The sequence below is a fragment of the Chenopodium album genome, chromosome 3, assembly GCF_948465745.1.
Source record: "Chenopodium album chromosome 3, dcCheAlbu1.1, whole genome shotgun sequence".
Lineage (NCBI taxonomy): Eukaryota > Viridiplantae > Streptophyta > Magnoliopsida > Caryophyllales > Amaranthaceae > Chenopodium > Chenopodium album.
In genome coordinates this window covers 7173487-7245575 of record NC_137836.1, presented here as the reverse complement: position 1 = coordinate 7245575, position 72089 = coordinate 7173487, and the positions used below count along the sequence as shown (strand labels likewise).

The following is a 72089-nucleotide window of genomic DNA, read 5'->3' as shown; positions in this document are numbered from 1 at the left end:
AATATATTCTTGAAAAGATTGAAAATTTCCCAGATAAAATTGAAGATAAAAAACAACTAAAAAGATTTCTAGGACGTTTCCTATGCTTCTGATTTCATAGAAAATCTTGCTCTATTAAGAAAACCATTACAACAAAAACTCAAGAAAGAAATAACTTGGAACTGGAAGAAAAGTGATTCCAAAATTGTTCAATGATTTAGAAGCTAGGCGTAAAGATCTTCTTGTACTAACACTACCTACTAGTGAAGATGATTTAATCTTTGAAACAGATGCTAGTAATGAACACTGGAGTACTGTGTTAAAAATCAAAGAAGGAGAATGACTATGCGGATATAATAGTAGAAGTTTTAATGAAGTTGAGTTAAATTATACTACCATGCAAAAGGAAATCCTTGCAGTCATTAGAGGGATCAAGAAGTTATTGGTCTTCTTAGCCCCTAAACAAGTCTTAATAAGAACCGATTACAAAGGCATACTTGGCTTTGTTAAAAATAATTTGTCTAATATACAAGCGCAAGGGAGACTCCTGCATTGGCAATTATGGCTTAACCAATTCTCTTTTACTATTGAACGTATACAAGGATCAAAGAATTCTTTGGCGGACATCTTGACCAGAGAATTAGCCAATGTCAAAGAAACTCAAGACAACTCAAAAACCTCCCGCATATCAACTTTAAAAAATGGATGCAGAAAGGTAAATTAAACTATCATTGATGAAACGGAAAAAGCAATGGAGCGGGTTTCACCCTTCAGTTGGGCCTTAATGCAAGGCTTGATCATTTCAACAAAACAACGTTCACGAGATGGTTTAATTAAGGGTTGCCATCGAGCAGTCCAAAGGCTATTGATGTTTGAAGTAACAATTATGTTATTTCAACTCATCCCTGATTTATGAAATATAATACTTAATAAAATAAGAGATAATGATTTTAGAGCATGGTACGAGCTAAGCTAGGGGTGACAAAATCCAGTAGATTCCTTGATGTTCGAGAACTATGGGGAGAACGAGTAGAGTTTCCTAAAAATTCTAAATTAGCAACATTACGCATCAATCCATATCCTCTTAATTGGGATGCTCCATTCATTAGGATACATTATAAAGCTTGGGATTATGGAATGGTACATGCCTTTCATGAATTCCCTACTCCCAATGGCTCATTCTTTCCAAATCTTACAAAGTTCCAATAATACACATTCAATAAAGTTTAAAAGTATTGTGATGACAAAAAAGAAGATTTTCAGCTAGAAGCAAGGGTGTAGTGTGCCAATATTGAAGTTGTAGAAGGAAAAGTCAGCCCACCGCATTATTTAATAATGTTTGGGGAAATGGAATTTAGTTGTCAAGATCATATACCAGTTCGTTAAAAGACTTTTAAAAATCCTACTGAAGCAAGGGCGTTGGAATTCTTTTACATTTCACAATATCTTAACAATTTTATAAAAAGAAAAGAAAATCCTTTTGTTATATTTCGTGTTGGTAATACAACAATTGTGGCACCAAACGAGATGAAAGAATATTTAGTAATTAAATGGCATAAACAACACTGAGTCAGTCTACAAATATTTAGAAGATGTTGAAAGTGGGAAGTTTCTTCCATTTGAAGGCCATGAGTATTTGGTTGAAGCTCATAACATGGGATGAATCATATGTAGCCAAATGTGTTATAGACTTTGGAATAGAAGGAGAGAATCATATGTATGTCCATTATGAAGACAACAAAGATAGTGAAGGTGGCCTATATATAGGACATAATGATGGACGAGATAATGGATTTCTGAGCCCACAAAAATTATTATGCAAGCTACTGTAGCCACCCTTTTATCTTCTGTATTTCTTTTGTAAAATATCTTTGTAAAAAGCAATGGTTCTTATGAACTTGCTGAGTCATGAGTGTCGGTAGAAGATAAGAATCATTTCCTCCTTTTTCTTCCTTTGCTACAATAATTATTATTACTAATAACAATAACAACAACAACAACAACAACAACAACAACAACAACAACAACAACAACAACAACAACAACAACAACAACAATAATAATAATAATAATAATAATAAAATACTACCTAACTAATTGAGATTTGAGGAGATTAACCCAACATAAAGGACATAGGAAAAATAGTTATTTTATATTTGAAAAAAAAAAAACACAAACCAAGTAAAGAAAATTCTTATTGTATCCCTGTAGAATAGCAGCAAAATAAAATAACGGGTGAAAGAATAATTACCAAATGTAAAACTAAAGAATAGAGCTTTATAGCCACCAAATTTCCACAACGATTGATAAACACTCGATTCCAGGAGATTGAAACAATGCAATATAATTTTTATTGTTTTCGTTTTTACACACACAAGTAAAAAAAAACAAGAGCATTGTATTGCCATATATATAAACAAAAGAGGAAAAAAAAAAAAAAAGCAAGAGCATAAACACCCAACATTATGGGGCAATAACACGCAACATTATGGGGTAATAACTAATAAGAGGTAATAGTTTGGCCCATATTAGGCCATATCAAGTAATAGTGACCCAAAAACTTGTGGCACCATGAGAGAGAAACCTAGTGAGAGAGAGTCCCCCTCACCATCCAAACAACAGCCTCCCACTCCACCCCCTTCTCACCCTGCTCCTCCCCTCCTTCCCAATCCAGCCACCTCTGCTACTCTCACCACTGTTCCACCTTCCAATGTCTCTACGCTTCTATCTCAACCTCCGTCTATCCCGTCTACCTCCTCCTCCCTTTCCTTCCTAAATGCAGTAAAGAAAAGTAAACAAACCCCCCTGACTGGCTACCAAGCAGCCTTTAGTCCACCAGAATCCTTCAATGTTGAAACAAAGGTGTTTATTCCAATTCAGGAAAGTGAGTATGAAGCTCTCTGTGACGACTGGCTCTCGTCAATCATATCCAAACTCTGTGGGAAATTGTTCTCTACTGAGTTCTATATACAAAGTCTTACCAAATTATGGAAACCAAATGCCACTACCAACTCCTATCCGATTGGTAAGGGTTTTTTCATCACAAAGTTCAAGCACCAAGAGGATTGTGACAGAGTTCTACAATCGGGTCCCTAGTTCCTCAATGGAACAATTCTATCAGTAGAACGTTGGAAACCTGGCTTTAAACCTTCATCTGCTCCCCCGAACAGAGTGGCAGCCTGGGTTGAACTCCCAGCGGACTTTCATAACCCCTCTATGTTAGCCAAGATAGGTAATTCAATTGGCTCATTTGTGAAATTAGACGTATCTCGAGGTGTTAACTCCTTTACAACGGCCAGAATTCTAGTCCTGATTTCAGAAGACCAACCCAGAAAGAAGCACATTTGGCTAGGCAGAGTAAAACAAGATATCTGGTATAAAGAACCCCTTCACAAAAAACCTACTCCTACAAATACCAAAATTCCTTCTTCTTCTAATCCTTCTTCTCACCTGTTTGACCCAACCAATACCTCCTCCACCGATGGCCCTGTTCGTAGCAAAATTACACATAAGATAAAACATCTGCCAAAATTGAGTACTAACTGGCAGTTAATAGAAAGAAAAAGCAACGCTTTATCTTTGTTAACCGTTGAGTATACTCCTAAGCAAAGGGTGGCCCACCAGGAAAATTCTTATACTTTTCCTAGTGTCAATACGACAAATAAATTTCAATTGCTACAATTGGATGAGGAAGAGACTGGGACCCTCGCAAGTCCCACCCATTCTGCTTCAACCCTTACTTCTCTCAGAAAAAAATCCTTCCAAAATCCACTTTTCATTGTTCCAAAGCTCTTTTCAGAATTCAGCCGCCTGAACCCGTTCTGTCTCATCCAATGTCTATTTGCCATGCCCCAAAATCCCTTCCCGATATCCGGCAAAATTCAAAACCAAAGCCTTTCTACTCATACACCCTTCCTCCCTACAGATTTCACTCATCCCTCTCCAAACCCCCCTATCTCTCCTTCACCACTCAAAAACCATGGAAAACAGAAACCAAAAGGGGGAAAAAACCCAGGCCCTAATCAGAGCGATTCAACAGAGACGCCCTCAAAACAACCCAGTGAAGGTGATTCTCTCGCCGGAGAGGAACATAATCACGTATACCAAACCTCAATTCACTCAAGCCGAAGGGCTATTCAACCTCCAAACCTTCTATGTCCAGGGGATCCTGGGCACATGGAATGCGCTCACCCCGAGAATCTCCTAGAACCGGCGTCTATCGCTCCGATGTTCACCAACCTGAAAGTCGGCGATCCGACCGACCCGAGGGTGCTTGTATCAGCTCACGTCCCATCACTGGCGGATGTGACTCTCATGTGCAAACCACTGGGAATCCTCCTCAAATGGAGGATAAACGAGCTTCAGAAGAACTATTCAGGCCTAGTGATGCCGTGGGAGCTACAACTCCTCTCCGACCCGGAGCCCGTTCTTCCAAAAGAACGAAAGGCACTGTCGATTACAAGCGACTGGCTAGTGGTTCAATCCGTCGCTAGAACCAACAATGTCAAGTGGCTCCACCTCACGAGGGAAGCAACTCAAATTCAGCTCCATTGCGGGTGGGGCACGAAGAAGAATTCGAACCTGGAAATGTCTGGAATCAAAGTGAAAAAGAACACGTTGGAGAAGTACAACCACTACTTAGGCCACTATGTCACGGTGAACAACGACATGGCCTACGAGACCAAGGCGGAAATGACAAAATATGCAGAGATGAAGCCGGGTCTTTCGATGTTGTTGTGGAACTCTAGAAGAATAGCTCGCCGGGGATTCAAAAAGAATTTTCGACAGCTCTTGAAGGACCATGACCCTGAAATTGTGATCCTTACAGAGACAAAGGTCAAAAAATCGGGGTGGAGGAGCTGATTCGAAACCTCCCCTTTAACTCCTTCGAGGTGGTAGACCTAGTCGGCCTCTCCGGGAGAATTCTGATTCTCTGGAATTCTGGGGTAAACTCTATCACTACCTTCACTAAAGACCGACGTTTTATTCACGCCGTCGTTCAGGTAATAAACCACCCACCCTTTTTATTTCTGTTCTCTATGCGAGTACATGCTTTAAAGCTCGTTTAGAAATGTGGGAAGATCTTACTAAATTAGCTCACTCTATTTCCCTCCCATGGCTAGTTTGCGGCGATTTTAATGAAATTTGCTTCGCTCATGAGAAATGGGGGGGGAAATCCTTACCCCACCTCTCAAATGAGAGCATATAGAAACACCATGGACAAATGTAATCTTATGGACCTTGGATATATAGGCCATAAGTTCACATGGTTCAACAAAAGGAGGAAATCTCCCATTTTCGAACGCTTGGATAGGTTTTGGGCTACTCCGGATTGGATACAAATATTCCAAGACGCGGTGGTCCAAAACTTGGCCAGAATGTCTTCAGACCATAACCCGTTGTTGTTATCGTTGGAAAAACGGGTTCAAACTCCGGGCAAAAAATTGTTTCGTTTTGAGCCCATGTGGCTTTCGGACCCGGAGTTTATTACCAACCAATGGGCTATGATCCCTTCCGTTCTAACGCCCAAACTTGAGGATATTTCCAAATCAATTACGGACTGGGCCTCTACCAATTTCGGATCTCTTAAAAAAAATCTGAAGAGTTAAAGCAAGATTGGATGGGGCCCAGTTAGCTTTTCAAAATAATCCATTAAATATGTTCCTTTTTGATTTGGAAGAATCACTAAGTAAGGAGCTACATCTTCTTCTTGAACAAGAAGAGATGTACTGGGCAGCTAGAGCGAGAACTGAATGGATTATCAATGGAGATAAGAACACTCAGTTCTTCCATCTCAGCTCTACCATTTGGAAAAAAGGAAACAGAATAACATCATTAAAGAATGACGTCGGATCCTGGATGACGGACCCTACCCAAATCCATGATCACATCATTTCCCAATTTCTCTTCCTTATTCAATTCTAAAATCACTGATCCCCCAGCCCTTGTTACCTCCTCTGAAATCATCAACTGTGCTGAAACCCCCTGCCTTCATGAGGTGAAACAGACAATCTTTGCAACTTGGGCATTAAAGGCTCCGGGGGAGGATGGATTTCATGCCCTATTCTACCAAAAATTTTGGGAATCCATAAAGAATGATTGTTTTAGCCTTATCTCCTCCATCTTCCAAACCAAAGTTATCCCTCCTTCCCTCAATAAAACAGTCATATGTCTAATCCCAAAAATACAAAACCCAACCAAAATCACCAGCTTTCGCCCAATAAGCCTAGTGAACTCGTGTTACAAATTTGTGTCAAATATCTTAGTTAATCGAATTCGACCTCATCTCAATTCGATTATCTCTCCAAATCAAAATAGTTTCCTTCCGGGAAGAGGCACTGATATTTATTTTATCATTGCTTCGGAAATAATCCATTCCATGGGAAAGAAAAAGAAGGGGAGAAAGGGTACTTTTGCTCTTAAAATTGATCTCGAAAAGCGTATGGTCGACTAGAATGGTCGTTCATCCGCCACTGCCTTCACTTCTTCCAATTTTCCAATGACTCAATCGAGCTGATTATGAGCTGTGTTACTTCCGTTTCATCCTCCATTCTCATTAATGGTCGGCTTTCTAAGTCATTCAATCCTTCGCGGGGGTTACGTCAAGGAGACCCTCTCTCACCCTATCTCTTTATTATTTGCATGGAATATCTCTCTAGGATGATCCATACAGATTGTGAAGGGAAAAAGTGGAACCCCTTTCGCTTTAGAGGAGGGAAAACCACGATTTCTCACCTCTTGTTTGCGGATGACGTCATCCTCTTTGGCCAAAAAAAAATAAGAAAACACTGCTCACAATGGCCAACACCCTCACCAGCTTTTCAAAATTTCTGGCCATAAAATGAATGAACAAAAGAGCTCAATCTTCTTCTCCTCGAACACTCTCATTCTATGGTAGATGAATTTGAGCAGGAGCTCAATGTTACAACAACTTCTGACGTCGCTAATTACTTAGGCTTTCCCCTATCACCTAAAAAACCGAGTAAAAGAAACCTTCAGCTCCTTGTGGATAAAGTAGGTGCTAAAATGGCCTCTTGGAAGAGTAAAACTATTACGAAGGCAGGGAAGCAAATTCTCGTCCAATCTACTCTCCACTCCATCCCGAGATATTTCATGAAAACTATTTCCATCCCAAAATATATTTGTTCCAACCTCGATTCCATTTGTTCGAATTTCTTTTGAGGGACCAATGGGCAAGACAGGAAAATTTCGTGGCTTTCTTGGGATAATTTGCAAACCAAAAGCTCAAGGAGGATTGGGATTCCTTACTCATAATCAAATCAACCTTATCTCTTTAAAAAACTCTGTTGGTCAATCTATAACTGCAAGGGGTGGGCTAGCTGCCAAAATCATTAGAGAGAGGTACATTGACAATAAATCAAGCCCAACTCTGTTTAATAAAGGCTCATTCATTTGGAGTGGGATGGGGAGAGCATGGCCTTTATTCCTGGTCCCCTAAATATCCATGCTACTTCCATAACCCTTGACACCATCAAAGATGTTAGTAGACACCAACTGGAACAAGTTCTTTCATTCCAAATTAATGATCACCTCTTCGATCTCCTTCAGTTTATTATTTTCACCAGCAATAAAGACACGCATTTCTCTACCTGGACTCACAAATCAAAATTTGACTCCCAAAAATCAAAATCAGCTCTCTTTGACTCCAATAACATCGACTCTTCGCCTTCCTTCGACTGGGAGCTAGTCTGGAAATCCCAAACCCACCCAAAAATCAAGTCCTTTCTTTGGCTTTTAGCTTGGGATAGGATACCCCATAAATTGAATCTCCACAAAAGAATTCAGGCTATCTCCCCAAAGTGTGCCTTCTGCCCATACGAGGACGAAACATCACCTCATTTATTCATTCATTGCTCAAGGGCTAAAGTGATTTGGAATCTTATTCCCTGCCCCACATCTCTCCCACCTCAAGAAAACTGGGTCAAGTGGGTCTCCCAAAATATGTGCCTAACTTCGGTGACTACTTGGGGTATCCCCTGGAATGTGGTGTTTTGCTTTGCTATATGGCACATTTGGTTGAGAATAAACACCCCCCTTGCCTCTACAATCCAACAGTGTCGTTAGGCTGCTTCAGAATACCACTTTTGTAAGCCATACTTTGAAAGTCAAAATCCCATTTCCAAACACTGGTCTCCTCCCCCTCCTACCTCTCTAAAATTTAACTGTGATGCTTCATTCCTTTGTAGCTTCTACAAGAGAAGCGGGGTGTGCGGTTGTTAATCGAAACAATTTGGGTGTTTGGGTGACTGACCTAGTATGAAAAGGCTATCTCCCAAGTAGCCACGATGCAGAGCTGAAGGCAATTGAATTAGCTATGAGACTAGTAAAAAACAATAGATGGAACAACATCATTCTCTGCTCTGATGCAAAGAGAGCAGTAGAAGAGATCAAATCACATGATAATCTGCCCAATCCTCCACCTTTAACTAAAATCTGTAGGGACTTGCAAATGGAACTCCGTCTGGATATGCGCTATGAGCCAAGGGATACTAATGCTGTAGCGGATGTACTAGCAAAGGATGCGAGGAAGAACCTACAAAGCGTGAATGAAACATGTATTTTGCAACATCCTCCTATGATATGTAATGAAGCTTTAGAGACTTAACTCTAAGTAGTGAGAACTCTTTTAATATTCGCACTGGTGATGTCCCAGTTGAACTTGCTTGTAATTTAACTGCTACTTAATTAACTACTTCCTTTGCTCAAAAAAAAAAAAAAAAAAAAAAAAAAAAAAAAAAAAAAACTAATAAGAGGTAAACAAACTAGAAGGAAATGACAAATATCGTGAAAATTTTAAAGACAACAAGAGCATGTAGCACATTGGAGTATTTAATTAAACCAGAAAACACTGATATATATTAAAAAAAAAAAAAAAAAAAAAAAAACCGTAAGGAAACAATATTATAAACAAAAAAAGTAAACCACAACTATAGGGAAACAAACAAATGGGAATATCAAAAACCCGTATAAAAGGTCAAAATTACCACTAAAAGAATAATATTTCACAATTAACTTTAAGAGATTATACAAAAGTGAGAAACAACAATAATATTCATGTTTAATTTGTAATACCCCTGCTTTGCTTGAAAAAGAATTTGATGTACTACTCAGTAGTCACATTAACAAGGTGCACCTTTATTTTAGGGAGATCTTATGCTAAGATACTTCATAGTTAAACGTGTTTGGCTGAGAGTAGTCTTAAGGTCGGTGACATCCTGAGAAGTTTTCCTAGAGTGCGCATGAGTGAGGACAAAATGCACCAAAAGAATTTGTGTTGGTCTGTGAGGATGCTAATCTTATGATTGATCACAGGCGTTAGCTGTGTGGGTTTGTGAGGACAGTTGTTACTCTTTAGTCTTATATGCGCAGTTTGTGTGACAATAGGCTAAACCCTAATTAAGGGTTGGGATGTTACATATATTTTTTTAAAAATTATTATTTATTAGTAAATATTGCTAGTTAGGGTATGTTCCGATTTACTGAACTAAATGGGGCTACACTGAACTGAATAGTGCTAAAATGAATTGGTTATGAGATAAGGAAATTAGGAAATGAATTGATTAGAGCTGAACTGAACTGAACTGAACTGAACTGAAATTAAGCTGAACATAACATACCCTTAGGGCTTGTTCTCTTCAGCTTAAGTTTAGTTTAGTTCAGTTCAGTTCTTAATTTCCTTCTCTCATAAAATATTCAGTTCAGTTCATTTCATTTCAGCTCAATTCAGTAAATCAAAACATGCCCTTAACCTACTACTTCCTCCGTTCTTTTTTACTAGACCCGCTTTGACTTTTACACTATTCACCACCCCTCCTTTGACCGTGTTTTGTGAATAATATGTAAGGAAAAACATATTTATGTTGGATCATTTTGAATTCGTCTCAATAAATACTATTATAATATATAACTATAATATTTTTTAATTATGGAGAATTAAAGTTATTGACTGTTAAAGTTTTGCATTGACAAGCGTGATAAAAGAAACATGTCAAGTAAAAAAGAACGGAGGAACTACATATTTTCAGTAGTTTTATACTTTTATAATAACCATGTGTTTCATTGCCTCTTTTATTATTTACTAGGGCAGCTAACGCGCGCGATGCGCGCGTCATAGCTAGCCATATCTTGAAGGTTTTTTTGGTTTGGCTTTTAAATCACAAAATTAGTTAAATTAACAATAAGAGAAATTTTTCCTAAAAAAAACAATAAGAGAAAATATGTAATCAACTATATTTAGGTGGTATAAATGTTCAAGACAACTAACATTTATGAAAGCATAAAAGTACATAAATAGTTGTCTAAACACTATTCATTAAAATAGCATCTATATATTAATAAGGGTATGTATGTAAATACACATTTTGAAGGGTATAATTGGCATTACATTATTCATAAGAGTATGTTTCTACTTTTTATAAGGTAGGGATTTATTTATTTACTTACTACGTATTTTTGCCATCCTAACCATAGATTACAATGATTCAATGAATGGCTATGATATAAGGAACTCTAAAAAAGGGGTTACAGACACACACCATTTTGCAAGTATCCGGACAGCCGGACTCCTTCTCTTCATTCGTCTCTTTTCGCCCTACCAATTTTGCAGAGTTCCAACTCCAAGTATAAATTTCAAATTCCATCTCTATGATCACTTTTGAACCTTCTTTTCACTTTTTTTTTTTTTTTTTTTTTACCGAAATCATTTTTGATTTGCCTTTTAGATTGTGAAAAATTGAATCTTCTCTTCATTTTTGTTATTGCAATCACTTTTGGTTTGCCTTTTAATTCGTAAAAAATCTTATAATTAATTCCTTCTGGTTACTAGATCCGACGATATATGTCAAAAGATGAATTCTTTCTGTTTTCTCAAATATGCAAATATGTGAATATTGGTATAATGATATAGTTTCATAAAAAAAAAGGTGTAATATATACTACCTCCGGTTCATTTTAGTCGCAATAAAGGACAATTTTACGCAAACCTAGGCAAAAGATTGAAAGCATGATTATGGAAAAATAAGGGTACATGCTTAACAATTAATCCAGCCAAAAAAAAAACCTTAATTAAATTAAAATAATAACCCACCACCACCACCACTATTGACACCACCAAGCATCACCCAAACCACCCACCACCACCACCACCCAGCATCATCGAAACTACCCAGTATCGAACCTAACACCGCCAACGCACCACCACTACCCCACGCACCCAGCAACCCGTCGTCCCACCACCACCACCCCACGCACCCAGCCACCCACGAACCCAGCCACTACCACAAACCCAGCCACTACCACTACCACGACCCCACCACCACCACGGCACCATCCCATGCACCCAGCCGATTTCAAACCTACGAAATCAATTACCACGAAATCAACCCAGAAAACCCATGAAATCAACCCAGCCGCCGATTTCAAACCCATGAAATCAATTACCACGAAATCAACCCAGAAAACCAAACCCACAAACCACTATCGCCGCCGATCTACAACCCCCGATCTGCCGATTTCAAACCCACAAATCAAACCCATAAACCAAACCGCCGAAAACCGCGAATCAAACCCACAAAACCAAACCCACGCCGTCGCCGATCTACAACCCCCGCCGCTCGTAACACCATGGAACCACCATGAAAATGTGGTTGGAGGAGTAGAGAGAATATTCAATAGGAGGAGAGTTTAATTAATTAAGATTGGGGTTTAATTTAATGAAATCAGATTTGTAATTTAATAAGGGTGTTTAAGAAAAAAAAGTAAGGGTATATATGTCATTTTACGGGCTAAAAGTTACCAAATATGGAAAAAAAAAAAATTTTGTTGCAAGTAATTTGAACCACCCCAAAATGGAAATTGTTGCGACTAATAGAACTGGAGGTAGTATTAGCCTTCAGTTCTATTATGTGCAGTGTTAGAATCTATGTTGTAGATGTCCAGTGAAGGAATGGCGAGGAATGGAAAAGGATTTTCTGAAAGGCTGGAAAGGATCATTGTCAGGGACAGTAAAGCACGTTTCGTGAAACTGGTTCAAGGTCACCCAGCCGAGATAACATTATCATTGGTTATAAAGTGTGCAAAATTCGGTGCCAAAAAGTGTTTGCTTGCGTTGCTCAACGGGGAACTAGGCGAACTCCTCCTTCATTTGATCCTCACTTACCTGACACTTACACTGGTGTTACAGCTCTTGCCTATGTAACTCATTCTTGCCTTGATCCTCAGATTATTGACCTAATGCTCAACAGATATAATGTTATTCCTCTCGTCAATGTCATTTGCACTATTTTTTCAGTAGACGGCCTTCCAATTCATTTTGCCCTTGTTCATCTGAGGTAGTTTTGCTCCTCCTTGTGCTGGACTGCTGTTCTCTAACTTTTCCTAATGGTTGTAGTTATGTAGAACATTTGTTTCCATGGGGTCGAGGCGAGTCCCTCATCAAACTCGTTATTTTACTATGCCAGTGGAAAACGGTTTGTTTTTTCTCACTCTTCTTCACTTCACATGTTTGTTTTTTGGCCATGTTGTAAACAAAGTTAATGCTGCAACTGTTCTTGCTTTATCAACTTGACTGTAAAGCTCTAGACTTGAGTCAAACTGGAGTTGATTCCTTAGTTGAACCTTGTATATTAATTTAATCTTGCGAGACTGGCTTCTATAAATAGCAAGTATCTAATCAACAAATTGAGCTTAATGAGTCATTGGAGAGTTACTTTGGAGTTTGGCTTGTGTCTATTCATACCCGTATGATTGGATTTTGGTTTACATTGTCAGTTTTAAGGTTCTGTTCTGAACTTGTCTTGTCATAATGGTTGTGTTTCCATACATGTATTGTTATCTAACATTTGTTTTCTACGGAATTTGATGTAGAAACCAATATTGGACTCTACACGGTTGCTTGCTCAATACACTGATTTTGTCAACGATGTTGCTTGGACTTTTGTGAAGTTTGGAGCACTGAAACAATTTGGGGCTCTGCTTCTGGTTGCACGTGAAAAGGTTATGGCTCCGTTTGGGTCAGGTATTTTGTACATTGCCTCTTTTAGTCTAAATGCATATTCTTTGAACCATAGCATGGTTGGTGAACATGGTGTCCAATCTTAGATGAGTTTTTGTTGTGATAATCATGTTATGCTTTGTAGGCTTGACGATACGCCAATACTTTGTTGGAGACAGCGGAAGTATAATGGGTGATTGGATGAGATTAATAAGAAATATTTATAAACTATATGAGAAATGAGTAGAGCTGCTGCACCCACTTATATTTATTCTTGAAAATGAAATAATACTGAAGAATATGTTTTCTTTTATTATATTCTCTTATATTGAAAATGATATCAATTACAGTTTATATAGGAAAAACTCATCCTAAATAAATTGTGGTAGAAAACTTAGGAGCATTATATGCTTTACATTTTATTTAGGTTTTACTATTTTATTATTAGTTTTTCTTAATTTTACTTATCTTAATATAGTTTATACATTGCACAATTAACTTTTATCTCACAAATTCCCCTTCTTAATTTGCAATGTTTAATAATGTTTTAAATTTCTCGAACTTTTCTGTTGTTATAGCTTTGGTAAGCATATATGCTGGCTAATCATTAGTGTTAATGAACTCGAGCTGTATTTCTTCTTCATTGACTAATTCACGTATAAAATGATGTCAAATCTCAATGTGTTTACTTCTTGCATGAAACACCGGATTCTTTGTCATAGCAATAGCAGACATATTGTCACAAAATATCATAGTGGGGCTTTCTTGCTGAAGACCCAAGTCTTTTAAAATTCTTCGTACCCAAACTGCTTCACATGCATGCTGCTTCAGTAGCAGACATGTATTCTGCTTCTGCAGAAGAAAGTGCTACTGTTTGTTGTTTCTTTGAATTCCATGATATTATCTTAGTGCCTGAACAGAAAATGTAGACTGATGTACTCTTATGATCATCAATGGAACCAGCCCAATCACTGTCTGTATAACCAATCAATTCTTCATCAACTTCACTCTGGTATCTTAGACCTACTTTCTTAGTACCTTGAAGATATCGTAATATCCTTTTTGCGGCAGCAAAATGTAGTTTGCTAGGATTATTCATAAATCTTGATACCATATTCACTGCTTGAGCTATGTCAGGTCTCGTATGAGTTAAGTATAGTAAAGAACCTACCAAACTTCTGTATACATTAGCATCAACCTTACTAGCTCCATCATCTTGACTTAATTTTTCATTCAATTCCATAGGAGTATTCACTGGTTTGCAATTTTCCATATGAAATTTCTTTAGGAGATCCACAGTATATTTTTCTTGATTAAAGAAAATTCCTCCCTTGGTTTGCGTAACTTGAATTCCAAGAAAATATTTCATGAGTCCTAAGTCTGTCATTTCAAATTCTTGCATCATAGACTCTTTGAACTCATTAATGAGTTTCATATCATTTTCAGTGTAGATTAGATCATCAACATAAAGACAAACAATGAGAAAATGCCCATCATTGTTTTCTTTAATGTAAAGTGATGGTTCACTTGGACTCTTTTTGAATCCGTTATTCATAAAATATTTGTCAATTCTACTATTCTAAGCTCTTGGCGCTTGCTTAAGCCCATAGAGTGCTTTATGCAAACGATAAACTTTATCTTCTTGCCCTTGAATTTCATAACCTTGTGGTTGCTCCACATACACTTCTTCTTCTAATACACCATTCAGAAATGCGAATTTCACATCAAGCTGATGAACATATAATTCTTTCTGTGCAGCTATGGCTAACACTGTCCTAATGGTTTCAATACGAGCTACTGGAGCAAATGTTTCATTGAAATCAACTCCGGGTTTTTGAGCATATCCTTTGACAACAAGCCTTGCTTTGTCTTTTTGAATATTTTCATCTTGGTCTAGTTTTGTTTTATAAACCCATTTTAGACCAATAATATCTTTACCTTCAGGGTAATCAACAAGCTTCCATGTCTTGTTTTTCTCAATCATAACAATTTCTTTATCCATTGCTTTTATCCAAACATCGTCATTTGATGCTTCTTTATAGCTAGAAGGCTCACTTGCAAATAAAGCTAATGTTTCCGTGTCATTTGCTTTAGATAAATAGCACTCGTAATCATCCAAATAAGAAGGCCTTTTTCTAATTCTTCCCCGGAGAAGATGAGGTTTCTTGTGTTTGTGTATTTGACACATTATTAGGAAATCTATGCGGACTATTTGCTGCATTATTTATTGTTGTTGGAGCTGGGCTACGAGAATTTATAGCTTCTTCTTACACAGGAAAATGAACTATTTTATCATCCCATTTCCATTTTGCTGATTCTTCAAATACAACGTCTCTGGAGACTATTATCTTCTTAGCTTGAGGGTCTAAGAGACGATAGCCTTTTGATTCATCACTATATCCCACAAAAAGATACTTTCTCCCTTTGGGATCAAACTTGTCTTTACCTTGATCTTTATTTAAGGCATATGCAATACATCCAAAAACTTTTAAATGACTAACAACCGGTTTTCTACCATTCCAAGCTTCATAAGGAGTCTTGTTACGAATTGCTTTAGTTGGTGAACGGTTAAGTATGTAAATAGTTGTATTTACAGCTTCAGCCCATAATGTTTTAGGAAGAGCCTTTTCTTCCATCATGCTTCTTGCCATTTCTACAATTGTGCGATTCTTTCTCTCTGCTACACCATTCTGCTGAGGTGTTCGTGAGACTGTCAATTGTCTTTTTATTCCTTCATTTCTACAATGCTCCATAAAAGGGTTATATATAAATTCACCCCCTCTATCAGTTCTCAATGTCTTTATCATATAACCACTTTGTCTTTCAACTAATGCTTTAAATTGGAGAAATACATTGAAAGCATTTGACTTTTAATCAATAAAATATATCCACATCATACAAGTGAAATAATCTACAAATAATAGAAAATACCTCTTATTTTGTAGAGAAGGATTTCTTGTGGGACCAAATATATCTGCATGTACTAATTCAAGAGGAGCTTTAGCTCTCCATGAAGTTTTTGGGAATGGAAGACGATGCATTTTTCCATATATACATCCTTCACAAACTTGAATATTTCTATCAATGTATGGTAATCCCACAACCATGTCTTTTTGTTTCAATAATTGTAATCCTTTTTGGTTCAAGTGTCCATATCGTAAGTGCCATAGATAAGATTCATCCATAACATTTGCTTGCAATGCCAGCTTATTTTGTGGCATATGAAGCGGGAAAACTTTATTATCATCCATTTATACTTTTGCCAATATAGTACCAGATTTTTTGTCCGTAACAATGCATTCCCCATTGTCAAAATTTGTTGAATATCCTCGTTGAACAAGTTGCCCAACACTTAGGAGATTATGTGTCAAATTAGGCACATAAAGAACATCATGTATGTATTTTATGTCATTTGTTTTGCTATTAACGGCAATGACTCCTCGTCCTTCGACATTTGCCTTTTTACCATCACCTAAGGTGACTTGATTTGCTACACCCATATCTAACTTGATGAACATGTCCTTATCTCCTGTCATGTGGTTGCTACAACCACTATCGAGAAACCATAAATTGCTAGACTTATTTTGTGCATCCATGCACGTAAGAAATAATTGTTCACCTTCAGCGTTAGCGGTGAAATTCGCTTCATTTGTAATATTTCCATTTTGATGCCAACAATCTTTTAGAGAATGATTTGAATTACGACATCTCTTACATTTAAAATAACATTCAGATGATTGATGGTTAGACTTACCACAAATATGACAAGAATTATTAGACCTTTGTTGATAATTTTGATATTGTCCGCGACCTCTTCCTCTACTTTGTCCTCGGCCACGGCTAAAATTTTGGGTACCACGGCCTCTACCATATTGATGTCCTCTTTGGTTTCCCCCTCTTTTCTCTGACTCTCCTTGATATTGTTTGTTTGATATGTTAAGTTGGGATTGAAATGCTTGATCTACAAGTTGATCGGTATTTGCATTTCTTTTCAATTTTTGCTCATGTGATTCCAAAGATCCCATCAACTCATGCATTGTGAGTGTTGACAAGTCCTTAGACTCTTCTATTATAAATGTGGCAGAATTATATTTTTCTGTCATACTTCTTAATACTTTTCGAACAACTCTTTTTTCTTCTAATGTATCACCGAGATTTCTTATTTGATTAACTATTTCTGTGAGTCGTGAAAAATAAACTTGGATATTTTCTGTCTTTTGCATTTCCAGGTTATCAAAATCTCTCCATATATTTTGGAATCTAACAACAACAACTTTTTCATTTACTAGAATTCCTTGTTTTAATGTATCCCAAGCTTCTTTGGATTTTTTCAATCCATATAAGCGGGGAAATATAGTTTTACTCACTGCTGCATGAATGTATCGTAATGTAAGTGCATCTTTTTTCTTGTTTTCCTTGTGTAGTTTTTTTTTGTCCTTCATTAGGATTTTCTAGAAGGTCTTCATAGCCTCCTTCTACGAGCTCCCATAAATCTTGGGATATAAAGAATGTTTGCATTTGACTACTCCAATAGTAATAATGTTCTCCATCAAAGATAGGAAGTGTCGGTTGGGAATAAGAGAAAAATGGTGTTGATGTACTGGAAGCCATGATATAATTATTCCGGCTCTGATACCAAATTTGTTGGAGACAGCGGAAGTATAATGGGTGATTAGATGAGATTAATAAGAAATATTTATAAACTATATGAGAAATGAGTAGAGCTGCTGCACCTACTTATATTTATTCTTGAAAATGAAATAATACTGAAGAATATGTTTTCTTTTATTATATTCTCTTATATTGAAAATGATATCAATTACAGTTTATATAGGAAAAACTCATCCTAAATAAATTGTGGTAGAAAACTTAGGAGCATTATATGCTTTACATTTTATTTAGGTTTTACTATTTTATTATTAGTTTTTCTTAATTTTACTTATCTTAATATAGTTTATACATTGCACAATTAACTTTTATCTCACATACTTAACTAGTGAGATCGATTTATTTTCTGAATGTGACATGGGCAGTGACGAAATTGAGTACAAAAAACATCTTATTGATGCTCGACAATTGATCGATTTATTCGAAAAGGCTGGTGATGCTCTGAGCTTATTTGAGTACAAACCAAACATCTTTTGCCCTTTTGCCCTTTTATGCTTTGACACATACAATCGAGAAGCTAAGTACTCATTCTGCTGCTTTTGGGAATTGGTGCAGGTCCTTTTGGTTCATCTGATACAACCTATATATGTGTCAATCCTGCTGGACTAAGCACTTATGTAAGTTGAGTTACATTTTCAATTGAGCTCAACTTTCCGCTAATAAAGTATTAAATTTATCACTTCATGCCTTTATTTGCCAGCAAAATGTTTGGTTTTTGTGCTAGTAGCAAAGTATGAGTGGGTTTGGGTGTATGTTATTAGTCGTTTCCTAATGTATAGTTGTAGATTGTGATTCCTTGTTTCTCTCTTTTAAGCAATACCTATTAGGTTGTTATCCCAGTATAAAACCAATACCGGTGTCAAATCTTGTATCTTTTGCCTCCCAACCACGGCTCATGAGCACAACAGTTTGTCAAATCAAGAAAATTAGCCAACCCTTGGAGCAGGGTCATGTCAACCCTTCACTCAAGCATTTGGCTTACATTACTTTGAAATTGAAGAAAGGTTTGAAATTTTTTTGAGAAATTGTATCATTGTGGATTTTTGTGAATATGGCAATGAAACTACTTTGTATGAAGCTAAAGCAGGCTACTTATTGAACTAAGCGTCTGCCCGCGATTCTGGTAGAATAATTTAGACTTATAGTGCTGGTAATTAGAGATGGCAGTGAGTCCTAGACCCGGTTGGACCCGACCCATATTTTAGGGTCTGGGTCCTTAAATTTTAGACCCGATGGATTTGGGTCAGGGTGTAGACCCAGACCCGACCCATGGACCCGTTTTATTTTATAGACATACTATTATTAAAATAAACCACTTTATTAGATATATTTCCTCCGTTCTATTAATATTGCAACAATGGACTTTTTACATTATTCATCACTCTTGTTTGACCATATAATATGAGTTATACGTTAAGCAAAATATAGTCATGTGGGATCTTGTTGGATTCGTCTCATATAATACTTTCATTATATCAACTTTTTATAATTTTTACTGTTACACAATTATAGATATTTAGCATATAAAATGTGTTTTGGGATGCGTAATTTCCTCCTTGTTGCAATATTAACAGAACGGAGGAAGTATTAGATTAGTAATATACTACGTAATTAGAGGTTGAGAAGATAGATTTTAGAGAAATTATGTCACCAAATCAACAAGCAACCAAGAATCTTAGTTTTTAAGTTTTTTTTTTCATGCATTGTCTTTACTTTTTACTCCCTCCGTTTTTAAATACTTGCTCCGCTTTTCTTTTTCGACCGTTTTTAAATACTTGCTCCATTTCCTTATTTGGAAAGCTCTTACAATATTTAATTAATTTCTCTCACCAAGTGGACCCAACAATATTAATTTCATATTCTCTCTCTCTTCGAATTCTCTCCACTACTTTTGGTTTTTTACAATTTTTTATTCTTCCACCAACCCCACCACCTCCATATTTTATTATTTTCTCCTAAAACTCCGTACATAGAGAAATAGAGCAAGTATTTAAAAATGGAGGGAATAATGAAAGATGCATATTAAAAAATTGTTCATATTTTTTATACACAAATGATTTTCATTATTCCCTCCATTATATATATATACTCCATCCGTTTTTAAATACTTGCTCCATTTCTCTTGGACACGCATGTCAATGCTAATCTTTGATCACTAATATCTTTAATTACCAATAAGTATAAATTCTAACAATTGAGATGATTCCAATAAGTACCCACAAGAATATATTTTTTATTATGTATAAATCACAAACATTAGTCAAAGTAAGACAAATGAATAGTGCAAAAAATAGAAATGGAGCAAGTATTTAAAAAATATATGAAAAATTGATTCTAATAATCCCACCTTTTGTCGTTTCACCATTAATAATCCCACCTTTAGATTATTATTTAATAATCCTACCTTTATGGGTCATTCTCTTCTATTGGTCCCTTGTGACCGGTAACCTGTACATTAGGTTAATTATTTTTGTGTGTGATTTAAGTATTACGTGTCACTACATAAATGGTAAAAAAAAAAAAAAAAAAAAAAAAAAAATTAAAATTTTCAAAAATTAAAAAAACAAAATCAGCCACCCCAAACACCGAACGCCACCATTCTTCTTTAACCCTTCCCCTAAAATTTAGCCACCACAATTCCCACCTCCCACCCCATAAACACCCCTTTCCCCTTCCCCGGCGCCGAAAGCAACACCAGTGAGTATAGCAATGGAGGTTGTAACAAACAGGACAACTTCACAATTTTCAACGATGATCGCAACATCAAAAGAGTCTTCATATGACGTGTTTTAGTGCTCGAAATTACCCTTAAAACTAGCACTCATTAGATCTAAAGGTGAAACCTTGATTGGGTTGGAAGTTGGAACCCATTTGATTGACGAAAAACACTGATCAAATTTGGTTGATATTTAGATGAAATAATTGAGATTTTGAAAAATAGGAAGATTTAATTAAAACCAGAAAGCAATATGGTGGTGGATTATTTACGGCGGGCGGTAGTCTTGGTGGTTATAGGGGAAGGGGGCGTTAGTCGTGGTGGTTTTAGGGAAAGGGGGCGTTAGTCATGGTGGTTTTAGGGGAAGGGAAGGCAGTTCGTTGGGTGGGTATGGGGAGGGAGGTACTACGGTGGTGGTGGTGGGGGACGCCGAAGAGTGAATGGGAGGTGGGGATGGAGTGGTGTGGGGGTTGGGTTGGCTTTTTTTTTTTTTTTTTTACTTTGAATTTATTTAGTTTATTTTTTTTTAATTTTACAACTAATCACAAAGTGACATATGGCGCTGTAACCTATTAAAACCGGTTACTAACAAGTCAAGGACCAATAGAAGAAATCCCCTATAAAGGTGGGATTATTTACGGCGAACCGGCCAAAGGTGGGATTATTAGAATCAATTTTTCCATATATATATATATATTATCTCTGGTCCAAATTACTCGCAACTTTGGAATATTTTATATCTCACAAATAATACCCCAAAGTTGCGACTAATTTGGACCGGAGGTAGTATATATGTATGTATAGAGCGACAAATCAAGTAAATTAAAGCAGAAGTAGTAGCAGCAGCAGCATTCCATCAAGCATCAAAGCATAGTTGCAGTGTAAAACAGCAGAAGCACTACATAATGGCTATACAAAGCAGCAGTAGCAATGGCCACAGTTGCAGGGAAGCAGAATTTTAACTGATCCGAAATTACCGACCTCAAACTGACCCGACCCATACCCGACGACCCGGACGACCCGTTTGCTTGGTTAATAAGTCTATATATATATATATATATATATATATATATATATATATATATATATATATATATATATATATATATAGTTGAATTAAACATCATATTATTTTATGTTCAACCTTTGATATTTGGATTTTTTTTACTTTTAACACCCAAAAAATCAACAAATTGTTTTTTACCACCAAAACTTTTAAAAGTTTTATTTTACCACAAAAAAAATGTTTTTAACCACCTATCGTTAACAAAACTGTTAAATCTAACTGTTTTTTAAAAAAATATTCTTCGATTTTAGTGTGCAAAACATATTCTTCCAAGATTTAGGGGGGCATATTAATCCATAGGCTCCAATTTGAGGTCAGAATTGACAAAAAATGATTGAAAATATATCTCATTTTGTGTGTTAACGCAAATCGAGGTATGTTTAAACACGCAAAACGAGGCATTTTCGATCATTTTTTGTCAATTCTGACCTCAAATTGGACCATTTTGATCAATATGCCCCCTTGAACTTTTGAAGAACATGTTTTGCTCATGAAAATCGAAGAATTTAAAAAATTCTGTTAGGTTTTTGAAGCCATGTGGTAAAAAATAATTTTTAATTTTTTGTTTGGTGGTAAAATAAAACACTTAAAAGTTTTGGTGGTAAAAAAAAAAAACAATTTTTGGATTTGTTTTTGTGGTAAAAGTCAAAATATCCAATTAACCTATTTTCACCTCTGTTTTCGATACATTTTCAATCTCCACCTTTTATTTGCATTTTTGACGTGATTTGCATTCTTTTTTTAAAATTTCATATGACAAATAAGATGTTTTTTTAAATTTATTTTTTGAAGATAAAATAGGACTAATAAGATATTAGTGTAAAGGAAATTTTTGTAAAAAACCACCTTTTATAAGAGGTTTATATATATATATATATATATATATATATATATATATATATATATATATATATATATATATATATATATATATAATTCATTTCTTTTTGCAAAATCATACCTTTATGTCGAAAAATAGTTACTACACTAACCCCACCCATGAAATATCCCCCTTCCCATCCCTATTCACGAAATCACTCCCTCCTTAGCTCCACCCACAAAACCGCCTCCCCTCCTCATCCCCACCAACTAAATCGAATTCTCTTCTTTCCACTACCCCGCAAAACTAGGTTAAGGGTGGTTCGAGTGGGTTAATTTAGGGTTGGGGGAGCGCGGCTATGGGTGTCGGCACTGACAGTGGAGGAGAGAAGGGTGGCTAGGGCTATAGAGGAGGGTCTAGGGTGGTCAACGCCGTTAAAGTGATGTGTTTAGGGTGGTCAACGCCAGGAAAAGGGTGGTTTTGTAGGTAGCTTAGGGCTGGGGAGGGAGATGGTTTCGTGGGTGGGGCTAGGGAGAAAGGTGGTTTCGTGGGTGGATTGGGGTATTCAACTCCAGAAAATGGGGTCAAACCTCATTTTCCGGCATAAAGGTATTGATTTGTAAAAAAAAAAAATTGACTAAGGTATGTTTTTGCAAAAAAAAAAAAAAAATTATAAGATGGTTTCTTGTAAAAAATTTCTTATAAAAGGTGGTTTTTTAAAAAAATTTCCTTGTATAAACTATGGAGTATTAAGAAAGAAATTTTTTACACAGTACAAGGAAACTATTATAATAAAAAAAATTACGCAACAAATGACGTGTGAGATTATTTTTTATTTTTTTTATTTTTTTTTTTACTTCAGACAATATTTCTTTGGTGTTTGTCATTCAATTCTGTATAGAATATAAGCTACTATATTGTCTTTATACAAGTATCTTCTTTACATATAGCATTAAGGAATAAATTACATAAGTTGTGAAGAAGAAGAAAAAAAAAAAACATACTTGTATAAAATGTATAATATACATATAGGAAACCTATATATATATATATATATATATACCATTTGTGATTCATCGTTTTTGAAAGTTTAAGAATTTGATACCACAAGTGAAAACTAATAAGAAGAAAACAACCCATAAAAGATGTGCCACAACAACAATAGGCAAAAAATTGAACTCATAACCTAAGAAACCTTTTAGTAAAATATTCAAAGGCACTGTATTAGTTCCGAGAATTTCAATAGGAGAGCTCTTATCACCAATTTGAGAAGTGACCATTCCATACATTGTCCAGGAAACTGGAGAAGCCCAATAACACCACCTCCACCATATTGGTATTTGCTGTGAATTGTAATAAATAAATTAGATAACAAAATAAAATAGCAATTTTTCTATGCATAATTAAATTTATTTTGATTTTTTAAACAAAGATAAAATAATAAATTCAATTTTTGACATGATTCCATTATGTTATCTTAAAAACTACTAATTACTAGTGTATTTAATTACTTATTATTTAGTCTTGTTAGGCTCCGTTCACTTCACTTTATTTTTGCTGATCTGAAATTATTTTTATTAGACAAAATTATATTTGTTGAACTTAAATTATTTTTACTGAACTAAAGTTATTTTTGCTGAACTGAGATTATTTTTACTGATTTTCTATTATAATTGTTCTTTAAGATAACTCAATTTTACAGAACTGAAATTATTTTTACTAAACTAAAACTAATTTTTCTGAACTGAACTTATTTTTAACTGGAATGAATTCTACTTGATATTATTTTTTTTAAGGTGAATTGAACAGGGCCTAAGTAATTGTTTAATATTGTACCACCTATTTTCTTTTGGACGGTCTTAAGCTTAAATTAGTTGCATCTCTTTCCTTTTCAACTAATAAATTCTTTCTTTCTCTCTCCTACCACATGGGCCCCATTTTTTTATTCACTAATTCTTTCTACTCCAAAAATTATGTAGGAATCCGTAAAAATAATATAATACAACTAAAAAAGAGAGAGAGAACTAATATACGTAGTATATAAAGATTGAAGACTATGCAAAAATCAAATTTGTCTAAGACAACCTTTTAAAAGACATTTTTTGTCAGGCACAACCTTTTCAATTTTTTTGGCAAATTCAAACCTGTTTATTTTTTATTTTTTTTTTTTTTTTTTTTTTTGTGAAGGACAACCAACCCCCACTTTCAGGCCATTAACCATCGGAATCCAGCCTTGACTCGCACGTGACTTGCACATGGTCCTTATTTATCCTATTTGCACCCCTTTTCCCTCCAATTTCGTCACATAAAAACCCTTTTCTTCTTCAATTGAATCTATAACCAAAAATTCTCCCCAATTTAGGGTTTGATAGGGGTATTCGTCAGTTTAGGATTGGTGGGAACGATCTTGTTTGCATTTAAGGTCTGTAATTTCTCCCCAATTGTTTGAATTCTGTCAAATTGTAAAATTAGGATTTTGATTTTGGAATTGACTTGGGTTTGATTGTATAGAAATTTCTTGCCAAATATGGATCGATTTGAAGACAAGAGATGTGGGTGTGGATTTCCAGTTGCTAGAAGGACCATGTGCAAGTCACGTGCGAGTCTACGCCAGACTTTGGTGGTCAATGGCCTGAAAGTGGGGGTTGGTCGTCCTTAACAAAAAAAAATTTTAAAATTATCCCAGACAAAAAATGTCTTTTAAAAGGATATCTTAGACAAATTTTCCAGAAAATATTTGGAATATAGGAAAATATATTATTGTGATATATTTTCCATATAGATCTTATGATATTATATTTAGGATAATAATATATCTTAGTGATATACTAAGATAGATTTATGGAAATTTATATGATAGAGTTTTATATTGTGTAGGTTATCTTTTGTAGGCTATAATTATTAGCCAAGATCATAATACAATTCAACTCATTCTCTCATACATAAATTGTTATGGTATCAAGAACTGGTCAAAATCTTGGGACCGTTCACAAAAATTCCCCTGCTGTGCAATTTTTTGGTTGGTATACGTCATTAATCCATCTTATTTGAATGCATGATGGTATGGGTTTTTTGTTGGAGTTTGTGTCTGAACTTCTCCCGTACTACATTTCTATGGAGATGAAGAAAAACCACGTTTGGCGTATTTTTTATTAAAAGAAAAAAAAAGTTTTGTAGAAGACCACGGACACCAGCAAAGGACCATGACAAAAGAAGATCACGGACACCAACAAAGGGTTGTGGCAGAAGAAGACTACGGACACCAGCAAAGGGCCATGGCAAAGAAGATCACGGACACAAGCAAAGGGTCATGGCAGAGAAGACCACGGACACCAGTAAAGGGCCATGACAGAAGACCACGGACATCAGCAAGGGGCTGTGACAGAAGACCACAGACACCAGCAAAGGGTTGTGGCAAAAGACCATAGACACCAGCAAAGGGTTGTGGTTGCAAAAGTTTGTTTTTTAAAAAATAAAAAAATTGAACGCGACATCAACATCAACTCAATCGACTTCAACAAAGTGCGAATTCCAATCGTAACGTTTGTGTTACTACCGTTACGATTGCGGGAGGGTGTTAGGAATATAGGAAAATATATTATTGTGATATATTTTCTATATAGATCTTATGATATTATATTTAGGATAATAATATATCTTAGTGATATTCTAAGATAGATTTATGGAATTTCATATGATAGAGTTTTATATTGCGTAGGTTATCTTTTGTATGCTATAAATATTAGCCAAGATCGTCAATACAATTCAACTCATTCTCTCATAAGTAATTTGTCAGAATATATATATATATATATATATATATATATATATATATATATATATATATATATATTTATTTATTGAAAACCATATATATATATAGAAAAAGAGAGAGAACACTGTTAGTACGAAGTAAACGTGGAAGGGGTCACATACCGGTCTAGGAAGGAAAAATCCAGCAAAAATATTCCAGAAGGTAGCAAAGAACGTCATGAAAATGGAAGCAAATTCATGGCGTGGTGTTAGCGAGACAAGCATGAGTCCAAGCAATGTGTGATATGTGAAGCACATGAATATGAAGTAGTAGAAGTAGAAGAATTTCATAGCCGTCCACTCGAATCCGATCATGGAGTATAAGATAAGAGCATAGATACAATTTACAATTGCAAGGTAGATTGTCTCAATAGCCAACTACAAAAAATGAGAAGAATAATAGCATAATTAGAGCATTGTTTTCAAGTATGATAAAATTGATGAAATATGATATTATTTTAAAGTATGTTACCTGAGCTAATGCAAATGGTAAAGATGAATACATTTTTGCTGCTCGTTCACGATAGAATACAGTTCTTTCACTCGCAAAAACTGCTTGGACATTTAAAGCATTACTTGCTGCCAGAAAAACTATAGCTGAATAGATTATTCCAAGAAGATTCTTCAAGTCTTGCAATTTGGAACTGTTTGACAAAATTTCAATTTGTAATTAAGATCCTTAGTTACTTTTGTTCATAAATAAATATTACTTCCTCCGTTCTTTATTATTTGACCCGTTTTAACTTTTACACTATTCATTACCCCTCCGTCCTTTGACCGTCTTTTGTGAATAATATGTAAGGAAAAATATATTTATGTATGATCTTTTTTTATTCATCTCAATAAGTACTATAATAATATATAACTTTTATAATTTTTACTTATGGAAAATTTAAGTTATTGATCGTTAAACAGATCAAATAAAAAAGAACAGAGGAAGTAGTAGTGTAGAGCTTCATCATAATCTAGGTATCGAGCCTTAACACGATAACATACTTCATCTGTCCAAAATTATAGTTCCATTTGGTGCTTTATTTTTAGCTATGGTCAAAGTTCGAAAGCTTTAAAATATTGTTTATTAATTTTATATAAACATTTAAGAAACGAAAAGAATAATGTGGTATCTTGTTATTAGTATCATATGGTCTCTAATCTTAAGTTATATGTAATTGACGACGGTTTTTTGTTTTTTTTTTTCAAAAACTATCTAACAAAATCTAAATTTTGTGAGAAACTACCTAATAAAAACTTATGTACTACCCTTGGCCGAATTCCCACAGTTAACCTAATTTTACGGCACTAACCACCTCAAAACACCATCGAAACCACCGCAGGGGGTTGGTTTTCAAGGTAGTAAGGTAATAACAAGTTGGTTGGAGGATATTCCGATTTGGTGAGAGCATTTTCATGCTTTGGGATGGTGGTTTTTGGGATTAGAAGCGGTGGTTTTGGGGTTAGAGGGTGGTTTCGGCGTGATAGAGGTTATTTCAAGTAGGTTGTGTTGGTTTTGGGATGAAAGCAGTGGTTTCGGGTGTTTTTTAAGGTTCGTCAACGGTTGAAATTCAGCATATTTTATAACATTATGCCTTTTATTAGATAGTTTCTTACAATATTTTACTTTTTATTAGATAGTTTATCACAACACTTTCTTAATTATGTAGTTTCTCTCATAATATGATTTTATTAGGTAGTTTCTGATGAGGATGCCCCATTTTCTCACGGTGAGAAACAAAATTTGTTTCTCACATGACATTTTTGTAAATAAACCAACAATTTTATTCAACTGTGGAGCCCACAATAATAAAAAAGTTGTTGATTTATTCACGAAAATGCCCCCATGCGAAACAAATTTGTTTCTCACCATGAGAAAAGGGGAATTTCCCGTTTCTGACAAAAAACCTTCTTATAAATAAAGTTGTGCAACAATGCACGTCATTTGCAAAAGCTTGTCAAATAAATAGAGATGAACAGAGTAATACAAGTAAAAACTATATATGGTTGCCGTTAATGGATAACAATAATCAAAGTGTAAACGAAAGAAAAACTTACAATTTGCCTCCTTTGTTCCAAAATATAAGTCCAAGCAAAGCACCCATGAACACTGTCATGAATAATCGAACACCGGTGTATGATGGATTTTGCCAATAAGATCTATATTGTTTCCAAAAACAGGCTTGAAACTGAACAATGAACGATTGGGAGTTCTTTGTTTCAAAGAAGAGATCCTTAGAATCTTGTGGTGGACTACTACGCTCTTTGATAATTTTCTGATTCATCCTAAAAATATTTATCCAAAATGCATTTGTTAGTAATCATTACTCCCTCCGTGTTTTTTTAAGTGTTACACTTTTTTTTTCTGCAAAAAAACTACATTAAAATAATATATCTCTCTCCTCTCATTGTCCCCACCCAAACTCACTACTACTTTTTTTTATTATTATATCTGTTCTCTCACATTCATTACTTTTCAATAAACTATTAACCCCACTATCTTTCTTTTACAATTTTTTAATACCCTTACTACCCCACTTACCTCTTACTTTATTTAACTTAATTAAATTGTCTAAAACTATGTGTCGGTCAAACTGTAACACTTAAAAAAATACGGAGGGAGTAAGAATTATCTAAATACATCTAAAAGGCCTAAAACTATACAAAGATTTTTGCGTACGTACTGATAAAGTTCTGATTTTGAATAGATTTGTGCAAAATCCAAACCCATTTTAGACTCTTCTTGTGGGCTAGTAATATCAAGCACCCATGTAGCAGGATTGTAACCACCTCTAATTTTCGGAACTCCCGGTATGTCCTGTGAGAGATTAAACTCCATGAGCGTATTCGTTCATCTATCGATAAAAATGTACATGGTATATATAATTTGTCACCTACTTCAAAGTATTCAATAAGTTTATATGAATTGTCACCAAGGGGTCCCGAATAAATAATTTGCCCTCCTCTCTTCATCAATAGAAGCTGCGACGTTCACAAAAACTCGATAAGCAATTAAATGCACAATTATGTATTTAATGAGAAAATTAGTAAAGATGTACCTCATCAAATGCTTCAAAGATGTCTATACTCGGCTGATGAATCGTGCAAACAATTGTTCTTCCAGTGTCTTTGATACTTTTCATAGTGCGCATGACAATAGCAGCTGCTCTAGCATCAAGACCAGATGTTGGTTCATCCATGAATAGGATGGAAGGGTTAGCTACTAATTCCACGGCTATAGTCAATCTCTTCCGTTGTTCAATTGAAAGACCATTTATACCCGGTAGGCCAACAATGGCATCCCTTAATGGCTCGAGTTCTATCAATCTCATAACTTCTTCAATAAATCCCTGTTGATTCATCAAAACATATAATAATTAGAGAAAATTGTGAAAAATGACCTTTTAAGAGGTCGACTTTTTGAAAAAGGACCTTTTAAGTTAAAACTTGTAAAAAAGACCTTTTAAGTTGCATTTTGTTTATATGAGGTACTTGGGTGAGCTTGCGACCTTACGTGGTGGTCAATGCCGGACCTCAGACGTTGACTATCACGTGTTAGTCACGTGACTTATTTTTTTAAAAAAAAAACCAAAATTTCCCTCCTTTCCCGACCTAACCAATGAAAGAGTTAGGTCGGGAAAGGAGGGAAATTTGGAGTTATTTTTGTCTTTTTTTTAAAAAAAAAAGTCACGTGACTAACACGTGATAGTCAACGCCGGAGCTCCAGCATATACCACCACGGAAGGTCACCCAAGTACCCCATACAAGCAAAATGCAAATTAAAAGGTCCTTTTTCACAAGTTTTCACTTAAAAGGTCATTTTTCAAAAAGTCGACCACTTAAAAGGTCCTTTTTCACAATTTTCTCTAATAATTAACATGCGTGAATAATGTTAAAAAAAAAAAAAAAAAAAAAAAAAAAAAAAAAAAAAAACTGCAAAGTTTATTAAAACATGTTACTTACGGGAAAATATAAGTTCAACTCTGAGATAAATTTATAAATATATTTCCTCTCACAATATAATGTTTTTTTAAATTTTTTAAATAATAAAGGTGAAATATTAGAGTGACACAAAAAATCAATGCATAAAGTTGTGAGAGGAGATAAACTGGAATAATGTTAATTTCGGAGAATCTGGACTCCCCGGTTACTTACCATTCGTGTGTTTTGGTTAATGTTTGGCGATAAACGAAGCCAAGCAGAATATAGAAGGGACTCGTATATAGTGAGATGCGGTGAATGGATGTCAACTTGTTCACAATAACCACTTATCCTCGCAAACGTTTCTTGGTTCTTTGGATAACCAGAAACATATATGCTACCTTCTATATAGCCTCTAGTCTTTTTTCCTGCTAGCACATCCATCAATGTGGTCTTCCCAGCACCCGTTACACCTATTAAGGCCGTCAATACTCCTGGTCGAAAAGCACCACTTACATCTTGTAGTAATTGCAAGCGATCTCCTTCATAGCCTAAACTTCTCATTTCCTGGTGTGTATAGAAAAAAAAGTTACAACATTTACATTGGCACATAAAATCAATAATCTATTGCTTAAATTGTAGTTATTTAAAGTTATAAATTCATCTTTGTTGTAAAAAAAATAGATACATTTAAATGACATGTAGCATGTAGTATGTTGAAGGTTTAAAATGAGGATGCCCCACTTTCTCACATGGCATTTTCGTAAATAAACCAACAACTTGATTCAATTTTATTCAATTGTGGAGCCCACAATAATGAAAAAATTGTTGATTTATTCACGAAAATGCCCCCATGAGAAACAAATTTCGTTTCTCACAATGAGAAACCATGAGAAACAAGGAATTTCCCGTTTAAAATAAGATGGAAATTATATTTATTGAATTACTACGTAACAAATTAACAAAACAATTTGTAAAGCGAAGTGATTTACCGATGGGGTATCCACATAGTAGTTGATATGATTAAAAGCTATTGAAAGAGGTTGAAAAGGCAACACCATCCTTGTTTCAGTACATTTTGATTGATTTAGCGCGCTTATCATTCTAGCTTCATCATGATCTTGCTCCACGACTTTTGAATAACTAAAAGCTATAACATCAACAATGGAAACAACAACAATGTATTAAGCTACTATGAGCTAGTAGTTCATTGATTATTCATAAAAATTCAAGGGTATGTAAGTTAAGGGTTAAAATACATACGATTTAGGTATGTTAAAGCCATGATATATAAGATGTTGAAGAGAAAAGAAAATCCGAGTAGAGCTCCAATACTTATCCAAAACCAATATGAATGATCAAATAGGCCTCTTGATGCAAGGATGATTTTACCGATTGTTGCATCTTTGAATCTTGGCTCTCTAATCGACTAGAGTAGTACATACAATGTGTTATTTATTTGCTAGTTGTAACGGATAATAGATATGTAGATATTAAAATTGAGGGTGAAAATGAAAGTAAGAACCATTACAATGTTCCATCTTTTATCAAGGAATTCATTGATAACGAGAGCATGTTGTCCATACATCATAGGAGAAACGTAGTAAGCCCATAACATCCAAGGGCTTATATCACCTATATGGAGCAATACATTTTAATGACATTAATAAATTTTACTTAACTTAAAATGATAGTTTATAAAATCATTGAATTTGATTGGAAACATACCTTTTGCAATAACAAATCCACTAAGCACAAACATAAGTAGCAATAGAATCATACAAGATGTGGTAGCAATCACAATGGTTCTTCCAATAGCACTAATGGAGCGAAAGAATGACAAAGCCATTTGATGGATAGAGAAGTAAGCTAGCCATTGGTAAAAGAACCTGATTAACGATATAAATAGAAATTATTATGATTAAAGTAAGCAAATAAGAAACCAATGTTAAAAGACAATAACAAGAACTCAAATTTTGCCTCTAGGTAAAAACATATATTAGTACAATATAGCAGTTAAATTGTCTCTATAATAATAGAATACCTAAATTGGATAAGCTTTTATATTTTATGTTTTTCATGGTTTTGAAAAAACTATGGAAATAAGTAAAACTAATTATGGATTTTGTTGTCAATTGTCAAAACAATGGCGATTAAGAAAATATACTACCTCCGTTAACTATTATTTGCAACAAAAGGTATTATTTGTGAGATATAAAATATTTCATTGTTGCAAATAATAATTAACGGAGGTAGTAGTAAAGATATTAAGTATCTAGGGTCATACCTAGTGGCACCCGGAGCATAGCCAATGGTATAATAAGTAAGAATAGTCCATAATATTGATTCAAAGAATGACACGGGAATACGAAGGACCCAAATTGGTAGAGCATAGCCCCATGAAGGGTAGAATAAGGAATCTCTTTGTTTGTAGAAAATTGGGAGCCCCATAACTGTTAGCGTAGTTTCTGCCATTCCATTCAACACGAAATTTGACATACTCAAAAATATCACACCTAAGTATTTTTCACCATCTGTCACTGTAGCATGATGCATTGTCGTCCTAAAAAATGCAGTCATGGTAACCACTGATAAAATTATCACGTGCACACTCTTGAAGATGTAAAGAAAAGAATTTCGCTTCATTAGCAACCATTCCCTTGAGAAACATGCCTTAAGTATCTCAATGTTAGAGATACTATAGTTTTCTTTGACCAAGGCTAAAGGGTGAGTTCTTTCTCTAAGATAAGGAACCCTTAGATCTAACGCGAGCTTTTGTCCAACATGGAAAGATTGAAAAGCCTCAACAAGCTCGGGAATGGAAACATAGTGATACTTTTGGTCCTTAAACCAGTATTGTGGTTGATCCTTTTTGGATGTCACTTCTTGTAGAAAACTTGCTACCTCTTTCCTTTCAGGACACTTGAACCCAACATATTCAAAGAAGTCTAGGACATACTCACGCGGTCCTTGGTAAACAATCTGGCCATTCGAGATGAGGATAATATCATCGAATAGCTCATATACTTGAGGTGTAGGTTGCAACAAGGATATAATTGTTGTCATGTCCATTATATGAACTATTTCACTTATGTGCTTGCATATTTGGTACGTAGTTGAGCTATCCAATCCAGTTGAAATTTCATCCATTAGAAGAACTTTTGCAGGTCCTGCTAACATTTCACCTATATATAAATCATATCAATATGTAAGTTATATATCGAGACAAAATGTTGAACTCTACTCCCTCCGTTTCAGAATGATGTTCCTGTTTCGTAAATCGATGTAAATTTTTATCCATTTTGTACCGTAAATATCTATAATTTCACACTAGCAAAAATTATAAAAGTTAGATATTAATAATCTACCAATCAAGATGAATCAAATTAGATCCCACATGACTATATTTGTTCTTATAGATTAAGAGAAATTTAGAAAATTCTCTTTTTTAAAAAAGTCAAAGATTCCAAACAAGAACATCATTGTGGAACGGATGGAGTAATATATATATTTGAACATTTCTTTGTTATTACAAGGAATGAATATATTACCAATAGTGAGACGCTTTCTTTCACCTCCAGAAATACCTCTTCTCATATCATCACCCACAACGGTATTAGCACATCTATCCAAGCCAAGTATCTATCAAAGAAAAACAATGTAATTTAATGCTCGAGTTTTATTTTGTTCAATTGTATGTGCATACAAGTTATTAAACATGTTAATAATGAGTGTCAATCACTAACCTTGAGTAAATATTCAGTTACAAGGCTTGTTTCATGGCCTTGGAGAGCCATTCCCATCATGAAAGCATCAAGCTCGGGATTCAACTTGAATCCTGCTTCGCTTTCGTTTTTCAAAAGTTGTTGTAGTAGCTCATACTTAGCCCCTACCCCTAAGCATTTCCCTGAAAAGTCTAGTGTTTCTCGTACTGTCATCTCTCCATAGTGAAGATCATTTTGACTAACATATGTGCACGTCTTCTTTGGAACAAATTCGTTAAGATCATGGCCACAATATGTTATCTTTCCATTTACCTATTCACAAATCCAATTATATGTATGACAATATGTATGTATTTTGTTGAAATTTAAATACATAAAGAGAAGAGAAAGGTGAAAGAAATCAAACATGTATTTAGTCCATTGAAAAACGTAGATATAGCAACATATATAGTACAAAATTAAGCTAAAAGTAAGAAACATATATGATCCCTTGGTCATTAGATCATTTCTAGCGCTAGCATTATTAACCCACTAATCTTAAGCCTCCACTAACACAAACTAACCATTGGAAAATTTGAAGCAAACATTCCAACCTATTTAATTAGGAGTATGAACATTATCTATGTCCTTATTTTATTTCTCAGGGTGTGAAGAATTGTGGGTATTTTTCATCATATAATTAATCTCCTTTAAGTATATATACCACCATCTTCAAAAACCTATGTCGATTTTCTAGCTCAAACACAAACAAAAGGAGTAAAACCAAATCCAAATTAAGGGGAATTCCATTGAAAATTCTTCATCATATCATCTTTTGCAAATCATGTTGAATCTAGGAATGCATGCATACAATCTAACACCAAATGGAACAAAAGGTAAGGGTCCAAATCATTTTTCATGGCATTGCATAGAATAACAAAGCTTTAAAAGAAAGAGACAATTTCAAGTTTATTAAACTACATCACTTGTTGTAAGTATGGACTCACAAAACATATTTTACAATCTTAAATTAGTCATAGAGATGAATCAAACAAGACTCCATATGACTGTGTTTATTTAGCAATCATCTTAAATAATTAATCGGTGTAGAACTTAAAAAAGGAATGTAAAAATGGAACGTCAAAGAGTATTATTACTTCATTGCATGCATCAGAAAAAACAAGAGGAAAATGAACCTTTAGATCTTTATCAAGCTTTCCTGCAAGAGCTAGTAGCAATGTTGTTTTTCCTGAACTTGGAGGCCCCAATAATAATGTCATTCTGATAATCAATGAAGAATCAAAAGGTACATCACATTAGGATTCTATAATAAAAACCCAAATTGATGATATAGTAACAATCATGGATGCAACAACTCAAATTTGATTTGGTAGGATTTAAGATTGACAGAATTTCGTATTAGAGCACTCTTAATGTTCCTTGTGATAAAGTTTATGTTGTTGAATTTGTAATTTATTCTTGTGAATTCAACAAACTGATTTTAAGAACTTATTTGAACCCCCCCCCCCCCCCCCCCCCCCCCCCCCTTTGGGCAGCTTTTAATAAGTCGGCGTTGCTGTGGATGACTTGATGTTACTTCCTCCAAACATTGTTGTTGCTGCTATTACTAATTCTACTGCTCTTGGTTGCTGCTGTTGTTTTTGTATTCCGTTTTGTACTAATAATTATAATTATTAACATTTTTAATTTTACAATATTATAAGGATTTTTTGAGATGAAAATTTAAAATTTGGTGTGCCATGTTTTGATAATATATTTGTGCCTTTGTGGCATGAAAACCAATATCTAAGATTTGTTATACGTTAAATATTATAAACGATTATTTAAGTGGTGAATGGAAAAAGAAAAGGGATATTTGTAATAGGCACATGTTGTGCCTGGTACAAATACCCCAAATATTTTGATTCTTATAGACATGTTTGTAACGGGCAGCCAAAGTGTCTGTTACAAATATCTGGCTATTTGTAAAGAGCAATCAAAGTGTCCGTAGCAAATACCTAGTTATTTGTAACGGGCAGTCAAAGTTTCCGTTACAAATACCTAGCTATTTGTAATGAAAACTTTATTTACCTACCTGTTACAAAAAATATTTTTATCCATAACGGTTGTATACGTAACGCCCAATATCCGTTACGAAAAGCTTGTTTTTGCTCGTTATGAATAGGCTTTTTCCACTACTGGCATCCAAACCTGTGGGTTGGGAATTACTTATATATCTAGATCCCCGAAAACCTTACTTCTTTATATGATTGAAATATCATTTTAAGTTTAGATATTCAACAATGAGAGTAGATATATATACAAATTAAATTGACCTTGACGTCCACCATTATCTTAATTAAGCTTTTGGTTGAGATTATCCTTTATAATATATAGTGAAAGAAAGTGTCCTCTAGTTTGTTATCCATGATAGAAGATATATAAATCAAATATGCAATCAGGAATGTCAATGAGACAGGTCAAATAGAACCAAAAGACCCATCCACTAGGGCGAGTATGGTTCTACATTATTTTACAGTGGGTGGTGATGGGATGAAAACAATACTTGCCATGAGTGATTGGGCGGGTGGATATTAGGTCGAGTTGTACTGCCGACCCTTCCATGCCCCATACCCTTATACTTTGTTAAAAATGTATACTTGTGCAAGCAAGATAAATTTGCTAAACTAGTAGGCCAGGAGCCAGGATTAGAGGAAGAAATTGATATTGAAACCAAAATAAGTGAATGAATATGCAATTATTGAATTATATATATATGAAAAATTGTTAAGAACTACTAGCTTGCTTTACAAGTCAATTTGTGAATAACTAATCAGTCAAAAGTTTTATAAAAAAAACTACCCCTTAAATTTAAAAAGTTTGGGTAGCACTACCTTTTTCATTTTCCGGCAACTAATTCCGGCGAGTAGGGCATATATGTTATTTTTCCTTCGTATTTTTTTTTTCCTCGTATATATTAACCAACCCTCCTCTTCTTTGCAAAACTCAATCCAAAAAACCAAATCTTTGTAAAAATCAAATTGATTTTCCTTCTTTAATTGGTGATTTGCACAAATACTTGGTTTTTAAGATTGATTCTTTGCAAAAACGAGGAAGGTAGGTTAATATAAAGGAAGGTTAGGATTTTACTTTAGAGTAAAAGTAACAAATGGGCCCAACTCCCCCGATTCAATTGCCAGAAAATGTAAAATGGTAGTGCTACCCAAACTTTTTAAATTTATAGGGTAATTTTTTTGAAAAAACTTTTTAGCGAGTAGTGGTTCAAGATTTGACTTGTTAAGTGAGTAGTTATTTACAATTTTTCCTTATATATACCTTCATTTCATATTTTTTGCAAATTTGGGGTATTATTTGTAAGATATAAAATATTCCAAAGTTGCAAAAAATATATATGAAACGGAGATAGTATATATATTATTGTAACATGGGCATAAAATAAGTATTACATATAATATAATATATATTTTTTTAGTATGATTTTTGAGTTTAGATGATTATTATGTAATATAAAGTGAATTGTTTTTTCTTTCAAAAAAAAAAAAAAAAAAAAAAGAATTGTTTTTTTAATTTTTGGTCATTTATTTATTACTAGATGTACAATTGTCACTTTATAGGGCTACTTGAAGATATTTTTTTCAGGTGGGGATTAAATGGGTGTAGATATTCATGTGGTCGATATAGAGAAAAAATTTAATTTGTTCCAGTTAGCTTGAGAATAAGGATAGCTTGAGAATATGGGTTTGAATATGTTGGGCAGCAGAGATCAGGATGGGATGATTCTATGGCAGTCATCCTTAATTAAATGGACTACCATTATACTAATTTAATATTGGTTAATTTTTTTAATGGAAAAATTAATTATAAATCATTTATCTAATTTTAAAAAAAATTTATTAATTTTTCCTCAAAAAAAATTAATTTAAAAATAATTTTTGAATTATTTTATAATTTTCCTAATTAATTTAACCAATTCAGTTTTTATTAACACTGAAATTATAAAATGGTTCGTAAATTAATTATGAAAATATAAAATAGAAAAATAAAAAACTATTTGAATTAAATTTGACATAAAAAATAAATACTGTAAAAAATAGCCAATAAAAAATTAGTATAGTGATAATCATCTTAAGAATGAATACCATAAAAATTTCAAGTTGTACTGAGGGCAACACAGCCAACACTGCAACATCCACCCTACCCTACCAAACACAATACGGAGTAATATCTCTACATGTTATGGTGTTGACAATAAAGAAGTATATGTTCAAAATTAAAACTCTAATTTGAATATTATATGTAAACAAATAAAGAATTTCTACTAAAAAAAATATATACATACTCCAGTAAATAAAGAAAGAATTATACGAGTATTATTTTGATGGGATCTTATAAATACCTGGAGGGTCTAATTAATCCGTTGACTTGATGGAGTATATTCAGGGTCTTCTTGTTAGATGGTGCCACACGAACTAACTCCAAAATTGCCTGTCATGGTCATATTTTTGCACGTTAATTCAAACACCAAATCACACACATTTTTTTTTGAGCCCAAATTAATGATCACACCAATTCCTTCTCTCGCGCTGAGAAGTGAGTGGAAATTTCAAAACACTAACTTCAAAACACTTCTACTTTATTAAACAAAGCTTACAAATCAATTTACGAGTATATAATACAAAATGTGTAAAATGCTTTTGCCTTTTCTTTTATGCGGCTAGAAGCCAAAAGAAAAATAATAATGCTTTAGCGTTTATATTAGCAAAGACTGTTATATATCCTCGGATATATGTTGTACCTAAAGGTATTATTATTTGCTTATTTTGATGATTATTACTCGTTTATCCATTAAATGATGAAAAATTACTATTGGGTACATCATGCATCCATAATTATTTTCATATATTCCCGTTAAGTCAAATAAATGTTGTCTTACACAAAAGTAAGACAAGATTGAATGTATAAGATTAGATTCACACTTTTCAGTCAAATGTAACAAGGATTTCACATTATATAGTTCAGATTGACGTTTTTGTATGGTGAATATTTATGATCGAAGCTTTAAAAATTTGACCATAAAAATTAATATATAAAGATTAAAAAGGAACGGAGAAAGTATAGAAAATTTATAGACGGAAAAAGACAATATTGACAACAAAAGTCAATGTAATGAAGAAAAAACGATATGGACAGAATAAGGTGATAAATTAAATGCATGTCCATGCACGAACAATTTTCTTTTCTAGTACTCTTCTTTGTGTTGCACAATAACAAAACCCTTGTTACTTTGTAATTGTTACCTGTATTGGATATAGGGTACTCCCTCCATTCCTTAATTAAATTCATACTTTTCTATTATGTGAGGAATAAATGTTAGAAATAGAAATCTAATTAAGGAATAGAGAGGGTATAAGAATCTACTTTTTTTTTTTTTTTTTTTTTTTTTGAGGGAAGTATAAGCTAGAGTCTACTTAAGGTACAAACAATGTGATGTGGACTGTCTTCAATTCTTTTTCACTCGCATTGAGAAACTTTATTAATTCAGCATATTTTTATTTTATTTTATTTAAGACATTAATTCAGCATACTTTGTTTAACCATATCTATTTGAAATTAATATAAGTTTGTTTTTTATTTTTCCTATACTTATTACGTCAATAAATAATATGAGATCAAGAATTATTGCTCCAAAAGTATGAAATAGATCATAAGATTCATAACATATTAACATTTACTTGCATATTCATTTTTGAATAACAATTTTGATATAAAAATTCATACTGTTGCAAAACTCTAAGCATAAGTTTACCTCTAAGGAGTTTATGGTAGAGTTAAGTAAGGTGGGTAGAGCTCTGCTACCAACATGCACATCACCTTTAACTGATAAATTCTCAAATCTCACGTCAATTTTCGGTATCTCAACTCCAACCCTACATAATCAAACAATTTATGTTAGCATATATAGACTATTTTCCAATATATAGATGATATCATATCTCTAACACAATATTTTGTACAACGTTAGTATATACATCAAAATATGTTGGTATTTAGAGGATGCAATATAATGCATACACGATAAACTTCTATGGATGCATATATGTGCTCGCGCACACATAGACACGCGAGCACTTACAGAAACATACATGAACACAAGCATACATGAAATTATTTATGCAACTCACCTATCAAAACGGTCTCTAATTCGTCTTAGGAAGTTTTGATGATCATCCTTAGCTAGTAAATTATCAACCAACATCTTCATTTCTTGCCTCCCCATCTTCTGAACATCAATTTTCTTGTCATGTATGTTTAACTTCTCCTCCTCTTTCTCCATTTCATATGCACTCATCTTTATTTGGACCCATTGAACGACAATATCTATATTATTGTATGATGCCTATACATGCATTTATCAATTTGTATATTATATTATATTATATTATATTATTTTATTGATTATTGATTATATTTATATGTATATTCTAAAGATGGGTCATATTTAATGAACGTGTTTACGGGAAATAGAAGGGTTATCAATAAATTCCCTTTGCAGTTTTTTGGACAAAGTCAAATGTACAAACCAACAATTCTTAGAATATATGATCGATCTTGTTAGTTATAGTTATTAATTTATTATTTATCATTTTATCAATATTGCGTGTAACCTGTTGCTATTAGTTAATTGTTATAGTGACTGGCCCTTGGAATGTTGTCCATGGCGGTCCCGTGTAATCGATTTTTGGCAATGGTAGTTTCTAGATTCTTAATTGACACCGGTGATGTTAGAATATGCCTTGAATCAGTTTTCCCTCTTTAAACGACTATGTGTTATTTATTTTCTGTTATGCAAATTATGATTATTTTTTCCGCCTATTTTTAGCTGTTTTAGATTTTTGGGATTTCTATATAATGCCCTTAGGTTGTGTTTGGGAAGATAGATTTTATTTCAAATGCATCATTTGAATTATTGAATTTGAGTATTTCAAATGACATGGTTTACCTTGTCATTTGAAATCCTTACCTTCATGGGTTATTACTTGGTAATTGTATAATTTGGGCAAATTCCTCATTTGAAATTCTTGGACATCCAAACACTATAATTGTCCCAATTCCGGAATTTCAAATGAAATTCTAGAATCCAAACACACCATTAGGGATTATGTAATCTGTAATTCCCCCGAGAACAATAAAAACACTTTTCTCGTATGTTCGGGGTGGTAGTAGCTAATTAATAGTACTCATCGTTACTGAAGTAGTGAATCAAGTAAATTCTATGTTTTTGTTTGTTGATTTCTTTAACCTTTCTTGCATCAGTAATAATAGGTGAACTAATTGGAGTTGAGATAATTATATGCCCTTAAACTTTACGTACCAAATGTGACAGTTGGGTATGGAAACTTTTTAATTAATTAATTTCTACGGAGTACAGATTTGTAATAATTTATTAAGTAGCTAGAAAAAGACAAAAAGAATGGAGGTATCTTTCATTAGCAATTAATTTAATAAGACAAAAAGAATATAATAGAGGTCATTTTCCCTCAATCGACATAAATGTATGTTTTTTTTGTAATTACGGGTGTGGGTCGCACCTGCAAATCAAGAGAGATAGTCTATTTTACAAGTCTAATGAGCTTTCATCCCAAAATCATATGGCAATAGGAGGAGGAGCCCCTTAGCCTTGTAAAGTGACTAACTCTTTTTTCTTCAACTAATGTGGGACACTTACATACATGTAGTGATATTAGGAGGTCTGTTCTTCAACACTTTCTCTCACATTTGTCTCATGTGATTTTTTGGCTAGAGTGCTTCTTCACTCCCCATCACATAGACCTACTCTTGACCCAGTGAACTTTAACCATTTAAGATCACATATCGTGAATCTGGCTCTGATACCATGACAAATTAAGGGGTAAAGAGAAAATTGAATGGCTTGTTCTTATTGATCATCATCAATCGGCTATTTATATAATAGCAACATAACATTCATCAACACTAGGAAAAAGTAAAATAATAATCCCAACTTTGGATTATTACAGAATAATCCGAACTTTGGGGGTTCTTCTTTTTCTTTAATCCCAAACCGGTCCACAAAAGTCAATGACCTATTATATCAGGTCACTTGACACGTGTCAAGTCTGAGTGGTCCAAATATTTTTTAATTATTAAAAAAAACAAAAAAAATCAGAAAAGCCACTGCTAATTTAACCTCCACCACCACTGCCCTTCCACCACCACTTCCCTTACACCACCACTCCACCAGCCCACCCTTACCTCCACCACCACTACCCAGATCGCCGGAGCGCCGCGTCACCTCCATTCCACGCAACATAACCACCTCACGCAACCACCAAAGTAATACATCCCCTACTCCCAAAAACCCCAAATCGCAGCCAAATTCGACCAACACAGCCCACCACAAAATATTTTCCCATCACAACCCCGACCCCAACAACACCGATTTCATCCCGCCAGCGGGTGATCTCAAAGTAGGGAAGGGAAAGGGAGATTTAAGGGGTGGGGGTGGGTCGCAGCACCGTCGCGAGGGGAGGAGAAAAACGGCGTAGGGGGAGAGGAATAAGTGGCGCAGGGGGAGGGGAATATAGTAGCAGCCGGAATTTGGGGTTATGTCTGTGGTTTTTGGGGTTTGGTTGGTGGCCGAAATTGGAAGTGGTTATAATTGGTGGTTGGGATTGGGTTTCAGGGAGCGGGGATGGTTGTTTAGAGGGTAGTGGACGGAGCGGCGACTCTAGTGGTTGGGGAGGGCCGGAGGTCCGACAAGGGAGGTGTTTGGTTGGGCGGGTTGCTGGATTGGCCGGGTGGTTATGGCTTTGGCTGGTTGGGTTTTTTTATAAATATTTTTAACCAATTAAATTGTGACACGTGTCACTTTAACAAAAAAAAATTAACCCATTCAACCGGTAACCGGTATTTGGGATTGAAGAAAAAGAAACCCCCCCCCCAAAGTTCGGATTATTCCAGAATAATCTAAAGTTGAGATTATTCTAGCAAAATTGATGAAAGTTGGGATTATTATTTCTAATTTTTCCTAAATACTAAACCTAAACTTCCTTATAAGATAATTATCAATACTTAACCTAATTTCATCTTAAAAAATCACAAAGATTTATTATTTTTTCCTAAATAATATCATAAGATTTGTGGAAAATATATCACAATAATATATTTTCTTATATTCCTAACACCCTCCTGCAATCGTAACGGCAGTAACACGAATATTGCGATTGGAAATTCTTCACTTTGTTGAAGCCCAGATGCACTATTGTGGTGATGTCGCCTTCTTTTTTTTTTTCCTTTTTTTTTAATGATGAGAACGTTCAGCTTTTCAAACCCATCAATTATCAACCAAACTAAAATGCCATTCTTTTCAAACTCGTCATATTTTGGTTTTTCACTGAGGAAACCCGAGCTCCAAACACATATTTTGGTTTTTCAGAGCAAACCACACTCAAAACAGTTAAAACCCTTGTCTCACGGCACAAGAAGTCAAGAAGAACCAATATATCTTGTCTCACAACACAAGAGAGCCGATTTTTTTTTCATAAAAAATTGTGCCAAACGTGGCTTTTCATCTCCATGTAGATGTAGTACAGGAGAAGTTCACTCACATACTCCAAAAAAAAATCACATGCCATCATATATGATGGATTAATCACGCATACCAACAAAGAAAAAGTTTCACAACTGAATTTTTTTAGTAAAATTTATGTATCTCCCTGGTGAGTTTAATTTTTGTTGACCTTATGTTTTGATGATGACTCAAGGAACCTAAGCAAACCCATATACGTTTAAATTTTGCCTTTAGCTTTGATTTATGACAGGTTTATGCTATGAAGTTCTTGAGTAAGAAGGGAGCATGGAACAAGATTAAAGTCAGCTATGGAAGGATAAAGAAGTCAATCTCAATTCGTGTTCCTTTAGTAAGGAACTGAAGCTTCAGAGTCGAGGCTTCTCAGAGTATCAAGGAGTCTTATATATTTTATCTTTATGTTAGGCATCTTGTATTTATGCTAAGTACAATGATAATTTAAGGTTTAAGTGGATTTAAATTTATTTATGATAAAAGATTTTATTTTCCATATTTTAACTTGTTAATTTTTCGAAAATATCTTCTAAGTTAAAATATCTTTTGGGAAAAGATTTTCTGGTTTGATTTTATCTTATTCTTTGGAAAATCTGTTTTAGAAAATATTCTTTTAACGTGCGTTTTACTATGTCAAAATCGGTTGAGATATGTTAGTAAGCAGCAAAACTGATTTCCTAGTATTTCGATTTACTTGCTGCCCAAGATCCCACTCCTTACACTTCCTAGTTTCAAGGAAGTTGTGGATGAGTGGTTATTGTGGCAACGATTATTTCAACTGCCTAAATCTTCTATAAATAGCCTCGGTTTTCAGTTGGAAAAACACACTTGAGCATTACAGTCTTTAAGTTTTTGTAAAAAAAAGAGTCAGAATCCACTTGAGTTCTTGAGTGTCTTTGTACTTAGCAATTTAGAGATTAACCTTGAGTTGTATTGGGTTACAGTTTGGGGAAACTCTAAGAGTGTTTTATTGCTTTGAGTGAAGCAAGGAAAAAGAGAGAGTTAGAGAGTTCGACTGATTGAGGGATCAGTTAAAGGGATCTTAAGTTCATTGAGGAACTTGAGTTTAGAGTCTTAATTTGTAATAGGTTGTTTGCCCTATTATTATTAAGAGTTGAGTTTAAAATCCCATGTGGTCATGGTTTTTCTTCTTGATTAGGGCCAAGAAGTTTTCCACGTAAAATCTCTCTTTGCACTTTTAGTTTTTATTCGAGTTCCTTTATAAATTCCGCAAAAATTACCTTAGTTCCTCTACAATACAATTCACCCCCCCTCTTGTATTGTTCATTCAAGTCAACAATTTTTCAACCCACCGATAAGGGGAGTATTTTGTGAACGGTCCCAATATTTAACCTACTCTAGAATAATCATCAACAATTGTCAAAAAATAACGAGCTCTACACGACGATATGGACCCCAGCCATAAATCACAATGATTTTTCTCAAATATTCTAGACACTTTATTTTCACTCAAATGAAAACTATCTCTAGGATGTTTAGCACGCATACATACTTCACACCCATTATCAAGACTATTTTTGCAATCAATAGTAGGAAACAACTTAACTATTAGGTCTACCCTCAAAAGAATGGAAGGTGTTCAGAAATCTTTAGAGAGTAAACCCCATAACCAATTTTTGCATAACCTTGACCATTCTCTCTGTGTTGACCTAGCTAGAGATTATAAAGATGAACAAGACTTTTGGGCTATCAGATCTAGAATCAACTGGTTGAATGAGGGGGATATAGGAATACTAGTTTCTTCCATAATTCTGTCATGATTAGGAGAATAAGGAACAAAATCAAGGACCTTAAAAACCAGGCTGGTGAGGATATTCCTGAGCATCTTCTTACTAACCACATCTCCTCCTATTTCTCCCATCTTTTCTCTAGCCAAGGCTGCTTTATTCCTGAGGATCATCCCCCTTACCTACCTTGAGCATAGCTATGACTCCTAATGTGGGAGAAATATTCCATGATGTCTTCTCTATGGGTAAGTTTAAGGCCCCTAGGCCTGATGGCCTGGGTTTCACCCATTCTTCTTTCAACAACACTAGGCCACCATCTGGCCTGACCTCCTCTCTTTCTGCCATGAGTGTTTTTCCTCCAAGTCTCTTCCCCCTGGTTCAAATAATACTAGCATCACCTTGATTCCCAAAGTGCAACAACCTGAATCAATCAAGAAATTTATACCTATAAGCCCATGCAACACCTCCTACAAGATCATCACCAAAATCCTTGTCCAAAGAATCAGGCCCTACCTCCACTCTGTCATATCTCCCAATCAGAGTAGTTTTCTTCCAAGGAGGGGGTGTGAGAACAACTATGTTGCAACATCTAAAATTCTCCGATCCATTCCATGAAGAAAAAATCTGGGTAGAGAGCTTGGTTCACTTTTAAAATAGACCTTGAAAAGGACTATGACATATTGGAATGGGATTTCATCCATCTGGTCAGGACAGGGTTTGATAGTGATTCTGTCCAGCTTATTATGCATTGTATCTCCAACCCTTTGTTCCATATCAAGGTGAATGGGATTAACTCTGATAGTTTCCCTGCCTCTAGAGGGATAAGATAGGGAGATCCTTTGTCCCCCTATATTTTCATAATTTGTATGAATTACCTCTCTTTTCTCATTGAGAGTGCTTGCCAAGAAGGAAGCTGGACACCCTTTAGGATTAGGAACAACAAAACCCACATATCCCATCTTATGTTTGCTGATGATCTTCTATTATTTAGTGAAGCTCGCCCCTCCACTTTACTCAGTGTTCCATAAACCCTCTTCTACTTCTGGGATGTCTCTGGCCAATGCATGAATCCTAGCAAGAGTAAACTCTACTTCTCCTCTAATGCCTCTCCATTTACTAGAGACCTCTTCACTTCCTCCCTCAATATCAGTGAGAGTGATGATCTAGGGAACTACTTGGGATTCCCCCTCACTGATAAAAGGCCCTCCATATCTCAGCTCAGTCACATTACCAAAAAGCTTAACTCCAAACTCAATTCCTGGAAAGCCAAGCACCTCTCCAAAGCAAGCAGAGCAGTTCTCATCAAACCAACTCTGGCTGCTATCCCATACTACACCATGCAGACTATCATGCTCCCCAAGAAACTTGCTTCCTCCATTAATCAAATCTGCAATAGATTCTTCTGGGACTCCACCTCTGAAAAAAGGAAAACATCCCTTATTTCCTGGAACAAAATATGTTGTCCCAAAAGTAGTGGGGGGCTGGGATTTAGGACTACCCATTTGAATAATGTTGTGTCTATGGCAAAGTTGGGATGGAAAATGCAAAACTCAAACAATCTTTCTACAACTCTTCTTAGGGAGAAATATTGTGCTAGATCAACCCCTACCCTCTTCAAGAATGGCTCCCATATATGGCAGGACATTGGAAAAGGGTGGGACATTCTAACTTCCTTCTCCCAATGGGCAATTGTAGATGGGAACCAGTGTTCCCTCTAGCTTGATAACTGGACAGGTTTGGGAAGCCTGAGATCCCTCATCCAGGGTCCCCTTTAAGAAGGAGAGGAGAACCAACCTGTTAGCACCATTATTTCCAATGGGAAATTCAATCTCTCACTCAATACCCATCTGCTCCCCCCTCACATCACAAACCACATCCATACCCTAGCTTGTATTGCCTTGCTATGGTCAAGATCAGGTTTTTTCTTCTCTAGGGAAAGGGGACTACTTTGATGCTAATTCTGCCTATCTTACCCTGTGGAACCAATAGCACAGTCAGCCCCAAATGCCTAAGTTCAATAGGATATGGAACCTCAATATCCCCCCTCAGTCAAATTCTTCCTTTGGTTAAGCTTGTGGAATAAGTTACCTACTGCAGACCACCTCCACTCTAGACATATCATAACCAATAGATCTTGCAGCTTCTGCCCTGTCACCCCTGAAACCATCACTCATGTATTCAGAGACTGCAATAAAGCAAAATAATTCTGGGATATTGTTCACCCTTCAATCTCTAACCAACTTGCTGACCCTGTCACATGGCTTTGTGAAAACCATGACCTCACCTCCAACCACAACCTTTTCAACCTCCCTTGGAATCAAACCTTTGGAATGATTATTTGGAGAATGTGGCTAAGAAGGAATGAGTGGGTTTTCAATCAGAAATCACTCCCTTTATCCTCTCATATTAATGTTGCCAAGTCTTGGGCAATTGAGCTTACCCTCCTAGGCCCTAAGTCTAACTAAAGCTCCCATCCTCAAACCCCTTACCAACACATTAGTTTAAGTTCCAGCCTGCACATAATGGTGGATGCTTCCTTTGAAGAACAGGGCTATGCTACTAGTATTTCTTGTATCTCCAGGGACCAGCAAAGTCAGTGGATCAAGGGAATTTCCCTCCACACCACTTCTAATTCAGCACTTATGGCGGAAACCATAGCAATAACTGCTGCCACAGCGTGGGCAGTGAGAGAACGGTGGCAGGAAGTCCACATAATTTCAGACTGTCAGAGAGTTGTAAGGAGAAAAAATCAACAAGACAAGGGCTTTGATGAAATGGGGAACCATTATCTGTTTTGCAAGGACCTACTAAAAAAGATGGCAAGGGAAAAGCTATCCAAGGGGCCCAGGGATCAAGTCAAGGAAGCAGATGTGGTGGCCAGGCAAGCTATGCTACATCTAACACCCTCCACCAGGGATGAATGGAGCTTTGAGACCATTCTAGATATCTGTGTGCTGATTGTACCCCCTGCTGCATCAGATGTATTTTGCAACAATAGTACTATATCTTTTGGGAACAAACTTGTTATGTCCTCTAATCAAACTGTAACTTTGGGTGATCAGTCACCACTTTTGAACCCACCTTAGATGATGGTGGTGTTATTTGTAATAGGGTCTGGCCTTGTAAACATGTTGCTAATGCTAAAGTTTATCTAATATAGTTCATCTTTCTCCAAAAAAAAAAAAAAAAAAAAAAAACACACTACTTTCTCGGAATGATGACCCATATGACGATGCCATAGCTCCAAATTAGACCTTGCGTCAATAGCACCCACACGTTGCACGGAATCTGATTTGCTAAAATAGTACAATCCGTCTCTCCTAGCTCCTGTTCCAATCAACTCCTTCGTTTGATCCTATATAGCGCACATATAAGAGTTATATTGGACAATACAATTAAGCTCGTCATTAAGCTGTGAAACATAAGGAAAATTACAACTCAAATTAGGGACATAGAGCACCCCAGTTAGAGTAATTTGTCTGACAAACGAACAGAACCAATAAGAGAAGTCAACACTGTATCACCGCTCAGTATCCCTACAAGACATTTAAAACTCTTTGTGTCAAAGTGCCAAGATTTTTCTCCTGTAACATGATGCATGGCTCCAGTATCAATAATCCAAGAGGTATCATCAAGCTTATTATTCGAACGATTTTCAGAAATTTTGGTATTACCCACCAAACTTGTAATAGTCTACCATTGTTCAATTGGAAATAATATGTCTTCATGGTAAAAAAAATGACAAAGAATTGATTAATATTCACTGAAGTTATATACGAGTTTAAAGGGAAACAAGTCACATGCGCACAACACGTAGAAGTATCAAAAATCAATCCGATTGTCATCAACCAACTCAATCTAAAACTGACATAAATTTCAACTTATGTGAACATATATAAAATTCTAGCTTTATTCAAATGTGAAATAGACCCAAACTCACCAAATTTAATTTAGATACCCAAATTGACACAAGCACACATGTTATACCTTAGTTTTAATTCCATCAAAATTAAGAATCATATCTTAGAGTCAATCTCTATCAAGCTTGCATTACAACATTAGTTGTTTTATTTTATTTATTTATTATTTATTTTGTTTTTATTTTATTTTTTTAATTTATATTTTATATTTTATATATTTTTTTGAGGAATATACAACATTAGTTGGTTGTTACACATTCTAATTAATAATAATATTTTGTCATTATTATTGTAGCGTTATATACATGATCCACCATTTTAAGAACAATTCATCATTTATTCACGAGATTTGTGATTTTCCTTAATTATAATTAAACACTACAAGAAAAAACATCAAAGAGGGCGACTTTAATCGGTTAAGGAGGGCAAGTTATAGTTTGCCTTGGTAGTTGCTATCAAGGAGGGCACAATTATAATTGCCCTTTTATTGTAGATCAAAGAGGGCGAAATTTACTTTCGTCTTTCTATTTCAAAGCAAGGAGGGCGAATTTAGTTTTCGTCCTGTATATCAGAGCAAAGAGGGCGAATTCCATTTTCGTCCTCTATTTCAGAACAAAGAGGGCGAAATTGTAGTTTTGCCCTCTAATTTTAGAGCAAAGAGGGCGAAATTTTATTTTGCCCTCGTTGAAAGTACTACTAGTAATAAAATAATACGCCTAAAGACAAAAGTTACATAAAATAATTACTAAACCCCCAAAACAGAATAAGGTTCATTCTCTCTCCTCTAAAAAATGATGAACCCTAAACCCCCAAACTGATTGCTTCAATTTTCTTCTGCTCGAATCATTTGCTCAAATCTTAACCTTAATCTCTTGCTCGAATCTTATTCTGCTCAATCATTTGCTCGAATCTTCGGTTCAAATCGCTCGAATCATTTGCTCCACTCTTCTGCTAGAATCACTTGCTCGAATTTGGATCGAATCTGCTCGAATTGAAAGTTTCAGGTATTGCATGTTACATTTGAGATTATTCAAACTGTTTATCGAATTAATTGCTTAATTTCTTAATTGTATGAGCTATTGATTACCATGAATTGTGATAATTTTGATAAAAGGATATTTAATTTGGATTATCTTATGATATTTAATTTGGATTATTTTATGCTCTTCCGATTTTTTAAAAATTTTGGTCAGAATATACTTTGAAATTGTGTGAAAACCAAAAAATTTTGTTATATCTTGATCACAATTGCTGTAATTTTTGGGATTTCTACTCCTAATTTAGTCCTTTGTATAATTGAAATACAATCGTTCTTAGTAATTTCTGTTTTCCTAATTAATCTAATACTTCATATTAAATTGGACTTTAACTTACAATACAGTAAGATGAATTTGTATATGAACAAATGGTAGGGCTTATAATACAGTATATGATAAGTCAATGAATTTGTGACAGACACTTAAAATTTGTCAATCTTATACTTCATTTTTTAAAAAAATATTAAAGCAACCACTTATTTAATTGGTGGATTTAAGTGGTACTTCTTGTTGAACTTACCAACCAATTAGAGTAGTGATTATTTTATGCAAATGAGTAAAGTTGGAGTGGTAAATGTAATGTGTGTACTAGTACGTCTACTGTCGTTTGACTGTGTGAGTATATCAAAGTTAGAGTGGTAAATGTAAATGACAGCAGAAGAGGTGGGCGAGGGTGGTGAATGGGAGAGGGAAGAGAAAGAGGGGAATTTTAAGGTTTTAGTCCAGGCTGTGACACCATGTTAGAATGTATACAATACTACGCTGGTTATGAGTTGTGTATTACCTCATATTACAAGAGTCCTAGAGCAAACCTAATACTCACAGGGTAGTTACAAATATATTCTCTTAAACAGAATAATACCTGAGGAAGTAGTATTTAAGTTCATGACAAGTGTATGTTACTTCTTGTGGTGAGCAGGTTTTTTGTCTAGCATAAAAACCATGTGTATCAACTTATTATGTTAAGGTTAAGATTAAGGTTATGGTTTGTATATGTTAATACTAATTTGATCTCTCCATAATGACTTGTGTTCATAAATTTTTTTTATCAACTTATTATATATTCATAATATATAAAATATAATGGGCCTTCTTTTAAAACTCCAAAGCAATGCAATTAGTATTATTATTAGTATTGGATTCTCATTAAAAAAAATGAAAAATGAAAATGTAGTACTCACTAATGAATTTAAGTTTGATAGAAAGTGTGATGTTTTTTAAACATGGATGATTAAAAAGATACATGTATTCACCTTTTTTTTATAACAGTGTGGTATACTTATATATTGTTTTATGTAATATAGAATGGATAATGATAGAAGTTGGATGCATGTTCAAGGGTTGAATGGTAAGCTTCAACCAAGTTACCGAAATGGTGTTAAATACTTTCTTGATTTTGCTTTCAAGGACACTAACCCTAATTCTGGGGATAAGAAGAGGTGTCCTTGTTTGAATTGTCTAAATTACTTTGACCATGACCGAGCGACAATGCGTGCTTGCCCACCTTCAATAAAACTTGAACAATGGAAGTGGCTTGTATATAACTATTGGAGCTCTCCTAAGCAGAAGGTAAGTAATAGGAATGCTCTTGTAATCAAAATTCTACAATTTGCATTTCTTCCCCTTTACTAATCCTATATGCTATTTTGTAACCTTTAGGAAAGGAGTGAGAAGAATCGGGCTAATGCTCTTGCAAAGAAGATCAAGTCGGCACGTGGTGCGAAATCAACAGCTCGCATAATTTATGAATTGGTGAGTATAAATGTTAAAATTAATCTGCATCATTTAGATGATCTTTTGGTTCTGTTTCTGTTTCTGACCATCCTAATCTGAATCTTAATTTCTGGTTCTGTTTCCCTTTAATTTTGATATCAATGAGTAACACAGTCTGTTGGTGGAATTTTCATTGTGGTTACATCAGATGATCTTCTGGCTCACATTTCTTGTTCTGTTGCTCTGATTATTATTGTTTCCTAAATGGATTCATCTTGCTTAAATTAATAAGTGTATGTATATGATTTGATAGGAACTTGAGGCACAAGCTTGTGAAAATGAGAATGAGGTCACCGAAATCAATGGTTCTAGTTCAAATGTAACCACTGCATCCCAAGCTAATGATGATCCCATGTATTTAAAGTTATGGGAGAAGTCAAAGAGGTATATTGAATATTTGTCTAATGCACGAACACTTTGTTTTTCTTTATTTTAAAATTCTGACTTTGTTTTATCTTGTAAGGCATAAAAATGGGAAGTTTGACGATGAGGCCGAGGAGAAGTTCAAGGAATTAAGGGAGTTGCATGAGAAATAAATTGGTGAAAAGGGGGTTGATAATCTTACTCTTGAAGAAGCTTATGTGAAGGTTCTTGGACATCGTTCAGGTTATGCCCGTGGTTTAGGCAAAGGGCACCCGGTGTCGTCTAAAGATGGAAAGATAGGAAGAGCTGAGCTGGAACATAATGTTGAAAAACTACAAAATGAAAATAATATTATGCGAGCTGAATTGGAAGCGTCTAAGAAGAAACAAGAAGACCTAGAACAAAAGCTTCGGTTAATCATGGAGAAGATTGGCCTTGATGCTTAATAGAGGTAATATTTTATACGAATTATCTACACTTATGAATTATCTACTTGCTTTGAGATATGTTCTATATACTAATATATTTCTTTATTAATTATTAGATATTGTTGATCATTTAATTGCTTATTGTTGCTGTTTGTTTTTTATTACAGGTTATGCCCTTCTGGTTGATGTACCAAGGGATAGCAACATAACTGGTACCCCTCCTAAAATTCTGTTTGCTTATATATTTTGTTAAAATTTCTAGGATGACTAGGGTGTCTTTGAAGTTATTAAGCTCTCTTTCTCTTTCTCTTGTAGTCCTCAAGTAGAAATATTAGCTTTAAATTATCGAATTTTTGGTTGGGACTTTTTGACAAGAGTAGTGTAGGAACAAGTAAGATTTTTGGTTTATTTTCATATATTTTTTGGCCCCCCTTTCCTTAATTCTGTCTATGTCAAATCGCTTTGAGTGGTCTTGGATATTGGGTATTGTCTTATTTTATTGAGGTTACTAGGTGTACACACTGCTTGATTTAAAAAGCAGAGTATGTGGATCCTTGAAGAATGATGCTATTGATACTATTATGAGATATGAGCACTTAAATTGGTAAATTTGAAAGAAGTTTAAGAGTGACTTGTGGTTGGAGTTAGGATAATACTTTTGTTATGAATAGCAATGTATATTGTGTTTTTGTAGATAATACTCTTATTATGAATATTGTAGAATAATATTGTTGTTATAAATGTTTGTCTTCAACTACCATCTGTTGTAATACTCTAGTGTTTCTTTATTAACTACCATCTATTGTAATACTTTTTGTTTACGGTAATTTTACCCTGCCACGTGGCCCAATCAGAGGATGACACGTGTCAGCCTAAGAATGGTCCAGAGTGGACCAATCCCTGCTTGACACGTGTCACTCCAGAAATAAAGGGAAAAATGGCGACCTTCAGGCCCCAAATCCCGAGAACGCCGCAAAACGCACAGCCCACCAATGATTAGGGTTCCGTGACCTAATCAGGGGCACAATTTCCAAAGACCCTATAAATAGGGAGATGTCCCTCATTTTGAGGGCACGTTTTACCATTTACTACACTTGCATTCTCTTACATCAGAGAAACACCTGAGCTTGGAATCCGAGCAGATCCCTACCTAAATTTCCGCACCTTTTTTCTCCCTTCAAGTTTCTAACTTGTGCGTCGGAGGCGGAGCACCACCCAACTGGTGTCTCCGTTTATTTTGCAGGTACAGCTCACCCCGGATCAGTCTTCGTGTTGTAACTCTCCCGAGGGACAAAAACACCCAAAACATTTGGCGCCGTCTGTGGGGAGAGTACCTCGAAGATGGTTCAAGAGTCTGTACCATCCCCTAACCGTCTGGGCGAAGTTTTTACAGATCAGGAGGATGAGGATCCTCAGGTTGAAACCTTTACAGCCGAAGACGACTCTCTCAGAATCAAGCGCATCCGGCCCAGAGAGACTCTGGAGCGGGGTGCCTCCCAGGCGGGTCCGAGCAGACCCACTGGGCAGCCGGAAGGGGAAACCCAAACAGCCGCTAGATCAGCCCTTGTCACCCGAGACGAACTCATGAGATTCATGACAAGTTTCAAGGGTGAAATTAAAGAGCTGATCACCAAAAGCCGGGCTGGCCCAAGTAAAGGTCAGTCGGCGAAGAAGACTCCTCCAGAGAAGGGGAAGTCGGTCAGAAACCGGCAGCCCACTCCTCATCCAAAGGAGAAGGCAGCCGAGACCATTGATTGGTCAAAAATTCTCCTTCTTGGGAAGAACACCAATAACACTCGCCGGACTCAGCAGCCGGTGAGAAGTAAAAAATCAACTCTTGATGCCCGGGAGATCATAAACCGGAAGAGAAACCAATCGCTGTCTAAGTCGGCTTCAACGTCGAACTTTCCAGACAGCTTCAACAATATTTCTGCAGGGAGTTCACCCTCCTTGCATGAGAGCCAGACAGGCGGTAATACCGTCCATTCTGGCCCTCACATGATTGGAGCTGTACCGTATGTGCCTACTCAGGCTTACGGACAGTATCCTTCTCACTTCATGCAGTCGGCCTTCTTTGGAGGTCAGGCGGCATATCCAAATGTCCAGCCATTGGACTGGCAGCTTCGTCTGCTGCGCCTGGGTGAACAACCTTCTGCGTTCACCCGGGAGATAACCGAGGCGGCCCAGCCGGCCAAGGTTAAGAATGTATTGGTTGGTACCTATGATGGTACCACCAATCCGGAAGATCACCTCATGGCATACACCAAACTCATGTATCTGCAGGGGTTGGATGATGCCACTTGGTGTCGGTGCTTCCCGGCTACATTGAAGGGCATTGCCCAATAATGGTTTGGCAATTTGCCAGCCGGGTCCATCGATAGCTTCAGGCAGCTCGCCTTCCTGTTTGCTTCCAACTTCTCAATGAACATCCCTGCTAAGAAAACAAGCCTTGATTTGAGCACTTTTAAGCAGGGAGAGAGAGAAGGGCTGCGCTCATATGTCAGGCGGTTCAATCTGATAAGAATTCAGATTCAAGGACTGTCTGACGAGGTAGCTTTTACAGACTTTTTCAAAGGTCTGAGAGACGGGTCGACCTTTAAGTTCGACCTAGTCGGAAAAGGGGCTTTCACCTTACAGGCGGCCCTGAGGGAGGCGGAAAGCTACATCCAAGCTACCGACCTCTGCTCGCCTGGTAACCAGTCGGACTCCAAGAAGTCCGACAAACAGAAAGACAACTGGTCTGCTCAGCCGGCGAAAAACAAAGAAGAGAGCAAGAAAAGAAAAGAAGTCTGGGCGGTTACTGACTCTGACCAGCCGTCCCAGAAAAAAAAGAAAGAGTTTAAACCGTACGTCCCCAAGTACGAGTTTAATAAAGACTGCAACTCCATCCTCATGGAGGTAAAGGACCGGCTGTCCATTGAGAAGCCGAATCCTATGAAGAGTTTTGTCCAGTCGCGGAACAAAAATAAATTCTGTCAGTTCCATGAGGAGGTCGGCCATGACACCAACGACTGCTTCAGTCTTCAGCGGGCGTTGGACCGTCTGGCTGACAAAGGGCTGTTGAAGTCCTACATTTCTAAGTCCCCAGCCAGAGCAAAAAAGAAAAACAAGGGTCACTCCTCCAAGACTACCCCCCAGCCTGCTAGTAGCTCGGATACCGATAAGGAGCCGGTCTACACAATAGCAGGCGGGTTCTCTTGTGGTGGCCCTACCATCCGGGGCACCAAGAGCCATCTTCGAAAGATGGACAAGGATGATGACGAGCAGGCGTCTGCAAGTACCTCCTTCCCAAACGTCTTGATTACTGAGAAGGATAGGGGCAGCGTCCGCCGTCCGCATGATGACCCGGTTGTCATTGAATGTAAGGTTGCCAACCAGTTGGTTGGACGAATCCTTATTGACACCGGCAGCTCATCAGACATCATCAGCCTCCGGTGCTTGCAAAAGCTAAAATATAACGTCAGGAGCATGCATCCGGTCACCCACCCCTTGGTTGGTTTCGGGGGTGGGATGGTCTACCCAGTCGGAAGAATTGACTTACCCATCCGGCTGGGAGAGAAGGGCCAAGGACGACATATTGTCGTCAGATTCTTGTTCTTTGAGGAGTTGACCGCCTACAACATTATCCTTGGCCGGCCGACCCTCAACGTAGCCAAGGAAGTAATCATCCCATCTCTCATGCTCATTAAGTATAAGAGGGATGACGGCACTGTGGGTTCCCTGAAAGGGGATCAGAAGACGGCCCGAGAGTGTTATCTCTCAGCCGTTAGAGACATTGTGGCCCCAGACGGCCAAGAACCAATAGACCTTGACAATGTCAAGGATGCCGACCCTGTGCCTGTCCTACTAGCAGCCGGGAAGAAAAGAAAGGCACCTCTGCTGGTGGAGGTGAAGAAAGAGAAAAAATAGCAATCACTGACCGATGAACGGTCAGATGAGCTCCGCCCTCAACCGGCTGGTGAAAGTATTGATCTCGTTCTGGATGAAAGCCGTCCAGAACATACTGTGAAGGTTGGGACGGTTGCTCATGCTACTTTGGGTGCAAGCTTGCACCTTCTGCTGAAGGAATTCAAAGACATTTTTGCCTTTGAAGTGGAAGAGATGCCAGGCATCAGCCCGGATCTCGTTGTCCACAAACTCGCCGTGGACCCCAAAAAGAAGCCCATCCGGCAAAAGAAAAGAAACCACGGCGAGGAAAGAAGTTAGGCGGCAGCTGCCGAAGTCAAAAAGCTGCTAGATGCCAGGTTCATCCGGCCCTGTAATTTTCCCGACTGGGTGGCCAATGTGGTCCTTGTTAAGAAACCGAATGGGACCTGGCGCATGTGTGTTGATTACAGAGACCTCAACAAGGCGTGTCCAAAGGACAGTTACCCGCTTCCAAAGATCGACAGTCTGGTCGACTCTACAGCCGGTCACGCCTTGATGGGCTTTATGGATGCCTACTCCGGCTTCCATCAGATACCCCTGAGGAAGAAAGATCAAGAGAAGACGGCCTTCGTCACTAATCAGGGGTTATTCTGTTACACTGTGATGCCGTTTGGCTTGAAAAATACGCCTGCCACTTTCCAACGGATGATTAATACGGTCTTCATTAATCAGATTGGGAGGAATGTGGAGGCGTACATTGATGACATGATAGTCAAATCCAAGCTACAGACGGATCACCTTGCTGATCTCCGAGAAACATTCACCACCCTCAGGCGGCATAGGGTTATGTTAAATCCTAAGAAATGCGTCTTTGGTGTTGAGTCTGGGAAGTTTCTCGGATTCCTGATTGATCAAAGGGGGATAGAGGCTAACCCTGAAAAGATACAGGCGGTGATAGACATGAAGTCACCCCGTTCTGTCAAGGAAGTGCAGAGGCTCACCGGCTGCCTGGCCGCCCTGGGGAGGTTCCTCAGTCGGTCAGGCGACAAGTGCCTCTACTTCTTCTAAGCAATCAGGAAGAAAACCAGATTTGAATGGGGGGAGGATGCTGAGGCGGCATTCCAGAGGTTGAAAGAGCATTTACATTCTCTACCTAGGTTGGTCAGTCCTTTACCTAGGGAGACGTTGTACATGTACTTAGCCATCTCATATCATGCCCTCAGTGTCGTTCTCCTTGCTGAGCGAGACGGCGTGCAGCTCCCGGTTTACTTCATTAGCCATGTTCTTAAAAATTCCGAACTCCGGTATCCCATGGTTGAAAATTTTGGCCTTGCTCTGTATATGGCTTTCAAAAAATTGAAGCCCTACTTTCTGGCACACCCGGTGGTGATTTACACCGACCAGCCACTCAAGCGGCCAATGTCTACCTTGGACTCATCCGGGAGAATGTTGAAATGGGCTATTGAAATGCAAAGTCTTGAAATCACTTACGAACCAAGAAGGCAGTGAAAGGTCAGGCGTTTTCCGACTTCATTGTTGAAATGACCCGTCCGGTAGCTCCGGATAATCTTGATCAGGTTTGGAAAGTGTATGTAGACGGGAGCTCTACTAAGAACGGCTGTGGTGCAGGAGTAATTTACGAGTCTCCTGAAGGGGACATATTTGAGTATGCACTACGCTTCAAATTTCAAGCCTCTAACAATGAGGCGGAATATGAAGCCCTGCTAGCCGGCATTCGCATGTGTAAGGCGGCAGGGGCCATGAAAATTGACGCCTACTCTGATTCTCAATTGGTCGTAAGCCAGTATGAGGGAAGCTACGAGGCTACTCATCCGGCTATGATTAAATATCTTCAGGCAGTCAAAGAAGAGACCAAGGCACTTGAGGAATTCTGTCTGAGTCAAGTGCCTAGGTCGGAAAACAACCAGGCGGATGCATTGTCAAAACTGGCGTCTTCCGCCTGCCATGATGCGCCTCGGTCTGTCTTTTGGGAAGTTCTTGAAAAGAGAAGCATCTATGAAGATCCCATTGGAATTCTAGACCGAAGTTTTACCTGGATGGATGGCATCCGGGCTTACCCTTCAGACGGTACATTTCCTGATTCGCCACAGGAAGCAGCCGTCCTGAAAAAGCGAGCTGCAAGCTTCGAGTTGAAAAATGGAGAACTCTTCAAGGCAGGGTTTCTGAAGCCTTTGTTGAAGTGTGTCACCCCAGAGAAGGGAAAAGAAGTTCTCGAAGACTTGCACTCGGGATTCTGCGCCTCTCATATAGGCGGCAGGTCCCTAGCCGTCAGAGCCAGACGACATTATTTTTGGCCCACTCTTGAGGCAGACGCCAAGAAATTGGTGAAGAAATGTGACAAGTGCCAAAAATTTGGCAAACTCATTCACCGTCCGGCTACTGATCTGACGGCCATCCACAGCCCAATCCCGTTTGCAAAATGGGGCATGGACATTCTAGGTCCTTACACGCCTGCTCCAGGCGGAAAGCGTTACATCTTGGTGGCTATGGATTATTTCACCAAGTGGGTGGAGGCTGAGGCGGTTAAAAACATCAAGACCTCAGACGTAATTTCCTTTATTTGGAAGAACATTATCACCCGGTATGGGGTACCTATGTCTATGGTGTTTGATAATGGTCCTCAGTTTGAGACGCCTCAGCTAAAAACTTGGTTGGGAGATCAGGGGATTTCAAGCTATTTTGCATCTGTTGGCCGGCCCCAAGCAAACGGCCAAGTTGAAGCCTTCAATAAACTCATCTCAGACGGCATTAAGAAGAAAATAGAAAGAGCCGGTGGCTTATGGGCAGAAGAACTAATCCATGTCCTATGGGCCATCCGGACAACAGCAAAAGGGGCAACTGGTGAAACCCCATTTCTCATGGTTTACGGTGCTGAAGCCGTCTTGCCCATCGAACATTACGAGCCGACTCTCAGAGTCATGTTATATGATGAAGAGGCGAACTGGGAAGCAATGCGCCTGGCATTGGATTCACTCCCAGAACGCAGGGGCAATGCCGCCTTGCGTCATGAGATTTACCGTCTGAGAATGACTAGAGCCTACAACAAAAAAGTACACAAGCGTCCTTTGAAAGTTGACGACTTAGTGTTACGAAAAATGGAGGAAACTGGTAGGGCCAATGAGCTGGGGAAGCTAACCCCAAATTGGGAAGGCCCCTACCGGATCTATGAAGAAGTAAGGGATGGCACCTATCGCTTGGAAACTCTAGACGGCAGGCGTCTGCCTAGAACTTGGAATGTAGACAATCTAAAAAAGTAATACTTCTGAGAATGTAAACTTTTTGTAAACAATGAGTCAATTAATGAAGATTCAGACTTTGTTTGCAAAATTGAGTTATTGTTTGATTACCCATCCGGGTAATACCCAGACGGATTTTTCATTTACCTAACTAAGTTCGATACTTAGTAAAGGTTACCTTTGTTTGACCGCCTGGGTAATACTCGGATATTCGGATCTCTTGTTTATTTAAGTTTGATACTTTGTTCATTTAACTAAGTCTGATTATCCGCCTGGGTAATACTCAGACGGATTTTTCTTTTACATAATCAAGTTTGATACCTGGTAAGATTAAATAATTGTCTGTCCGTCCGGGTAATACCCAGACAGACTCGTTCGTTTAAACAACTAAGTTCGATACTTAGTGTAAATTCAATACTTCGACTAAAAACTAAGCACAAAAACGTTTAGTGGCTATACAACCGGTCTTAAAAAAGACTAGAGGCTAAAATGGCCGGATGGTTGCTCATTTTATAAAATCGCCTGTCCCAACATGGACAAAGGCGTCCGGCGACACCCCTCTGGGTGCAATCGTCGCAGAGAACAGACTATTTGTCGGTTCTACGTACCCATGCAGACGACAAAGATTGAACGACCTAATTGGTCAACTCATAGCCGTCTGACCAAAATGACCTGTGAAGAATGATCAAGTTGCCGAATATCGGATGCCATGGGGCATCAGTCAGTCACCGGCTGAAGGTCTCACTTAGGTTATCTATTCCAAAATTGCACTTCCCACCCCAATTGGGGCAAAAGAGTTGTTCAATGGCTATGAAATCTCTACCTAGACGGACAAACGCCGTCTGGGTAGTGACTGGAACGCCTGTTTGTGTACGGCTGTGCACTTGGTTTGGGGCAATCACTACTGTGATTGATTGACTTACAAACATATCATGCTCTTTGCAGCATCACACGTTTTCAAGTCAATCAACCAACTCCACTTGAAACCAATCACACAGCCGTCCAGGGGCAAGGACAGCCAGACTATTGACTAGTTAGGCAAAAAATCACCGCATGCTTTGGATAAGTTAGGCAAAAATGAAAAATTAAAATTTGCACAAAATAAAAATTCAAATGCGAAATGATCAAAACCGACTCAGTCGGTGCATTTCATAAAAGTCCACCCAACTAAACGGTTGTAGTGGATCAAATGTTAACCGAACCCCATCCGGGAGAAAGAAATTGTTCATTAACTCGGCTCCTTAGCCGGTAAATACAAGGATACTCGGCACGCAGGCCGGAAAAAGAAAGTTTTGGCATACAGCCGCTGAATAAAAGAAAAAATAAAAAAGCAGAGATTGGCATACTGCCGCTGAATGGTCACTTCTGGCCTGCAGACGGTGCCTCCTGGTCCTCCTCCTTCTCCTCATCATCTGAGGGTATCTCCTGTGCTTCACCAGGACCAGGAAGCTCAGGCGCGGACGGCTCGTTGTTGGAGTTGACCCAGGCTTCGAAAGAGGCAGGCTCTGGCTCGCCTTGTTCTCTCAAGTACACCACGTACTCGGCATAGCTGTGCGCCAGTGCCCAGATGCTATAATCCGCGTCTAGGTACAAGGCAGCCCAGGCAATCTTCATACGGGCGTCATTGTCAGCGTCACTCTCAGCAACAAGGCGGTTTTGCTCCGCCTCCAGGGTTGCTGCAAAGTTTATCTGAGCCTGAGCAGCCTCCTTCTCCAGCCTTTGAACCTTGGTCTTCAGTTTGGTGTTCTCTTCGGAAACACCTTTAAGTGTGCCAAGGTCCGTCTGGGCCTTCTTGAGCGCCTCATCAGCCTTCTTGGCGCTCTCGTCCGCCTTCTTCTGGGCTTTCTCCGCCTCCTTCTTAGCCGTCTCAGCATCCGTCGCCCGCTGATTGGCCGTCTTCAGATCTGACTCCAGCTGCTGGATTCTAGACGCCTTATCATAATTATTGCTTTAGTTTCAAGTTCATTTACGATAGTCGAGTGTAAAGCAATATTATCAGCGTCTATGGCGGACTTCTTGGCCCTTTTTACTTCTTCCCGTTTGCGAGAATAAGGACGTTTGAGCCCGTCCACCCGCAGCATGGCCTGTAAAAAGTCAGGCGGCATAAGTATTGCAGGCGGGATAAGACACTTGAAAAAATAAAATTGAATTGACAAGTTTCTTACCTCAGCCAGAAGGGATAGAATGCGTTCAAGATTGAACGTCTCTATCCCAGGGATATTGTCCTTATCCTTCTTCCGGACGGCTTCCAGCATGGCCTTGGCATGCTTCTGGACGTTTGGCCAGCGGGGAGATTGATCTGCACCACAATCAATGCGTGATGAGTGCGAAACTAAGGCAGCACCTATTTGTTGCCGACCGTCTAAGGATGACGTCTGTTGAGAGTGGGATTTCACCCGTAAAGGCCACCCCAGCTCAAGCGGGGATTCAAAAGGGTTCTTACCTTCAGAGCCGGCCAAGCGGGAACCGCTTGCAGGCGTGGTGAACCCCGCGGCTGCTGATAAGGGGTTGACGAGATCAAGGCACAAGTTGCCGCCTATCTTCTCGTTGCGCCCCGCTATCCGCATCTGCTGATGCCCGGCTGAGGCGCCAGGAGTTGACGCAGAGGTGGCTTTTTTAATTTTGTTAAGAACGGCGGGGTTCTCCTCCCTAGCCCGTTTGAGTTGTTTCTCAAACGACTTTCCAACCTCTCCTCCCTGCAAAATTAACCAAAGTTAAGGTTAGCATCCGGGAAAAATGATTTTAAAGGATCAACTTATGAAAGGGTCAGGCGTTTGTTACCTTGGCCTTGACCTCAGCCGCAGCTTTCTCCGCAAGATCTTTGCAGATGGTTGCAGAAGACCGTTTGGGAGTTTTCTCCGACTGCAACATGTTTAATGCTTCTTCTGCAAAAAGAAAGAAATTGGTCAATATCATAAATCAATTTCGATAGAAAAATACTACAGACGGATATAAATTCAGGCGCATACGTTTTGTAAACATGTGCCCTAGCCCGCAGGCGGCTAGGAAACACTCATCCCTGAACCAGGCGCTCTTGGGGATCCAGTTCTTGGGGACTTTTATTGTTTCCCCGGTTGACAGAGTTGCGTCTGTGAGGCCGAAAAAGTCTGCCTCAATTATCTTGTCAAAATCTTCCTCTGGGATCCGGGGAAGAGCGCACTTCCTGCCCAACAAGTCGGGCTTCTTATTGTACAGACGGAATTCATAATTCTCCCGTCTGGTTGGGGCTGAAATCAGGTAGAACCTGTGCTTCCAGCCATCGAACTTGGAGACCTTGTCCAAGGTCATCATATACTGAGGTTGCGTGGTTAGAGTGTACCACGCCCCCCAGCCGCCTGGGCTTCTGCTAAGATAGTGCATACTAGCAAAAGCCTCCCAGCCGGGGTTAAGCCCCTAGAACTCACAGGCGGCAACATACCCCAAAATGTTTGTCCAAGAGTTGGGGGTAGGTTGCCAGATTCCGAGGCCGTAGCCTCTCAAAATTGCCTTCACCGCCTGGTGAAGGGGAAAGCGGAGACCAGCCTTGAACGCCGCCTCATAACAGCCAAAATAGCTGTTGGCGTTCTGTTCATCGTTCTCCCAGGCGATGGTGCCATTCTCAGGCGGCACCCGGATCCTATACCCGTCTCCTAGCGGGTGCATTTGAGTAAAATTCTTTAAGTTTTCCTCCATTTGAATCCGGTCCTTGGAGGAGACGTGGATGTTGAAGGGATCATCCTTCTCGTTCCACTTTTTCTTTTCTTCCTCCTCACTATCCGGAAGCGGGGGTAAGTCGTCACTTCTCTCAGAGGTAGAGGCGGAGCTGTCGCTCTCCGTCTCCTCCTCACTTTGATTCAAGGGGGCAGAGGCGGCCTCGTCGCCGCCTTGGTCACATTGCTCCAAGAAGGAATCAGCAGGAGTTGAAGGGGCACGCGGAGGGGATCTCTCCAGAGCCGTCTGGCCTCCCTGACCAGACGTTTCTCCCTCAGGCGTTTGGCCGCCTGAGCCTTCGTTTTTGTAATTTGGATCAGTTGTCGTCTGCATTGTCCGAGCCATGGTGTCCTGCAGAGACACATAAGTTGTCGGAATCCAAGGCAAAGGGTGGTCCCAACACCCCGAGACGGCACTCCCAGTCCTAGACTCAGCCGTCCCTGGTGACCGGCTGGACTCTAACCTAGGTTGTGCCGTGTGTGTTGGTGATGCATCCATTTATTGCAAGAAATATGTACAAGCGGTGAAAAAAGAAAAAGAGCTGAGAGTGACAGAGACGGTACCTTTGGATGTGATATCTGAAGGAAGGCGGATCCGGCTGGGTTGATGGAGAACAAACTTTCTTGCTTGCGCCTGACTCAAACGGATGACTTCTGCTCTCTCAAAGTTTTCTCTCTAGAAAGTTTTTGTAAACGTACAAAATCATGAGGGTAAAACGGCTATATATAGAGGGTAAATACAGGGGCATTTCCGTAATTTACTCGGAAGGTGAACGGTTACTCTTTAACGGTAAAATTACCGCCAACCGGAGTGTGACATGTGTCACAGATGCCATGTGGCGTGCCACGTCACATCTGTGAGGGGCAAATGTTTAGGGTAATTTTACCCTGCCACGTGGCCCAATCAGAGGATGACACGTGTCAGCCTCAGAATGGTCCAGAGTGGACCAATCCCTGCTTGACACGTGTCACTCCAGAAATAAAGGGAAAAATGGCGACCTTCAGGCCCCAAATCCCGAGAACGCCGCAAAACGCACAACCCACCAATGATTAGGGTTCCGTGACCTAATCAGGGGCACAATTTCCAAAGACCCTATAAATAGGGAGATATCCCTCATTTTGAGGGCACGTTTTACCATTTATTACACTTGCATTCTCTTACATCAGAGAAACACCTGAGTTTGGAATCCGAGCAGATCCCTACCTAAATTTCCGCACCTTTTTCTCCCTTCAAGTTTCTAACTTGTGCGTCGGAGGCGGAGCACCACCCAACTGGTGTCTCCGTTTATTTTGCAGTTACAGCTCACCCCGGATCAGTCTTCGTGTTGTAACTCTCCCGAGCGACAAAAACACCCAAAACACTTTTGGTCCTGTTTTTGTCAAGTTTGCAGTTAGGAGATCAAGTCGATGTTTTGGGGATGGAGGACACCAAAAGGCTAGTTGCAAGGATGAGAAGAATGTTTGATAGACAACTTGGTTAATACTTTTGTATATATTTGCTATTATAGAAAACTTGGTTAATACTTTTGTATATACAAAATTAAAAATTTATGCCTATAGCATTAATTAGCACATATTATAGAAAATTTATGCCTATTAGCACCTAGAATTATTTTTTTTTTTTTAAAACGAAAAATTGAACAAAGAGGGCGACTTTGATTTTGCCCTTTAAAAATATGATCAAATAGGGCAAATTTTGAGCAAGGAGGGCAATATGAATTGACTTGTTTGAGTTGATTACACAGGGCAAAAAAAATTTCGTCTTGCTTGATTCAATCAAAGAGGGCGAAAATTTTTCCCTATTTGATTTCGATCAAAGAGGGCGAAATTTTTTGCCTTCTTTGATATTTAACAAATAGGGCGAAAATTTTGTATGCCCTTTGAAGCAAATAGGACGAAGCTAACAGGGCAACTTGAGGGCGATTTTAAAATCGCCCTCTCTGCCTAATAGGGCGAAATTTGAACCTAAGAGGGCGATTTAAATTGCCCTCTTTGATATAATATCTTGTAGTGAAAGAAACATGATAGTTGGATTTTAATGAGTTAATTGATATGGGGCATCCTTGTGTCAAAAAAGATATGGGGCATCCTAGCGATCTTCATCTATAGATGGTTAACGTAATTAAGGGGAACATGAAGATCGAGCAATAAGAAATTCAAAATTGTGGGAAGATTAATTTTCAGAGCATTATTACAATTAATAATTGTGTTAATTGATGCTTTAAGATTAGTAATGACATGCCTTGCATTATGAAGTCTTCGATGATTGAGGAAAAATTGAAATAATTTATAAAAATTTTACTAATAACGTGTGTAACTAAGCCCGAATGTAATTAGCTAGGGTAGATTTGATCAACATGCAATCATAGTGAGTGTAATTGTAGCCGATATGATGGTTTATGATGGTTTATTTACATAGTTATAATTGTAGCCGATATGAGTGTGAGGGATAACTCAAGTGGTTAGAGCTCCCCTCCCAATTTCAGGTGATACTGGGATCGAAACTCATCACCCACCCTTGTGTGGCTCTCTTTATATATTGTAGCCGACATCAAGTTATCAACAATATTAAGTACGTATTGACAAGCATGAAACTCTTGACATTACGATTTACAAAAAGACAAAGGTGGAAGGAGGTTTAAAGAATAAACAAATTACATTTATTTCTTATTATCTGCAACAAAGGAAAATTTTATTTCACAAATAAATACCCTTTTGTTGCAGTTAATAAGAAACAGAGGTAATATGAAAAATTATTTATTGGAACGTATAAAGTTAAATAATTTACCACTTATATTCGTATGTTATACTTATTTAAGTATTCTAGCTTCTTTTTTTTTTTTTTTTTTTTTTTTTTTTGGCTTTCAAAAAAAAAAAAAGTATTCTAGCTTTTTTGGCATTTTCTCTTTTACGTTTGGAACTATAACCAATCTAGCTACGGTGTATTAAGGATTGAGTCAAAGTTTGCAAATAGGTGAGGGTGTCTTTGTCTTTTACAGTTTTATGATGACAGTGAGCAAGTGGGGTTGCTGGTGGACACATAGAATCATATAAGGAAATTCAACAATCTTTAAAGGGACATCTAAAACTGGAATATAGGGGAAATAAATACGGACAGATGGAGTAGTTGTTTAATATATATATATATATATATATATATATATATATATATATATATATATATATATATATATATATATATAAAAACACAAATTCTTATATGTTGTTGGCCAATTACTGTGACCAACTATCATAAAAGTTACATCGTTAGTGTTATAGGGATTACTCGTTCAGTGTGTCACGGGAGTTAGTTAGTGTTATAAGGGTTACTTAGCTTGTGAGTGTTATAAGGGTTAGTTGATTAGTATTATTACAAGGGTCACTTAGTGTTATAAAAGTTATTTTGTTCTATTATAATTTGTCACATGGTGTAGCCAACTACACATAAAATGCGTTGAACGTTAACAACTTTTGTGTGTGATCAGCTGACACACACCAAGTAACCCTTGATCGATGAGTAACATGCAATGTGACTGAATAACCTCTGACCGACCGAGTAACCCCTAACCAACTAAGGCCGTGTTTTTTTTTTTTAGCTTTTGGGCAGAGCAGAGCATAGCAGAGCAGGGGTCAGCAGAGCAGAGCAGATTATATTTCAGCAGAGCGGAGCAAAGCAGATTTCAGGATAGCAGAGCAGAGCCGAGCCGAGCCGAGCAGATTTCAACATTATTATTATTATTATTATTATTATTATTATTATTATTATTATTATTATTATTATTATTATTATTATTATTATTATTATTATTATTATTATTATTATTATTATTATTACTATTATTAATGTTGTTGTTGTTATTATTATTATTATTACTATTACTATTATTATTATTATTATTATTATCATTATTATTATTATTATTATTATTATTATTATTATTATTATTATTATTATTATTATTATTATTATTATTATTATTATTATTATTATTAATACTATTATCATTGTTATTATTATTAATGTTGTTGTTATTATTTAATCAGTAATAATGATTTTACTTATAAATTTGTCTTAATAATATATTTTTAACCATAAAAATAATAATGATATACAAAGTACTACTTGAAAACAACCTCTTGTTTTTAATTCTTAAATTGTATAGAAAGATTTGAAAAATAATTCAACTCAATTAACTAACAATCAATACCCACATACATATAATGTTTCTACACATTGTGAATCTAATATCAAATGTTTATAAGAGAAATTGTTATTATTATTATTTATTTATTTGAAAGAATTGTTATAATTATTAGAAATTATTAATTAATAATATTATTAAATATTAATTCTTAATAGTTTGATTTATTAAATATTAATAATGATAACTATTATTATTAATTATTATTACGATTAATAAATATTAATTATTATTAATATTAATAATTATTAAAATTATTTTTAATATTAATAATTATTATAATTATTCAAAATAATAAATTGTTATCAACAATACAATATTAATTATTATTATTATTGAATATTAATTATTATTGTTATTATTAATTATTATAGAGCAGAGCAGAGCAAAGCAAAGCAGAGCAGAGCAGCTCTAAAGAACGGGGCCTATTCTTTTGAGCTTCTAGGCAGAGCAAAGCAGAGCACGGCAGGGGTCAACAGAGCACAGCAGATTAAATTTCAGCAGGGCATAGCAGATTTCAGGATAGCAGAGCAGAACCGAGCAGATTTCAACATCATTATTAATACTATTATTAATGTTATTATTGTTGTTGTTGTTGTTGTTGTTGTTGTTGTTGTTGTTGTTGTTGTTGTTGTTATTATTATTATTAAAATTATTTTTAATATTAATAATTATTATAATTATTTAAAATAATTAATAAATTATTATCATCAATACAATATTAATTATTATTGTTGTTATAATTAATTATTATTTGATAATTAAGTAAAGCAGAGCAGAGCAAATTTCTTTTGAGCAGAGCAGAGCGAAGAATATTTGATTTGAGCAGAGCAGAGCAAAGCAGAGCAGAGCAGCTCTAAAGAACGGGGCCTTAGTAATCCTTGACCAAGTGAGTAATCTCTGGCCGACCAAGTAACCCCTAACCGAGTGAGTAACCTTGACCGACCAAGTAACCCCTGACCGAGTGAGTAATCCCTATAGCATTAACAAAGAAATCCCCATAATGATTGTCCACACGGTGTGACTAGCTACATATAAAAATTTGTGAAAGCGCAAAAAATCCGGAAATATCTCACAAGAATATGCATGTTTAGAATTCTTTCAAAAAACAAAACAAAACAAAAAAAAAAAAAAAAAAAAAAAAAAAAAAAAAAAAAAAAAAAACTTGTTTAGAATTACAAATACATTGTTAAATTATTAGATTTCGTTTGCATTGAAATCTAAAGATTCCAAACAAGGCTACAAAAAAAATGAAGGGAATATATTTTCCGATAACATATTTTGTACTTGCTTTGATGAGCCTTCATTACCTTCATACGCTTTGGTGGGAGAAGAGAAGATCTTCTAAAGATATGGCATGTAGTTGTGTAGAGAACATGTATGCACAAAACGAATACTGTAGAATTGAATATCAATTATCGTAATTATTACCTTAATTAGTACAATATGCAGGTTGAATGAAGTTGCATGGTATGTAATTATGTATTATGTAATATTTCATCTATTTTTGTTTGATTTTTATTAAATAATATAAACACGTTAACGGTGCATCACTATTAAATATTCATCACATTACATAACCCCTCAACTCATTCAACATTTGCTTATGAAACGACACAATGCATAGTGCACAACATAAATACAGTATGTAGTTTCAATAGGTCCACTATAATCATTTTTCCAGTACTTCAACTATTTGTTTTTATTTTTTATTATTACTTGGGCAGATGCGCGCGTCATAGCTAGCCATATCTAGAAGGTTTTTTTTTAGTTTGGCTTTTAAATCACAAATTTAGTTAAATTAACTATAAGAGAAAATATATAAACAACTATGTGGATAGTATAAATGTTCAAGATAATTAACATTAATGAAAGCATAAAAGTAAATAAATATTTTAGAGGGTATACTTGTCTAAACACTAATCATTAAAAGTAGCTTGTACATATTAATGAGGTTATGTATGTAAATACACATTTTGAAGGGTATAATTGGCATTACACTATTCATAAGAGTAGTTTTCTACTTTTTATAAGGTAGGGAGGGATTATTATTTTTATAATTATTACTCCGTATTAGAATAATTATGGCAAAATCAACTCATGTTAGATGAGAGAGTTGGTGTTCGTATATTATCTGTATTATATAAGTCGGAGAAATGGAGCAATGTCCCCATGACCCCATGAAATGCCCATATGCTCCTCGTAAAAAATAAAATAAATAAGTATATATTAATTAATTAATCATTTAATTAAAAGGGGTTATGTTAACAAAATTTGAGCAAAAATCACTAACTATAGTGATAATATCCCTACTATACGTCTATAATCCCTAATAATATATAGGTTGAAAAGCACAATTAAAGGGGAGTCCAACTTTAATTTCATGGAAACAAAAATCGAGGGAAATTTATAATTTATTTTTAAGGTTTAATCATGAAATAAAAATAAGCACTACTCCCTCCGTGTTTTAATAAGTATTACAGTTTGACCAAAAACGCATATCGAGACACAACTTTGACTATTAATTTATCTAATTATATGTTAGTAAATTCATAGGAAAATTGATATTATGAAAGTATACATTATAACGAATCCAATAATGTATTATACAAAACATTTGATTTTTATAAATTAGTATATTAATCAAGTCAAAACCATTATGTGAATACTGAAAAAAGTCAAACTATATCACTTAAAAAACGCAGAGAGAGTATATATTGTGTGACGAGAGAGTATACTATATAGCTTGCTCATGTAACCAAGTGAATAGCAGGATTAGTAATGAATTAAGTAAACTTTACACCATTTCTTTAATTATTGTGTACTGGATTACAGATACAGGCTGCAACTTGCCTCAATATCAATCAAAAAATAAAATAAATGAAAATTACAGTGATATTTCAAACAAAAAAAAATAAAAAATACGAGGAAAAAAAAACTAAGATTTTTCATCTGTATTCTTTACCTAATTACTTCTGATTAATCACACAATATACTTCCTATTCTAACTTTATTACAACAATACCATTTAGGTTTGCTAAAATACTACGCCCTCTATTCTATATTAGTTGTAGCTTTTGCTTTTCGAGAACGACTTTGTCTTTTATCATATTGAAGCTTCATAAAATAACAATATTTTATCAAATTTCATATTTCCATGATTTATACAAGTAAATGTTTAAAGTTCCATCTCGAAAAGCAAAATCAACAATTAATCCAAAATGGAGGAAGTATTGTAAGATTTCCCTACTTTATTATTTATTTTTATTTATCTCTTTTGGAAGTTAAGGTACTTGATGCCATAGGCAAAGACAAAGAAGAAGAGGAAGACCCAACCAAGATGTCCAATAACAATAATTGGCAGAAAATCGTATTCATAACCCAAGTAATCTTTGAGGAAAGCCTGCACAGACTTACTGCTGGATCCAGGTATTTCAATAAGTGAAGTCTTATCACCTACTTGCGAGGTCACAAGGCCATACAACGTCCATGAAACCGGGGAAGCCCAGTAGTACCATCTCCACCATATCGGTATTTGCTGCAATCAAATAAAAGAAGTACCAAAAGGGTAAGAAGGTATCACAAGTCAAAATTGTTTTGCATCTGCGGCAATGAATCAGTTCCTGGTGTGTGTAAATAAGCAAAACTTCTGTCACTGATTAAACCAGATTTTCAGGGATATAAGTAAATACTTGTGTCACAAGTTACAACTATGGCTAAATATCCACATGTTTTCCATTTAAAGCTAGCAAAACTTGGTTCAGCCTAGAAGAAGACCAACCTGGAGAAATGTGGGTTACTTTCAAGCATGCATGATTCCATTCAATAAATTGAACTGAAAGTAATTTGAACCATATACAAAATTGACTAAAGTTGATTAAAACTTGATTTGACCGGAAATTATAACAAAATTTGATGCTAAAATGTAATGATTTGAGTAAGATTTTAAGACAAAATTTGAAATGAGAGAATTTGAATCATTATAATCAATGCAGTATACATTCTATCAACTAGCATAAAGAGACACGAGAAGTTACATTAGCAATAATAAGCTCATTAACCTGAATCAACATGCTTTCCTTGCTAGGATCAGGGGAACACAGATCATGCAATCAATATTATGATAATACGAAAATTATAAAATGATAACTCGAGATGTAATATACGGGCCACGCCCGTCACCAGGATAGAGAGTCTACTTTATAAGTCTAAGGAAGTTCCATCCTAAAATCATACGGCAATAGGAGTAACCCCTTAACCTTATAAAGCGTTTTACTCTTCTTTTTTTCCTCAGCAATAGGAGTAATCCCTTAACCTTATAAAGGGTTTTACTCTTGTTTTTTCCTCAATGTGGGACATTTATATGTATTGTTTGGGAAGTTTACACTTCAACACTCCCTCTCATATGTATGGTCTTTAAATTCTGTCACATGTCATGTTTCATGGGGCCATAGTGCATTTTTTTAACTACCCCTCTCATGGATAAGTTGGCC

The 72089-nt window shown here is 36.4% G+C and overlaps 3 protein-coding genes across 7 annotated transcripts in view; 1 reads left to right on the top strand and 2 right to left on the bottom strand.

Annotated features, from left to right (window-relative positions):
- Window positions 1-23334: 23334 nt before the first annotated feature.
- On the bottom strand, window positions 23335-40008 carry LOC145611181 (ABC transporter G family member 34-like). Its single transcript, XM_081666473.1, has 19 exons — window positions 39894-40008; window positions 39518-39638; window positions 38108-38196; window positions 34887-34971; window positions 33733-34023; window positions 33538-33628; window positions 32274-33171; window positions 31715-31875; window positions 31518-31621; window positions 31250-31415; window positions 30979-31136; window positions 30221-30553; window positions 29125-29415; window positions 28964-29047; window positions 28750-28883; window positions 28124-28351; window positions 26547-26718; window positions 26198-26452; window positions 23335-23604 (listed from the first exon to the last, which is right to left on the bottom strand). The coding sequence occupies exons 1-19, from the start codon at window positions 39986-39988 to the stop codon at window positions 23335-23337; spliced, it is 4026 nt and encodes a 1341-aa protein (XP_081522599.1). The 5' UTR covers window positions 39989-40008.
- A 9719-nt stretch (window positions 40009-49727) lies between these two features.
- Window positions 49728-67098, top strand: LOC145611162 (uncharacterized). 3 transcript variants are annotated; one of them, XM_081666452.1, is made up of 7 exons: window positions 49728-49984; window positions 51322-51586; window positions 51677-51769; window positions 52044-52174; window positions 52254-52604; window positions 52749-52793; window positions 66991-67098. In XM_081666452.1, the coding sequence occupies exons 2-5, from the start codon at window positions 51323-51325 to the stop codon at window positions 52324-52326; spliced, it is 561 nt and encodes a 186-aa protein (XP_081522578.1). In that variant the 5' UTR covers window positions 49728-49984; window position 51322; the 3' UTR covers window positions 52327-52604; window positions 52749-52793; window positions 66991-67098. The 3 variants fall into 3 exon arrangements, with proteins under 3 accessions (XP_081522578.1, XP_081522586.1, XP_081522570.1); XM_081666460.1 differs by lacking the exon at window positions 66991-67098 and having other exon boundaries at window positions 51425-51586; window positions 52749-53338; XM_081666444.1 differs by lacking the exon at window positions 66991-67098 and having other exon boundaries at window positions 52749-53338.
- Window positions 67099-70403: 3305 nt separating this feature from the next.
- The window catches only part of LOC145623796 (ABC transporter G family member 39-like), a 17558-nt gene continuing 15872 nt past the window's right edge, over window positions 70404-72089 (bottom strand). For all 3 annotated transcript variants that reach the window (XM_081676664.1, XM_081676666.1, XM_081676665.1), the window contains one exon: window positions 70404-71134. In XM_081676664.1, coding sequence (XP_081532790.1) covers window positions 70865-71134 — 270 coding nt within the window. In that variant the 3' untranslated portion in view covers window positions 70404-70864. The remainder of the gene's footprint in view (window positions 71135-72089) is intronic.

What these genes read in the sequence shown, in the direction of transcription:
- LOC145611181 (XM_081666473.1), bottom strand. Translation starts at nt 39,988, where the DNA reads ATGGGGAGGCAAGAAATGAAGATGTTGGTTGATAATTTACTAGCTAAG. An exon ending in ACTATGTGGATACCCCATCG is followed by an intron (nt 30,554 to 30,978) that starts GTAAATCACTTC and finishes TATACACACCAG; the next exon opens with GAAATGAGAAGTTTAGGCTA. An exon ending in TTAACCAAAACACACGAATG is followed by an intron (nt 29,416 to 30,220) that starts GTAAGTAACCGG and finishes ATGAATCAACAG; the next exon opens with GGATTTATTGAAGAAGTTAT.
- LOC145611162 (XM_081666452.1), top strand. Translation starts at nt 51,323, where the DNA reads ATGGATAATGATAGAAGTTGGATGCATGTTCAAGGGTTGAATGGTAAG. An exon ending in GGAGCTCTCCTAAGCAGAAG is followed by an intron (nt 51,587 to 51,676) that starts GTAAGTAATAGG and finishes TGTAACCTTTAG; the next exon opens with GAAAGGAGTGAGAAGAATCG. An exon ending in CTCGCATAATTTATGAATTG is followed by an intron (nt 51,770 to 52,043) that starts GTGAGTATAAAT and finishes ATGATTTGATAG; the next exon opens with GAACTTGAGGCACAAGCTTG.